Consider the following 72,089-nt stretch of genomic DNA (forward strand, 5'->3'; position numbering starts at 1 on the left):
GGATAATCTTACAGAGGGAGTGGCCATGGTACAGTACACAAGACAAGCGATTGTGTACCCAGTGACATCAATACCTGAGTACTAAAGAGGACCCAGACATACAGCAGATATAGAATGTCACCTCTTGGCTAAAGTACACCTCAGAGGAAGAAAATACAAGAGTCTATCATTTAAAAGAGGGAAAGCAAGCTAGTAAAGTAAAAGAAAAGAAGAGGCTGGGAAGGCTAACAAAAACTTGGACCTCCTTGACCACTTCCTCCCTCCTACCCTTGCAGTACCTCAAACCCCTCCTCCAATTCCTCTTGCTGTGGACCCAATTCCTCCTCCTCTCCCAGCTCTCATTCCTTTATCACATCCTAACCCAGTTATACCTCCACCACCTTCCCCTCAACCCTCTCCTTACTCTCTTTACCCTTCACTTTTGTCCCCTTACCTCAACCATCTCATGCACCCCTTATTCACCAACAAGTTCCTGCTCTGCCTCCCCCACCACAAATGAGAAGCCAAACAACATCTCAGAATCTCATGCCCAAGAGTGAAGTTACCCAGTCAGCCTCCACAGCTGATGTTGCAACACCCGGTTCAAAGTGGCTGAAGTGGGAAAATTGTTCCCCCTCAGAGAAGTTCCCATGTGCACGGTGGCCAGTGAGGTTGGATTTGTAAACGCTCCCTTGACTGTGTCCGAAGTTAGAAACTTTAAGAAAGAATTGTGAAATTTAGTTGAAGACCCAGTAGGAATAGCAAATCAAATTGATCCATTTTTAGCCCTAATATTTATACATGGTGAGAACTGAACTCCATCTTTAACATCCTATTTTCCCCAGAAGAGACTCGATTAATAAGAACTGCAGGAATGAAAATTTGGGAGCAAGGAAACCAACCGGGCTCCCAGGTGACCAAAAAATGCCTTTAGTGGAGCCTGACTGGGACCATAATCAAGAAGAGGGGAGAAGGAACATGAGAGATTACAGGCCCCTGATGACCAGCGGGATAAAAGAATCAGTCCCTTGAGGGAGTAATACCAGGTTAGCGTTTGACAGCACCCAGGAAAAAGACAAGACCCCAGCACCATGGCTTAATAGGCTAAAGCAAAACTTCCAGATTTACTCTGATGTTGACCCAGACAGCCCAGAAGTCCAATCTTGGGTTCCCTGTGGTCAGGGATGACCCCGAGAATCCTTTTTTCCCAGCCTGGTGTTTCAAAGAAGGAGTCTGAATTCTTCGGCTCTGGATTCCAAGGTTGTTTATTGTTTCTTATCTATAACATTTTTTCTCTGGCCTGCCGAGATGTTTTCAGCAGGTCAGACAGAGGCACACTCCCCATCCCAGGGCTGGTGTCCACATTTTATACTATGAACTACGTGTACTTTATTTATCAGTATTTTCCAATACCTATCACCTATGTTAGACAGTCTACTTCTGCTCTAAACCAATCCTAAAATGCCACCATCACCAAGAACATGGAGACTAAGAAGAAGAAGGAAGAAGAATAGGACAACACCCAAGTCCCTCCATCTTGCCTCCTAAACCTCTATATAAAAAACCCCAAAATACCGTTTTATACCCTGTGAAAGATTCATGATCATTCTACTTAAATTTTGTGACTTGTAATTCTTCATACAAAGGTGGTAATTTGCTCCGTGGGTTAAGATCAAAATCTCAGGTGTCTTTGGCTTCCTGACAGGACTCCCCAGCCAGGGGCACGTGTCCTCCAGGGCACCCAGAGGGGTGTCCTGGGTTCCAACAGGCCAAGTCCTTCTCAAGGTACAATTTATAACTAAATCCTGGCCAGATATCAGATGAAAGTTAGAAAGAATAGAGGACAGGCAGGAAAAAAATATTAATGAACTGCTGTGAGAAGCCATAAGAGTATGTCTAAGAAGAGAAGAAGAAAAGACAAAAAATAAAAATTAAAATTATGGTAGCCATAGCCAGAGAAAGTGTGGGAGGCAACAAATACAGGCCAGTAGAACCACTTAGAAGAGAAAAAGGTTTTATTGGACCAAAAGGGACTAGGGATATACCCAGTGATAAATATTGTTATTACTGTGGAGAGAAAGGACACCTAAAGAGAAAATGTAAGGAACTTCAATTAGAGGAAGCCATAGCCTGGGAGCAAGAAACTTTAGAGAACATCTTAAGAAGAGATGAGAAGTATGCGGAATAGGGGTGTCAAGGGTTCTATGCTCTGGGGAATTTAATGAATCATCTAGAAGAGCCCTTAGTAAATTTTGAGATTGGTCCCCAAAATGATGAATTTGAATTTTTAGTTGATACTGGAGCAGACAAGTCATGTGTGACTAAAATACCAACAGGAATCACAGTCGGTGAAAAGGTCTGCAAAGTACAAGGGGCCAAAGGAGAGCTATATGAGGCCCAGATTATAGAAGATGTAGAAATTAGAGGAAATTCAAGACAGTGTTGAGCTAAGTTCATTTACATCCCCAAGTTAGGTTGTAATTTATTAGGACATGATTTACAAATCAAATTGGAAATTGGAGTAATCCCAAAAAAAGGAAAAATGTTAGTACAAATAGTGGTCTTAACTAAGGGAGACATAGACGAAATCAACCCAAATATGTGGGTGGGGGAGGGAAAAATTGTTTTTTTGAATGTGCCACGAATAAAAGCAGAGATGCAGAAAGACATCTCCCCCATTCGGGTAAGGCAATATCCAATTTCCCAGAGGGAAAGAAAGGACCAGCCCCAGTAATTGACCAGCTATTAAAGGAAAGCATTTTAGCACCATGCATGTGTCCACATAATACTCCCATACTGGCGGTGAGAAAAGCTGATGGAAGGTATCAATTAGTACAAGATTCAAGAGAAATTAATAAAATAATGGTTATGAGGCACCCGGTAGTACAAAACCCATACACCCTTTTAAGCCAAGTATCTCAGGAGCATGCATGGTTCTCTGTCTTCGATTCAAAGGATGCCTTCTGGGTGTGTCCCCTGGCTGAAGAGTGCCAGAACTGGTTTGCCTTTGAATGGGAGGACATTGAAAAGAAAAGAAAACAGCAACTAGAGGTGGACACATCTTCCCCAGGGGTTTACAGAATCCCCGAATCTCTTTGGCAAGTTTAGAAGAACTCCTAGAACAGTTTAAACTTGAGAAGGGGGTACATATTTTACAATATGTTGATGATTTACTTATATCAGGAGGAGAACAAGAGTTAACAAGTTTACTTTTAACAAAGTTAAAAGTTCTAGCATGCTAGCATCTAAATTTCTTAGGGGAAAAAGGTCTAAAATATCACAAAAGAAACTGCAATTTGTGGAACAAGAAGTAACATATCTAGGACATATAATGGGCCAAGGGTATAAAAGGTCAAGCCCCAAGAGAAATAAGGGAATTCTGTCCACCCCTGCCCCAAAGACCAAAAGAAATGTTAAAAAATTATTACATTTGTTTGGGTAATGCAGATAATGGCTTGATCAGTATACTAGAAGTGTTAAATTTCCATATGACAAATTGAAAAACTCAGAGCTTGTAACCTGGACCTCAAATGACGAGGAACAGCTTCGGAATCTGAAAACTAAATTGTCCTCTGCCCCTATACTGAGCTTACCCGACGTTAAAAAGATCTTTGAGCTATTGGTAAACGTGGAAGAGGGGATAGCTTGTGGAGTCCTTACACAGGATTGGGGAGGATGCAGGAAGCCGGTCACATCTCTCTCCAAGTTACCAGATCCAGTAGCCAGAAGGTGGCCAGCCTGTGTGCAAGTGATAGAGGCAACAGCCACCCCAATAGAAGACACACAGAAACTAACCTGAAAGGGGAAGATCCAGGTTCATACCCCACACAATGTGAAAGATGTTTTAAGTCACAAGGCCCCTCAGTGGCTAACCGACGCCCAAATACATAAGTACGAAGTCATCCTAATAAGTACCAAGGACCTTCAATTAGTCACTTCAAAATGTTAAAATCCAGCCCAGTTCCTCACGGAAGAGCCATTAACAGACCTGGAGCATGATTGTTTAGAAATTATTGAAATACAGACTAAAGAGAGAGAAGATTTAGAAGATGGGCTCCTCCCATATGGGAGAATTTTATTTACAGATGGATCATCACAAATGGTAGCCAGTAAACAGGTCTCAGGGTATGCAACCATAGATGGGCAGAATCTGCAAATTGAGGAAAAAGGAAAGCTACCCTCAAATTGATGTGCCCAGTGCTGTGAAAACTATTCCCTGAGGAGAGGACTAGATTTAATAGAAAAATATAAAGGAACAATCTACACTGACTCCTGATACGCATTCAGAATTGTCCATACATTCGGAAAAATATTGGAAGAATGGGGGTACCTAAATTCTAAAGGCAAAAGTTTAATACATGAAGAGCTAAGAAAATTAGTACTAGAGTCCCTAAGGAAACCAATAGAGATAGCCAAAGTTCACATAAAAGGATATCAAAAACGGGAGACCCTGGAAATAAAGGGAAACCAATTATCTGATCAAGTAGTGAAAGAAGTAGCTTTGGAACAGGAAAGTCCAGTTAAAATTCTTAAGATAGAGAGAACACCTAGTAGAGAAAGAAAAGAGGAAAGACCCATCTTTGATGAGAAAGAATGAAGGGAGTTAGAAAAGACGAGAGGACAGCAAAAAGAAAATGGAGAATGGTGGACCTCTGATGGACAGCAAGTTTTAAATAAAGCTCTAGCCTGAAAGGTGATGATGGAGTTACACGAGTTGACCCATTGGGGAATACAAGGATTATGTGACCCCTTTCCAAGGGATCATATGTGCATAGGAGTACCTAACATAGCAAAGGCAGTTATCAAGGGATGTTTAACTTGCCAACAAATTAATCAGAAAGCAATGAGAAGAGTACTATCTGATGTGGGGGAAGAGAGTTGGCCTTGCGGCTGTTCCAAAGTGTGCAGGTAGACATCACAGAAATGCCCCCTGTCCAGGGATACAGACATTTATTAGTGACCATGGATCACCTCATCCATTGGGTAGAGGCATTCCCGACCAAAACAGAGACAGCCCAAGCAGCCACAAAAGCAATCCTAGAAAACCTCATTCCCTGATATGGGTTGATAAATAATGTCGATTCTGTCCAAGGTCCACATTTTACTGCCCAAGTCTTACAACAAGTTGTTGAAGCCCTGGGAATGAAATGGAGGTTGCACAGCCCATTGGCATCCCCAGAGCTCCAGAAGAGTAGAAAGGATGAATAAAACCATCCAAAACATGTTAATTAAATTAGTTAGAGAAACCCAGATGAATTGGCTTAAATGTTTACCCTTAGCACTGTTACAAATTAGAACAAGGCCTCGATCAGGTATAAGAGTCTCACTGTATGAAATGATGTTTGGACTCCCCTTCTTGACAACCCCGTATAGCACGGGAATTTATCCAGAAGGAGAGACAGCCACCCAAAAATAGGTAAAGGCCATAGGAAGGAGATTCAAAGATCTTAGGAAAAAGGGTTATCTCCCTCAAACCTCTCCCTTAGACACTAAGGAACACAACATCAGTCCAGGGGACTGGGTGTTAGTTAAATCATGGAACTCTGCACCTTTAACCTCTGAGTTTGAATGTCCTTTTCAGGTCCTACTCACCACCAATACTGCCATATGACCCAAAAGAAGGGGTGGACACATATAACCCAGATTAAAGGACCTGGACCACCTCCCACTGAAGAGTCAAAACCAACCACATCTCCTACTGAGTCTTCTAATGAATGGATTGTGACTAATCACTCAGACGATCTAAAGGTAACCCTCCAGAGGAGAGCTAAAGACTATTAGAGAGTGTTTATAGTCAAAAACTTGTTAAGAACTGTTTAAATAATGAAAACTTCTTAAGAACTGTTAAAAATTGCAGTTAATGTTATTTATATTTTACTTTTGAGTTTGAAATTAGATACTTTCCTGTTGCATTTATTATTAGTTAGTGGCTATTAATGAATGTACAGTTTTTAGTTTGTGTTGGAGCCTTTGTTTGTTTTGGCGTATATTGTGATTTTGTAGGATTAGGCATAAGAGTAAATACCTCGTTATTTGTTTGGAGTATTTTTGCTATCATTTTGGATACCCAAAATTCTTAAAGTCATCTGACCATTGAGTTCAAGGTTTTTAGGTGCATGTTTTGGTGTTAAAAAGTTCAAATACACCAGTTAACTCCAATCTTACCGTACAAAGCAATCTCCTATAAAACATCCATCAGGGCAAAAATAAATTAGTAAAGAAAAGTCAAATGTGTTGACACTGAGAGAATAAAAAACTCTGTACTAAAACCAATGAGCTCTTCTGTAGGAGAAAAGCATAACCAGGAGGCAAGGCTGGGTGAGTCTACAGTCCGCCTAAAAACAGCCACTCCAATCACTGGGTGCAGCTCAGTAGTTGTAGAGTTTAGGGGAATGCCTCATACCAGACTGCTGGGAATGCTCTTGCTGATCTAACTTGTTAACAACATGCTGAAAAGTCAGAAGAGCCCATGTGCTGACTGTTACTACCCCCTTTACAAAGGGAAAGAAACCAGATCTTTAATATGGGTACATACAAATTTAATATTAAACTGTGCCAACCTCTCTCTGTTAGCAACCTGCCAAGGGCACGGGAAGACTTACTGGATTTCACAAAATATCGCCACTTAGCAGCAAGGACTGCCTGGGGAGTGTCCTATAGGAGATGCTTGGCTTTGCTTTGAACATAAGTCCAATCAAAAAGGCACAGCAGACTTAATAAAAGAGAAAGAAGTAACAACATCAATAAATTGAGAAAGAAGACCTAGAAACATCTCGTGGGAAAAACTTGTTGATAGATTTAGTGGAAAAGATGAGTAAAGAGTTGAATGTAACTAATTGCTGGATCTGTGGAAATACACAAATGGCCAAAGTCTGGCCTTGGGAAGGGATCAGCTTAAGACCAAAAGATATCTTAAAATGGACATAAACAAGACAAAAAGTACCAACTATTGGCCAAAGAGGAACAGAATGGTGGGAATTAAACTCTAAAATAATTGGAGAAGAGTAGTGTTTTTGTAGGAAAGGGAAAATGTAAAAAATGTATAAATTTATAAAACCCCAGTAGGAGAAATATCCTGTAAGAGATATTTAAAAGTAAAACATCCATTAGCTGGACAGATCCCTACAGAACCCAATAAATACTGGACGTAGTATTTACTATTTATTATTTACTATTTACTATTTATTATTTATTATTTATTATATACTGCAAATATCATTTATTATTTATATACTGGAAGTAATATTTATTAAATAAGAAATAATAGTATTATTAATTTATTAAAATACTATTTTATTGTAATAATAACAATATATTTATTATAACTGAGATTAATATTATATAGTAATATATAATAACAATTAATATTTAATAATTAATATATTATATATCCTACAATCTCTAGTACATATTATATACTATATATTATATATTATATATTATATATTATATATTATATATTATATATTATATAATATATATTATATAATTTCTAATATATATTATATAATATATAATATATATTATATAATGTATAATATATTATATATAATATATATTATATATTATATATTATATATTATATATTATATATTATATATTATATATTATATATTATATATTATATATTATATATTATATATTATATATTATATTATGTATTAATATATAATTTAGTTTCAGTACTAGTATTAGTATTAGTATTAGTATTAGTATTACTATTACTATTACTATTAGTATTACTCTTAGTGTTATTACTATTATTGTTGTATTAAAATAATTAAATAAATACTGAAAATCCATTGGGAAGAAAGAAACGGGGTGTATCTACCGAGAAGGATCTAAATTCCATGAGTGTACTGGAAAAGGAATAAGTAATGGAATAAATAAAGGACTAAATAAAGTAAAAAATAAAGGAATAAATAAAAGAATAAATAAAGGAATAAAAGGAATAAACCCATTCTGTAGAGTGAGAGAAATATCCAAGTACTGGGAATTTCCAATGGCTATCAGTGATGCTTCTTGGAAAGCTCCAGAAAACCTGGTTTGGATATGTGGGAATGTGGCTTACACTGAATTACCCGGGGAGTGGGGCAGCACTTGCACTATTGGAATTATTAAACCGTCATTTTTGTAACTCCCAAAAGAGTCTGGATCGAACCAAGGGGTCCCAGTATATGATGATTTGAACAGATCTAGCTGACCAAAAAGAAACTTAATTGAAACTGGAGGAACCCAGACACGGAAAAACACAGTATGGAACCCCCAGGAAATAATTTGCACTTATGGACCAGCGACCTGGGCTCAAGATGGGTCCTGGGGACACCGGACCCCAATTTATACGGGGTTAAATCGGATTCTGAGATTACAAGCAGCACTCGAGATGGTATCGAACCGAACCTCTCTGGCTTTAGACCACATAAATGACCAACTATCCCAGACTAGAGCTGTGGTGTATCAAATCAGACTAGCAGTAGATTATTTATTATTTGTGGAAAAGTTAACTCCTCGAGTGCTGCTTAGAAATGGATGACCACACTGAAGTAATTAGAAATATCTCAAAGGAAATCCGGAAGTTAGTTTATGTTTGAACACAAGAGTGGACCCCTACATTCGATACCAGCTGGTGGGACAATTTCTGGTCATTAAAAGGAAACTGGTGGGAAAGAACCCCTTTTTCATCATATGTGAAATTGCTGGTTTGATCCTCCTACCTTGCATGGTCCCCTGTATAATCCGAGTTGTAACATCTGCTGTACAAGCAAGTGTAAGAGCTTAATAAGAAAGAAGTAAAAGAAATCATGACAATGAACAATCAAGAACATCAAGAGGCCAAGCAAATTTATAGCCAATATTAAAAATTGTAAGAAAACTGTACTTTCAAGAAGAAGTAATTGCTAACTGACGCAGGCTTGAGCCCAATGGAACAATTAGAGACGGAAATTGTAGAGAATACTTTGTTAAAGGAGATAATAAAAAATGCATTGTTAAAGGAGTTAATATAAAGTTCCAATGTTAGTTATAGATTGTTTGTTGAATGTTTAATAGTTATGTCAAGTTCCAATGCTAGGTAAAGGATTTATAATTATGTAAATCCCCTCACTGTCAGGTGTTCCCCCCACTGCTCCTGTTAGTGTTCAGAAGCACATAATCACGAGAATGATTCTATGCAGGTGCTTTTATTGAAGACCTCTGGGTGTCAGGGGTACAAACCCAAATCTGTCTCTGACATGCATTCGGGATAAACATGTTTTTATATTCTATAGTTATAAAACATTCATGTTAATTATTAAACTTTTATTGTTCTATTGTATACATAGATTGGAGCCAAGCATGGGCTCCTCGTGGTGCCCCTCAAACTTCTAACATAGTTTCTCATGATTCTTCTTATGATTATAAAATAATTATATTTAATTAGGAAACAATCATCACAATTATATCATTTTTCACATACTGCTTAAGTAAATGCAATTTCACATGATCTGGCAAAACACAAAGCCTGACATTTTCAGAGTCCATTTTAAACATTTTTCCAGGGCCCACTGAGTCTAGCTTCTTTCTAATTCCCCAAATTTTATGATTCTAAAACCTTTTACTATCACTCCCACTCTAATCTAAGATGACGAACCACCCGACACCATAAAGAAGAGGATTATGTCATAATAACCAAATATGAACCTCCCATAAGACCAAGAAAAAAAAGAATTACCTAACAAAACCCCTTGAAAAACAAGCCACCACGCAAATAAAGAATTAAAATAACACCACTAACCAGAGAAAACATAAGACAACATCAGGACCATGGTCAGAGCTTTTTGCCTTCACCATACTAACCAGAGCAGGCCAAGAGCAGCACAGGGACCATGGACCTGAAACCAAAAGTGCCTACCCAGAGACTCTTGAAAGGAGGGAAAACCCAGCTCTGCCAGGCCTTGCTCAGCACTGCAGTTCCCTGCTCAGACCCTTGGGCTCCCTGCAATCCTGCCCTCAAGGATCTGCTCTCACCAGGCCTGGGCAGCCTTTGGCACTCCCTGCCCTCCCTGCGGCCCAGCCATGCTCCAAGGCACTTGGAGTTTTGCTGTTGACTCCTTGAGCAGTTTCTTCATCCTTCTCTGCATGCCTGAGGCTCCTGAACCCAGCCCCAAATCCAGCGTGGGTCTGATTAAAATACAGAAAGCCCTCAGGAGCTCTTTGTCTCCCTTCCATTGTCTTTGGGTCTCCAGGGCTTGTGCAGTGATTGGAGTCAGTTTGGAGTTGTCTTCAGGAGGAAGATGTCAAAATGCACCTCATGATTTTTGTTTTTTTTAATCACATCACTATTTTTTAATTTTTTAGTTATGAGAAGAAGGGATAGAAGCATTCCCCAAGTGATCTGGATGCTGAATGTCTCCTTAGGAAGTCTGGGCATGGATAAGAATGAGCCCCTTGCAGGCTGAGCCTGTTCGGACAATCGGCTCCTCACCCCCAGCCTCACCATTTCTGACAATGCCCACCTCGGACTGACATCCACAAAACAAAGACAAATTTTAGAATTTTTCCTTATAAATAAAATTTATTAATAAAAAAATTGTAATTGTATATGTTTTATTTAGGAGAGTCTTATACAATATTTTTATTACCTAATTTGTATATTTATATTAAAATTGGATACATTTCTAGCAACCAAGAAAATTATTCATCATTGGTTCTAAGTAACACAATTCTTTCATTAATTAATTAATTAATTTCTTTTGGCTATTTATTTCTTTCTCTTTATGTTAATTAGATATATTTGTAGTCTTTTTGTCATCTTTTTTATCATCATTTTCTCAGACATGGTTGGGGGGGGTGTGCACTTCGGTGTCCCTGGAGACATTTCTGGGGCACATTTGGGGCAGTTTTGGGTCTGGGGAGGGAATTCAGAGGGAACTTGAGGGTCTGGAGGACAGTTGGAGAAGACGGGAGGGCACTTTAAGTGGCAATCTGGGATTCTGAGGGACAGTTCAGGGTCCGTGGCAGCACTTAGGGGTCCTGGGGGGCCCTTGGAGGTCAGGGAGGGGAATTTGGGGCCCTTCGGGGTCCGGGCGGGCACTTGGAGGGACTCGAACGGGGCTCTCTGGGGCGCGGGGGGTGATGGGAATTGTAGGCGCGGGTATCATACGGTTTAACAGGACCGTGGAGCATCACGGGAATTCTGGGCGCAGCTGCAATGGGTCTCGGTGGAGCGCGGGGCATGATGGGAGCTGTAGTCCCAAAAGTGGTTGGAATGAAATGTTTGGGAGTCCGGGACGGCTCTTGGGGACACCTTTGCGTCCGAGCCCCGACTTGAGATCCTCTGGGGGAACGTAGACGGCACGGGAGCCCTTGGGAGGAGCTCGGAGAGCTCCAACCGGGCTCTTCAGGGCGCAGGTCGCGGCCGGAGTTTTAGGCGCGGGACTGTGTTCTGAGGGGCTCTGGGGCCACGGGAGACGAGAGCAGATGAATTCCCAGAAGTGGCTGTACCGGCCATCTGTGGGGGTGGGAACACTCAGGGGTTCGGGGGTGCTTATGGGAGTCCCGCATGGGCGCTGAGGGGACATTGAGGGACCCTGGAGTGTTTGGGGGACACTTATGGGACAGGTGGGGACGGATCCCCGAGTTCTGTGGAGCGCGGGGCATGACGGGACTTGTTCTCCCGGCTTCCATGGGGCTCAGTCGGGCCGCGGGGCATGACGGGAGTTGAAGGCAAAAAGAAAATTTGCTGCCCGTGTAAGCACCGCCCCCAGGCGCGGATCCCTGGCGCTGATTGGCTGCGGCTGGTGATGGGTGGGAGCTTCGGCAAATGGGATGCAGTAGAGGTGGAAACAGCCTATTCCCCCTCCTCCAGTCCCTCCCAGTAAAGCCCAATTCTTCCCCAGTAGGACCCATTACATTCCAGTACCCCTCCAATCCCTCCCAGTACAGCCCAGTCCGTCCCAATACACCCGAGTTCATACCCAGTCGTTCCCAGTTCCTCCCAGTGTCATCCACAGGTACCCCAGTGTCCCCAATCTTCTCTGCAATTGCCCCAGTGTCCTCAGTTTCGCCCAGTATCCCCCAGTGTCACTCCCAGTATGTTCCAGTGTCTCCCACAGCGTTCCCAGTGTTCCCCAGTATGTCCCAGTCCTCCCCAGTGTTTCCAAGGACAGTTTAATTTCTCTCGGTGGCTGTGGCAGCCAAACCCAGCAGTGGGGTCAGTGCAGTACCCATGGCCACAGCCCCTTGCAGTGGCCCAGTGCAGCTTGGGCTGATGATCCACCCTCACAGCTGGCCCAGAGCAGCTCTGCAGTGGCTTTGGTGGCACCTGGGGCTGGCACACACCTGAGCAGTGTGTCTGTTTGCAGTGGGGAAACTCAGGAGTTTGAGACTGCTTCAAAAAGCCCCCAAAACGTGAAAACCCCTCTTAGGCTGAGTGCAGCCAGCTCTGCAAGCACAGCAGGGCCCAGGGGAGTGAGGACAGACAGGATGGGGCTGGGCAAGGTGGAGCAAGGTTGTCCACACTGGGTCAGAGCTCCAGGCACAGCTTCTGTGAGCAGGCCGGAGCTGCTGAGGAGAGACCCTGGGTCAATATCAATCACAGAATGCTGCAACAACATCTGCTCTAAAGAGAAATAAAATAAAATACATCCTTTAAAATAGGAATGTGTAATTTTTACAAGTTCTTTGAAATCTTTCTCCATTAGTGGACTAAGAACACTTTAATGACCCTCTCAGGGCTTATGTGTTGTTTACATCAGACTCAGTCCCTGAGAGTGTCTTCAATAAACTTCTCAAGAACTCAAAATTAAATTGAAACTCTGAACTTTCTTGAAGTTTTAATGGGTCCCACTGAGGAACACGACTGAGAAAGTATCCCCAGGTTCCAGTTAGAGCAGAACACTGGAGGCAGTGATGACAGCTGGGGACAAACAAGGCCAAGGTGCCTCTGGTGCTGAGCAAAGCTGGATGTGTTTGAGGAATGCCAAGGGCCAAGGCCTGAGCCCCAGCCCCTGGCCGGGCAGATGCTGCCCCTCCCTCCTTGCTCAGGGCTCTTGCCGGGATGGGCACTGGCATGTGGGGATGTGCAATGCCCAGGGCAGGAGCATGGGGCAGCCCCTGCCAGGCTGCTGAGCAGGGACAAGGAGGCAATGAGGCCCCAGGCCTGCAAGGGTCACTTGTCTCCTGCTCCTGCCTCAGGCCCAGGCCCAGCAGCCATGGCCAAAGTGCTGCCCAAGTTGGCTCTGGCAGGGCTGTCTTGCAGCTGCTGCCCATGCCCGTGCCCTGTGCAGCCCAGGCTGTCCCACGGTGTCCCTGCCCTGCGCTTGTGTCCCTGCAGGCTCTGGGAAAAGGTCCCCCTGTACTTTTTGGACACATACCTTGGCATATTGGAATGTTGTCCATATGGATGGCTACAGAGCACCAAAACATAAATTCTCATCTCTTTTTTCTGAAAATATATGATCATAAGTCCTTATACTATCCTTTGGTGGTTTTCATTTTAATGAAACTTACCTTTCTGTATAGAAGAGTGTCCTTCTTTGTGTGTAATATCTAATACAAAGATAAAAGTATGTAGGAATCTTTTCATTTCAGGCATTGGCATTCATGACCATAGCACTCCAGGAAGGGGCCAAGTTAGAATCCATGTGTTTTTCAATACAACTATTGTTCTGGATGCTTGAAACATAACTGAAGAGGACAACTGGGAAATGTCTTTGTCCTGCAGCCTTATGGTTCTCCTTTTTTAAGAAATTCATGTTTGAAATTGTAACTAACCTGATGTCATTTGTATTTTTAGAGGAAAGAAGGGGTCATTAAGGGTAACTAAGGCCTATCCATAAGACATTCTCTAGATCTTTAGATTATTGTGCCCCAAAGGATAAGTTATCATGGTGTACCATGATAAAGGGTACCTTTATCAACACCATATGGACCACCCTGTAGCGGGCCTTTGGACACTCAACTTTTCAGCTACCTCATACAGACATGTTCATACACACAGACAAGTGTTCAAAAAGGTTTCTCATCTGACTCCACCAGATCCCACTGGCTCTGCAGCGCATTCAGAAAATACACATTGAGTCTAATGAGGAAACAGGGTACTGTGGAACTGTGCAGGGACCAGGTGCAAGGCAGGGCCTTACAAGCACACTGATCAGCATTTGTCAGCATCTGTCAGCATGACTGACACCAGTTATTTTATTATACCTCTATTTTGCTATGTCTTATTCTCTCCAAACCACCTTAATCCCTCCCTTTTCCTTCTTTGGTTCTTCCCCTAACATTCCATATTAAGTCTAGTGAAATTCAAAAATGCTGCTTCCTTTCACCCCAATATTAACCCTGTAACACTAGGCAGTAATACCAGCCATTCTGCAAAGCCATCTGGAGAGCCACTCTGCTGACTCATGGTGATAAGTTTTCTTCCCAGATCATGAGGCTGAGGCTCTCCTGGAACAGCTGAGAATGTTTTTATTTATTTATTTGTAAATGTATTTTTAAAATTAATGTATTTTATTTATTTATTTAACATCTTTTACCATGGTCCACATGTTCCATATGGCATACCATGTCCCCTGCTACAAAAGACTCCAGTATCACAGCTCTTACTTTCAAAATGAAAACAGTACTGAAAAAACATCTGTCCTTCAGTGGAACCCAACTACTGACAGAGTCTTATGTGAATCTCTCCTGGTCACCTTGTTACAGTGATTGACAGGGATGTTGGCCAACTAAATATCTCCCAAGGCTGCAGCCATCATTTGGCAATGTGGAACAGGTCTTGGACCACATAAGCCATGTTGTAAAACTCATCCCCTGGCTGCCCCACCTGGCTGGCCCCTTCCTGTGCTGACAGCTCTGCCTCCTGCCTGCCTCTGACTGCACACACAAAGCCTGGTGATGACCCAGACTCATTCTGGTGTTGGACCAGAGCTCTGCCCTGGAGGGAAATTTCTTTCTCCTGCATGCCAGTCTGGACCTGCCCAGCTGCCATTTTTATTAATTTTTTCTTTTTTCTGCCTTTTTCTTTTATGTCAAAAGGATCCACTATCACTTAAACCACCCTTCAGTCCTTCTTAGGGCTCTCCTCTGCTGTCCTCAGTCTCCACTCCACAGAGCACAGAGCTCCTCTGTCCCTGTACAGTGCTCATGTGCCTGAGGCCATGGGTGCCTGGACAAGAAGGATGGTTCTTTTCTACAGGAAGGAAATCACAGAGCCCAGGGGTTTGAAGGCAGATCTGAGGCACTCACCAGAGGCCAAGGCCAGCCAGACCTGTCTGTCCTTGCTGCTTTTGTCTGAAAGCAACCCTTGGGTATTTGTGGAGTTTTGGAAGTGGAATTCCATTTCAGCCATGGGTACCTGGACCAGAATGACAGTTCTTCTCCACAGGAAGGAAAGGGCAGAGCCCCAGTGTTTCAAAGGCTGATTAGAGGCAGCTCCAAGGAGGCCAAGGCCAGCCAGACCAGTTTGTCTTGGCAGCTTTTGTCTAGGAGGAATCCTTTTATAAGTGAAATTTTGGATGCCAAATCCCAGTTTATTCCATGGGCACCAGGACAAGAAGGACAGTTCTTTTCCATAGGAAGGAAAGTACCGAGCCCAGGTGTTTCACAGGCAGATGAGAGCTGGCCCTCAGGAAGCCAAGGGAACTTTGACCGTCCTGGGAGCTATCCTTGGATATAAGGAATTTTGGAGGCAGATTCCCAATTTTGGCTATGGACACCTGCACTTGAAAGATGATTTTTCCATGGAAAGAAAAGCACACCCCCACAGTATTTGAAGACAGATGAGAGGTGGCCCCCAAGATGTCAAGGCCACCCAGAGCTGTCTGTTCTGGCAGGTTTCATACAGGATTCATCCTTTGATATAAGTGAATTTGGACGTAGAATCCCAATTTCAGCCATGAACCCCTAAAGAAGGAGAGTTCTTTCCCACAGGAAGGAAAGCACAGAACTCCAGGGCTTCACGGGCAGCGGAGAAGCAACCCTCAATATGCCAAGGTAAGCTGGACCAGTCAAGCCAAGCCAAACAGAACTTTTCCATGTTCTTGGATCCTTGGGGCCTTGCAGCATTACAACTGTGCCTTGGTTCCATGAGGCCTTGTAGTATCACAAGAGATCTTTTTTTTTCACAAGGCCCAGCAATACCACAATGGTCTTCTTGGCTCTGCAGTGGCACAATGGCCCCTTTCTTCCATGAGGCCTTGCAGTGTCTGACAATGGCCCTTTGGTTCTATTGGGGCTCCCGGCCAGGAGCAGCAGCAGCACGAGCCCCTTCCCGCCTGCTCCTGCCTTGGCTCCCAAGGGCTTTTTCCAGCTCAATTCTGGACTAGAGCAGCAATCACCCACACACAGCCCTGACTCCTCAGGGCCTGCCTGTGCTGCCCTGAGCCAGCCCTCAGAGAAAGAAAGGATCAGGTTCCAGCACTGCTTTCATCGCTGTTTTACTCACCCTGAGGTGACAGCAGGAGGCTGCTGCTGCCTTTGCCTTGGGAATTGGAGATCATGGCTACTCTTGGCCCTCTTCTGCTTGCCACTTGAAATTTATCTGCAACTGCCTTTTTTGATCAGTGCTACCCATAGTGCTTTCGTGATGGTGAATGTGGGAATCCTTAAAATCAGAGGGTTTTGGGAAAGCTGCAAAATGCAGGCCTCAAAGACAGCAGAACTAAAATTTGAGCTAAGCAGAGGCCATGAGATTTGTCAGCAGAAAAGTTCTATAAGAAGTAGAAAGTAAGGACAAATAGAAAAATGGTTGGTGTATTAACGCTTGTCTAGAACAAATCCCTAAGCCGCAGAGATATTGGGAAGTTCTAAGCTTAATAATTGAGCTCTGTTCATTGTGTATAAAGGCTCACAAGCAGGTATTCTATTCAAAACAAGCAATCATTGTTTTAACCAAAGGTACCTGTGCTTATAGTGGTTGGATAGAACTACCATCAATATGCTTTTGCTTTGTGTGATTGGTAAAAAATTTTTAAAGTAAATTGTAACATTGAGTTGTCTGCTGCTGAGGACACAAGCTGCTGGCATCTTTCCATTCTCATAACTATGTAATGATACTGATGCTGGAAAATAAACAGCTCGAGACACGTTCCTCAGCAGTCCCGTCCTGTTGGTGATTTGTACATAGCCCCCAGCTGGCAATAGGTGAACTCAGGCGTTTGATCCCAGGCATCATGATCAGCAGATCTTGAAATGCTCTAAAGTACCTGAGCAGTAAGTCAAGGAGAATTAAAGCAGCCGCACAGGTCAAATTTGCAGTGCTCAAACACAGTCCTGTTGCTGCTGCTGCTGCTGAAATAGAATCAACTGACAGAGGCCATCACAGAAATTGCCTCTTGAGAGTCAAATCAAATGAAAAAATCTACCAGGAGAAAGAGAAACCAGAACTTCTTGACTCCCTGCATTGTTTCTTCTGAGCAGCAGCAGCAGCAAATGGAGATGCGCAGAGGTATTTCCAGCTGCTGCTGTTCCCAGCTGGAGCCCAGGCTGCTGCCCATGCCCAGCGGGAAGCTGAGCCCAGCCCGGGGAGCTCCCACAGTGTTGGGAGCTCAGCGCACACGGGGCCAGGCCCAGAGCCCCGGGCACGGCCGCCCATTGCGGGGCAGCGGCGCAGACGGAATGTCCTGCGGCCCAAACCTCCTGCTCCTGCCACACAGCGCCAGCACTCTCCACCTCCTCCTCCTCTCCCAGCACGGCACAAATTCCAGCTCAGAGGAGGCTGCCCCAGAGAGGGCTCAGGCTCCCACTTCAGCCTCAGTGTTCCTGCAGAGGAACAGGGCATCTTTCAGGCACTTCCAAGCTCAGGGTTGCCATTTCATGGGGAATCTGGGATGAAAATGGCATTGTTAGTAAGGACAAAAGCAGAGGGAATGGACTAGAAATTAATAGGAAAAATGATCCTTTGTACAGGCAAAGCTCACTAAGTCATTCCCTGCATTTCTCCTTTTCAGATTCTTTCAGTCATCTGAGAAATCCGGCTTGTTTTGGTGCCCTTCATGAACTGACAGTAACTCTTGATTTATATCAATGCATGAGATGTAGCAGCATCTGAACTGAACAATGAAACAAATTCCCTCTGTCAGCCCATTTTCATCTTCTACATTGCTTTCAAGATGTCCATGTGGATGATGGAATGATTATCCCAGAGCTCTCCACTTCTGGCTGCAGGCTCTGGAGATTCTTTCTCTGCATTCAGTCAGGCTTGCATTCCCTAACAATTCCTGGTAGCCCGTCATGTTTCCTTAGTGTAGAACAGTAACAATGAAAACCTCACCAATGGCACAAGTGCCCAGACCACAAGGAAAAGAACAGGCTGTAAATTTCTTCAAACATTTGTCCTGCTTTGCTGCAAGAGTCGTGCTGCGCGCACGGTGTGGAAAGCCAAGAGAAGCTGCAGCTGGTGGCACATCTTGTGACAGAAGCTGCACCTTGTTCTCCAGGAAAGGTTCTTGGAAAGAGCGAACACGACTGTGGAGAAGATTCTGGAAGAACTGAAGCAGTTTTTAGGAAATGAAATGAAAACAGAAAAAACCATACTAAGATGTATTACTCTATTTATTTTTATGCTCCCCTTTGCACTATTTCTGTGTCCCATTAATTCCAAAATGATCTCACTTCTAAGATACATGACTTGGCATGTTTTAGACGCTGTAAAATACCATGAGCTATACAGTTTGCCTTCCCCAGCTTTTTCTTTTCTTTTGGAAAGCAATGCTGGAGAGGTAAATGCCGTTGTAATATATGGTAGGGATAATTCATGCTCCAAATGTATGTGTCTGACCACCCGGCCGGGAGCAGCTGTCTATTTAGGTTCAACAAGTTCCCTGACACAAGTTAAGATAACGACTGATGCTTTAACGTAGGAATAGATGCTTCCAGGGCGATGATAACTGGTATCCCGAGTCATCGGGAGCCACCCAAGAGCGATTATTGCCTTGCCAATTGCATCTATCAAGACAGTCAGGGGCGCCAAACTGATACATCTGAATACACGGCTTGCCGGAGCCGATTGACACCAGTGGCACACCAGGACCCAGCTTTTGTCCACCTCTGCACATGGAAGGAAACAGCAATGCATGTGAAGAGATACAAAGAAAATTTGGTCATCTTTGCCTCGGGCAGAATAAACTGTATAAAACCTCACTGCAAGAAGCAGCGTGCATGAACGGGGGAGACTCTGACACTCGAGAGGTCAGATCCAGGTTCACCCAGCACCGAACACAGGCTCAACGCTGTCTCTTTGGCTGTGGTGGTTTTGAAGACTTAAATTTGGTTGCACAGACAAATTAAGAAATCTTTACTAAATTTTTGATAAATTTTGGGTTACGATTTGATCATTTATAACAATCTGGTGAAACCCAAAGCGATTTGAATTTGGGGTTCGGGACCCCTTCCTGCCCTGAAGGCATCTTAGTGATTTCAGCAGTCTGAGTGGGATTGGAGTCCACGAGACCAATTAAAAATCACCGAACCAAAACTGGAGCCACAGCTAAAGAGGGATAAAATGGGCCCCGCTCTCAGGAACTCGGCAAGATCCAGGGGATCTCCAAGCCCGAGGTGCTTTTTTTTCCCCTTGGAAATCAACGTGCATGAGGAATCCACGTGGGAAAAGGAACCGTGAGTATCGCGTGGTTGAGTGGGGTGTGACCGAGTTATTGTGAGATGTGACTCTGTCACAAAGCAAGTGTGGACCCCACAGCCGCAGTTCCACCATACTGTGAGGCACATGGTCGTCAAGGGGGAAGCAGACGCTTTTCCTTAACACACGTGGGACCTGGGACTCGTAGAAAATTCAAGGGGGGAAATTGGTCATGGTTCGGTCAGAAAGGGGAAACAACAGTCCTGGAAAATTTCAGGAGTCCATCTACCTTCTGATCCAGAGAAAACAGGAAAGAAAACCGGAGATCAGTCAAAAAGTCAGCGGAACGGTTCTCCGTTTGACTGAGTAAGACTGGTGACATTTTGCAGATTCAGGAAATCAACATCAGACAAAGAGTCAGGACTCGTGACGAGCATCCCAGCTGGAGGAGACAAGGTGAGAAAATTCGCAGGAGGGATTTTTGGAAAAATGAAGTTGGGAAAAAGCAGGTTCTGGAGAAAACCCGAGGAAAAATCTCCCCAGGGTCCTGGGAAAGTTCTGCCAGAAATCCCAAGAGATAATCTGTTGGGGTGCATGCTAGAACACTGGGATGAGAGCCCAAGGAGAGCGGGCAAGTCCAAGGAGAAAATGATACATTTTTGTATGGAAAAATGGGGAGGGAAGGAGATCAGAAAATACATGGTTTGGCTGGTGTTCGGCACATTTAAAGCATGGACTTGCAAGTCTTTGTACGATTACGTATTTGATTGCTGCCTGTAGGATTTTGAGGAAATTGAGTATGCCGAGATGTGGAGGTACGCTTGTATGAGTTTATACCCAGTATGACCCCTCTGAAACTCAGCAAACATGGGAAAGGAATGGGAGCCCTTGGACAATCTTCCACTTCCCTACCTTGTTCCTCCGCCCCAGCCCGGACCAGCTCAGGCACCACCGGTGCCCACGTTGCCTCCTGAGGTGGCGATCCCACTGGGTCAGGTCTCGGCACTGCCGCTCCCACCGGAGCCAGCTGCGGTACCCCTTCCTCCACGTTAACAAGCGGCGGCGGCGACTCCGCTCCCATGTGAGCAGCCGCTGCCACTGACCCTTCCCAAAACCGAAGAAAAACAGGTAACCATCCCCAAAACCAGCTCTCCCCTGGCCCATTGAAGGAGCGGCAAATGAGGAGGGCGACTATGGGAGACAGTGGGGACGAGGAAGAGAAGCTCGGCATCTTCCCTTTACTGGTGGAGGTGCTGACGGCTCCTGGAGTTATTGCATTTGTACACGCGCCAATCGACACCAGTGACATGAGAGCGTTCAAGAAAGAGATGGGAAAATTGATAGATGATCCTTTGGGGGTGGCAGAAAAGCTAGATGAATTTCTAGGGACCAACACCTACACCTATGAGGATCTCAACGCGATCCTGAGATCGCTGTTCAACAATGAGGAGAGGGACATGATCAGACAACCTGCAATCAAAGATTGGGAAAAGAGAAACCCCAATGGGGAAAGCGGGGCCCAGAGTTGGCCAAACCAGAAACCGTCCTGGAATGCCCAGATGGAGGAGGGGAGGCAGAAAAGGATAAATTTAGGAAATATGATAATTCAGGGTAGCAGGGAAGCAGTACCCAAGGGACAGAACATGAGCAAGGTACTCAGGGAGTGCCAGGGGAAAGATGAAACTCCCATGGAATGGTTGCAGAGGCTCTGCAAGGGTTTGAGAATGTATTTGGGGACGGTTTTGCTAAAAACTCAGTCTGTGGCAAAATCCTGGGAAGACAGTTGGAAAAAGTTAGAAAAGATAGATGGGTGGCAGGAAAAAGGTTTGCAAGAGCTGCTTCGGGAAGCTCAGAAAGTCTACATGAGATGAGACGAAGAGAAACAGAAGATCCAAGCTAAGGTATTGGTAGCTGCAGTAAGGGAAGCACACAAACAGGAGCAGGGCAGAGACAGAGCAAAGAAGGAGCTGGCAAAGAAGCAGAACTCTTCCCAAGGAAAAGGATCAAACAATCAGAAGAGAGATTTTGAGTGCTATTACTGCAAACAAAAGGGACACATCTGAAGGAATTGTCCCAACAAAGCCAAGGACCAGGCAATGTTGCAAGAAGATGAGGGGTGTCAGGGACTTTTCAGTTTGGAGTCCAGAACACTGAGGGAGCCCTTGATAAAATTAAAAGTAGGACCCCACAGGCAGGAGATGTGGTTTATGGTAGGCTCAGGGGCGGAACGGACAGCGGTGCAGCAGCTGCCGCAAGGGTGCTCTCTGAGCACTGATTCCATGATGGTAATCGGGGCAAAAGGGGAACCCTTTGAGGTTCTGATCATAAAAGATGTAGAAATAGAAACAAAAAACAAAAGACGTACAGGAAATATCTTACTGATACAGGATGCGTATTTAAATATACTGGGGCGGGACATGATGGTAGCCCTGGAAATCACCTTGGCAGTGGAAAATTCAAGGCTCAGGGTGAGAATGTATAAACTCACCATCCAGGACAAGGAGAAAATGGATCCGAAGGTATGGTATGTCAAAGGGGAAGCTGGGAGGCTGGACATAGAGCTGATTCGTGTTGAAACTGAGAGACCAGAGGACCCTATTTGGGTTAAGAAATATCCCATCTCCATGGAGGGGAGGAAGGGATTGGAAACGGTGATTGATGAAGTAATAAAGAAAGGAACGTTGGAGCCGTGCATGTCTCGGCACAACACCCCAGTTCTGGCTGTGAAAAAGATGGACGGCAGCTTTAGGCTAGTGAAAGATTTAAGGGCTGTGATTCAGAGCACTAAGACCTTGTTCCCCATGGTCTCAAATCCTTACACTTGTTGAATAACATTTCTCCTGAGGACACATGGTACAGTGTGATTGATTTGAAAGATGCTTTCTTGACCTGTCCTTTAGCAGAGGGCAGCAGAGATGGTTTTGCGTTTCAGTGGGAAGATCTAAAGGCGAAGAGAAAGCGGCAGCTCAGATGGACGTTGTTGCCTCAATACTTCATGGATTCCCCAAATTTATTCGGGCAAGCACTTGAGCAGGTATTGAGCCACTTTGTACCAATGGAGGGAACAAAATTGTTACAATATGTAGACGATTTGCTGGTTGCAGGTCCAAGGGAGGAGGTTGTAAGAGTGAGCACCATTGAAGTATTGAACTTTTTAGGGGAAAAGGGGTTGAAGGTGTCAAAGTCTAAGTTGCAATTCACAGAGCCCGAGGTCAGGTACTTGGAACATTGGTTAACCAAGGGAAAAAAGAAATTGGATCCAGAGCTGTGGGATCTCAGCACCTCAGGATGGAGGTGCAGAGTGGCCGAGAACACCCTTGGGGGGCTCGGGAGTCCTGGAATGTTGCCAGAAGTGTCTGGTGGCAGGACTTTGATCCTACACAGGAGATGACACCTGTATGAGGACTGGGAGGATTTCACTGGGGTGAATGGTGAAGGGATAAGTTAATTAGAGTGTAAAACACAGGGTTTAGGATTTCTGTATAGGGGGGGTCTAAAGAAGTAAGATGGAGGAATTGGGGCATGTCCTGTCCTTATTCTTCTTCTTCTTGGCCTCCATCTTCTGTGGTGATGGTGGCACTTTGGGATTGGTCATTACTAGAAGTGCACCGGTTAATAAGGGTAGAAGGTATTGGGGAAAAATTATAAATATTGTATACGTAACTTCGGGTATAAAGATAAGTGACCGCCCCGGGGCTCTCAGTGTGCTCATGGCTGGCTTGCTGTGCAGACCTCTGTTGGGCTGAAAGAAAATCTTTTAGATAAACAATTAATAAACACCGAGACCGAGAAAAGATCAGAAGTCTCTCCTCGTCCTTTGAAGCGCCGGGCTGTCCAAGGCCACCCTGGGCCTTTCCAGGCCACCTAAACAGCCGAGAAACCGACAAGTGGCGTCCCTGAGCTATCTCCAGTCATAAATCAGCCGGGAGGAGAAACAGAAACCGACACAGAGCGGGTGGCAGGGATTGTTGCCTTACCACCCCTGCAAATGAAAAGGGAGGTCAGACAGCTTTTGGGGCTGTTGGGATATTGCCAGCAGTGGATTGAAGGGTACAGTGAAAAGGTGAAGTTTCTATTCAAGAAACTCACCACATCAAATGGATGGAAAAGGATGAAGAAGAATTCAGGGGAGTCAAGGAAGCACTCACAGCGGCACCAGTGCTGAGCCTCCCTGACGTGAAGAGACCCTTTCAGTTGTTCGTGGACGTGAACAATCACATGGCACACAGGGTGCTGACACTGGGCTGGGGTCAGGAAACCGGTAGGTTACTTGTCGAGGCTTTTGGACCCAGTCAGCAGGGGCTGGCCCACCTGCTTGCAGGCGATTGTCACCATAGCATTGCTGGTAGAGGAGGCCAAGAAGGTAACCTTCGGTGCACCGTTGGTAGTACTTGCACCACACAATGTACGGGGCATACTACAGCAGAAGGCAGACAATGGCTCACTGATGCAAGGTTGGTAAAGTATGAGGCCATTTTGATTCACTCACAGGATTTGGAATTGTGGACAATGACTGCACAGAACCCTGCACAGTTTTTGTTTGGGGAAGCTTCAGAGGAGCTTGTTCACGATTGCATGGAGGTGGTTGAATTACAAACAAAGATCAGAGAGGATTTAGAAGAAGAAGAGGTATATGAAGGAGAAAAATGGTTTGTAGATGTGTCAAGCAGGGTGATTGATGGGAAGAGGAAATCAGGATACTCAGTTGTGGATGGACAAACGGGAAAAGTGATTGAAGCAGAGTTGGTCACAAGTTGGTCGGCGCAGGCTTGCAAATTGTACACAGTTCTGAGAGCCTTGAAAGGACAGAAAGGGAGAAAGGGAACAATTTTTACAGATTCTAGGTATGCCTTGGGAGTGGTTCACACCTTTGGGAAAATCTGGGAAGAAAGGGGGTTGATCAACACACAGGGCAAGCGACTGATTGATGGAGAACTGATTCGACAAATCTTAGAAGCCATAAGGGGGCCAGAGGAAACTGCAGTGGTCCACATGAAGGGATGCCAGGCAGGGATTCAGTTCCAAACCAGGGGAAACAATTTGGCAGACCAGGAAGCCAAGATCGCGGCAGTGATGACGGTAAGTACCCCGGAGATTGAAGGGATCAAGGTCCCAGATAACCTTCCTACGCCCTCTCAAAAGGAGATTGAATGCTGTTAGAAGACTGGGGGGAAATTGGAGGAAGGTAAGTGGAAATTACCTGATGGGAGAGAACTAGTTTCTAAAGGTTTTACCAGGAGGATTTTGCACCAGCGAACACATTGGAGGGCACAGGCCCTGGCAGAACAATTTTTGAAATTTTTCCGATGCGAGGGGACTTACGAATTGGCGAAACAAGAGGTACAAGGATGCCTGATTTGTCAGAAATTTAACAAAACAAGGGCAAGACAGACCATCCTGGGGAGTCACCCCATTGCATACCGACCATTTGAAAGAATTCAAGTTGATTTCACGGAGTTGCCCAAAGTGGAGAGATTCAAATTTTTGCTTGTGATCATGGACAAATTGACCCATTGGGTGGAGGCTTTTCCTAGCCCATGGACAACGACTCATACGGTGTCCAGAAAATTACTGGAGGAAACTGTACCCCAATATGGGGTGATGAATTCCATTGATTCAGACCAAGGAGCATATTTTACATCAAAGATTATTAAGCAGATGGCAGATGCGCTAGGCATTCGATGGGAATACCACACTCCGTGGCAACCCTAGAGCTCAGGACCAGTGGAAAGGATGAATCAGACCTTGAAAGCACAGTTATCTAAATTAATTTTAGAAACACGGATGTCCTGGCTAAAATGCCTGCCTTCGGCACTGCTTAATATCCGAACCATGCCTCACTCAGAGATGGGGCTCTCACCGTTTGAAATGCGCTATGGGATGCCATATAGACATGGGATGTCAGTGGGACACCCCAGGTTTGAGGATGGTCAGATTCAACCATATCCGGTTGCGATCAACAAAATTTGCAGGAATTAAGAAAACAAGGAATAGTGGCCCAGAGTGCTCCTCTGGGATTCGCTATCCACAAAATCCAGCTGGGTGACAGAGTGCTTGTGAAAGTGTGGAAGGAGATGCTGCTCTCTCCTCACTTGGAAGGTCCCTTTCTTGTGCTCCTCACCACAGATACGGCCATTTGGACAGCGGAGAAAGGCTGGACAAACGCGTCTAGGGTGAAGAAAGTCGAACATCAGGAGGAAGCACCTGAGTGGAGGGTCACTTCTCCCCCAGGTGACTTGAAGATCAGATTCCAACATCCTTGTAAATGGCCGACGGCAAGCACATAAGTTGTATACTGCCAGATTGTGTATGCTGTTTGTACACTGTAAGTGTGAATATTGTCAAGGGGTTTTTGTTATTCATTGTAGAAGGGGACAGAGGCCAAAAGGACTGTGTACTCAATGTTTGGAGGAAGAGCTTGAGTTGACAGCCCATATCCTAACCTTAGCCACAAATTTGGGAATCATTGAACTGGACTCACAGGAGTGGTTCCACATTTTTCAAAACGGGGTGCATGGGAAGCTTAGATCACAAGCAGAAATTTTGGATGTGGAGTGCCGGAAATCCATCAGAGTACCATGCAGTTCTGATGCAATCAGAGTGTCATGGTGGGGCACCTTTAAGAGGAGGTATGCGGCTAGGTCCGAGATCATGTTCCCTGAAGAATACTCCTGCTGCCGCGAAGATGGTCTTCCTCGCTGCTGGTGGCACCCCAGGGGGTGGAGGCAAAGGCAGAGGAGTACGCCTGGTGGGAATCCTGATTGTCCTGAGCCTAGCCATGTGCGGGACGCAGAGTCTGCACACTGAGGTCTCAATGAGAGGCGGAAACGAGAGCTCCACAGATGAGTGTGGAAATTGCACTCAGGTGGTCCCAGCTGTAAAGGGAACAAGAAACCCTCAGCATACCAAGCCCTGGTAGATTGTCTCAGGGAACCTGGAAGGTACTGTTGGAAGAATGGCATGAGGGTCAAATTGTGTGAATTGGTAACAGGGATTTGGTGTATTAATCATGAGGCAGGGCTAAGGAACGGGCAGTCAGATAAGCACGAGCACCAGATACAAAAACAAAATGCAGAAAAACTACAAATATAGGACTCCAATTTACTTACTGAACCAGCTGATTCGGCTGCAGGCAGTGGTGGAAATTGTTTCGAATCACACCTCTGAGGCCCTGGATTTACTTAGTCGGCAGCACACCCAGGTACGGGCATTTGTGTACCAAAATTGAATAGCTTTAGACTATTTGCTGGCCGAAGAAGGGGGAATGTGTGGAAAGTTCAACAAATCAGAATTGTATTGAAATCGATGATTATAGGGAAACCATAAGAGGTTTGGGGGCCGAGATCAGAAAGCTGGCCCATGTCCCTGTTCAAAAATGGAACTGGACTTTAAAATCTTCATGGTGGGACAAATTGTTTGATGGGGCCTGGTGGAACAAAGGGATGTTTTTTGTGCTCTGTTCAGTAGCTGGAATCCTATTCCTGCCTTGTCTAATTCCATGCTTTTTTAGACTGATCCACTCCGTGGTCCAGGGAATGCAGATAGCGATAATTCCTGTGGATCCAGAGGGAGCTTCCAGAGGCAACACATCTAAAATCATGTGATTGGAAGAAAGGAAGTATGCCAGCAATGCTGCTGAAATATTGGCAAAGTTCGACAAACAAGCAAAAGCGAATGTGAATAATATGGGATAACAGGGTGTTCCACAAGGGGAGTAGAGAATAGTGTAAGGGAGCACTCTGTTTGTGAAAGACCCTCAGTGGTGGTGGGTAGAAGTAGAAAATGAAAAATTTAGCAATTTGAGAACATGAATTGAATTGGTGATATAAATGGGGTGTGATTGTAGTATATGATAGAGATAATTCATGCTATTAATGTATAAAATATTGTAAAATCCACACTATGTCTTTTGACCATCCTGGCCAGGAGCAGTGTCTTATTCATATCTAGTTCCTGGACGTTCGTTGAGATCAACATTGGGGTTTTAACATAAGAATAGAAGTTTCCAGGCCGATAATCGCTGGCTTCCCTGGGTCGCCGGGTATACCTAAGAGTGGTTATCACCTTGATGATTACATCTACCACGATGATTTACGGCGCCACCCTGATGCATGTGAATGCTGCTTCCCCGGAGTCGACTGACAACATCGAGACACCTGGACTGAGTCTTTGTCTGCCTCTGCACATGTAAAGCCATGGTTCTGGATGTGAAGAGACACAAAGAACATTCGGTCATTTCTGCCTCAGGAAGAATAAACTGTATAAGAACTTGCTGCGCGATGCATCATTCATGAACAGGGAGAGACTCTGACATTCGGAGGTCAGATCCGTGTTCACCCAGCACCGATCCCGGGCTCAACGCTGACCCTTGGCTGAGGTGGTTTTGACGACCAAACTTTGGTCTCACAGACAAAATAATAAATCTTTGCTAAATTTTCTTATAAGTTTGGCTCTCAATTTGATCATTTAAAACAGGATGTAACAGCACAGACTGCTGAAAAGATTCCAACTGGTCTCAGGGCCCAGAGAAAGCCAAAACTGTTTAACTTGGTATTTGGTAGTCCAAGTCTGTATAAAAAAATGCTCTAAAATGTCAGCTTTCAAGAAAATGTCCTAGGTTGATGTTTCCTGTGCTGGTGAGAGTCTTTTAAACCCAGGTCTCCTGACATCTCTGCTTTTGCAGTTCCATGGACAGAGGCAGTTTTCTCTTACCCCCTGCCATGGGCAGGCTGGTGTTCATCCATCTACAGGACAGCAGGGCCCCATCCCACATCACTGAGACCTGGGAAGGCAAAATCCATCACTCCAAATGTCCCCCCTTGCTCCTTCTTGCCAGACGTTTGACCCTGGCACTGGGGTTTGCTGCTGGTTGCTGCAGGAAAAGGGAAAACCATGTGACATTTTGGGGCAGATGGAACCAAGGAAACCCCTGTGACACTGTTGGGCCTGATGGAACCAAGGGTCCTTTGTGACACAGAGGGGCCACATGGAGCCAAATGTCCATTGTGACAGTTTGGGATCTCATGGAACCCATTGTTCATTATGACAATGCAGATCCAAGGAGACCATGGTGTTGCTCATTGTTTATGCAAAGCTTTTGCATTAATCATGGAATCATGGAGCCCATTGTGACACAGCGGGGACCTGTGGAACCAAAGGGCCATGGTGACACTTGGAACTAAGGATACCACTGTTGAGTACAGAACCTCATGGAACCAAAAGTCCATTGCCACAGAGCAAGGCCTCATGGAACCATGGAGTGCAAAGGTCTAAAACATTTCCTGCACAGTTCTGCCTTGGGTGAAGGGAACATTATTGGTGGCAGCTTGGTCTTGGCACACACCTGAGGAGTGTGTCTGTTTTCATTGGGGAAACTCAGGAGTTTCAGATTGCTTCAAAAACTACAAAAAGGGCAAACCCCTCTTAGGCTGGGAGCAGCCAGCTCTCCAAGCACAGCAGGTCCCAGGGCAGTGAGGACAGACAGGATGGGGCTGGGCAATGTGGAGCAAGGTTGTCCACACTGGGTCAGAGCTCAAGGCACAGCTTCTGTGGGCAGGTCAGAGCTGCTGAGGAGAGACTCTGGGTCAATATCAATCACAGAATGCTGTAATTGTCTCTGCTCCAATAACAGCAGTAATAAAATATATCCATTAATATAGGAGTGCATATTGTTTAGAAGCTCTTTGAAATATTTCTCCATAACTGGAGTAGGAAACCTAGAAACCTAGGAGAGGCAAGGACACTTTTGCAGCTTCAGGCCCAAAAAGTGAAAACAGTGAATTAAAGAGAGTAGACTGGGAGGATGGGACTTCATAACCTGAAGCTGTAATTGGACAATTAACCCCAATATAGAAATGGACCAAAACTTATAAAAGTGTGAAAATGTGTGACCCATTGTCCATCTTGGGTGTACCCTCAGCCGGGCTCTTGTTCTGCCCCAGGAGTATCCTTTGAAGGCCTTTTAATAAATCCCTACTTTATTCCTGTAACTCTGTCCAGCCTCTGTTCTAGGCAGCCTCTCAAGGCATCAAGGCCTGGCTGGCTGGGACACCTGGGGGCCACCTGACAGGTCCAGCTGACTCTGGCATGTCGAGGGCTGCTGCTCATCAGCCCCTGGAGCACTGGGGCTCTGGGTTATCCTTCCTGTGGAAAGAACTGTCTTTCTCCTTCAGGTGTCCGTGGCCAAAATCATGATACGTCCTCCAGATTTCTATATATGCAAGGATTGTTCCCAGATGAAATCTGCTGGGACTGACAGATCTGGCTGGCTTGGCCACCCAGGGGCCACCTCTCATCTGCCTTTGAAACACTGGGACTATGTGCTTTTCTTTCTTATTGGAAAAAAGCACCTTTCACATCCAGGCACCCATGAGCAAAGTTGGGAATCTACCTCCAGAATTCCCTATATCCAAGGATTTCTCCCAGACAAAAGCTTCCAGGAGAGACAGGTCTGGCTGGCCTTGGTTTCTGAAGAGCTGGTTCTCATCTGCCTTTGAAGCACTGGGGCTCTGTGCTTTCCATCCTAATGAAAAGAACTCTTCTTCCTGTCCAGGTGCCCACAGCCAAAACTGAGATTCCACCTCCAAAATTCCCTACATCCAAGGATTTCCCCGAAATGAAAGGTGCCAGGAGAGAAAGATCTGGCTGGCTTGGCCTATGGTGGCCACCTTTCATCTTCTTCCAAAATACTTGGAGTTTGTGCTTTTTTTTTCCTATGGAAAAAATGTCCATTTCAACCAGGTGCCCACAGCCGAAACTGGGACTCCACCTCCAAAACTCTGTCCATCCAAGGATTGCTCCCAGGTGAAAGCCGCCAGGAAAGACAGGTCTGGCTGCCCTTGGCCTCTTGGCAGCTGCCTCTCACCTGCTTTTGAAACACTGGGCTTGGTGCTTTCCTTCCAATGGAAAGGAACTGTCATTCTTGTCATGGTGTCCATGGTCCAAATTGAGATTCAGCCCCACAAAATTCAGTATATACAAGGATTCCTCTGTGACAAAAGCTGCCAGGATGAACAGGTGTGTCTGGCCTGTGGCTCAGACAGCCTCTGCTTCTGCCCCTGAAGCAATGGTGTTCCATTATTTCCTTGCTATGGAAAAGAATCATCCTTCTTGTCCAGTTGTCCATGTCCAAAGATGAGATCCTACCTCTAAAATTCTGTATATCCGGGGATTGCTCCCAGAAAAAAATGTGCCAACACAATCAAGTCTGGCTGGCCTTTGGTGACTGCCTCTCATCTGCCCCTGCAACACTGGGACTCAGTTGCTTCCTTCCTGTGGTGACCATTGTGCCACTGTGGGAATTCATGGAACCAAAGGGCCGTTGTGATCCTGTGGGACACCATGGATCCATGGAGAGCATTGTGGCATTGCAAGGCCCCATGGAATCATGGAGACCATTGTGACACTGTGGGACCCTGGGGAACCAAATGGCCACTGTGACCCTGCAGGGCCTCATGAAGCACAGGGCCATTGTGACACTGCAGAAGCAAGGAGAACATTGTGACACTGCAGGGCCTAACGGAACCAAGGGGACATGGAACAGATCTGGCTGGTTTGGCCTCCCAGGGGCCACCTGAAAGGTCCAGCTGATCTTGGAATGTTGAGGGCTGCCTCTTATCAGCTCCTGGATCACTGAGGCTCCATGCTTTCCTTCCTATGGAAAGAACTGTCTCTCTTTTCAGACACCCATGGACAACATTGGTACTCCCCCCTGAAAGATTTCCTGGATGCAAGGAAAAGATAGCCAGAAAAAAACCTGCCAGCTCTGCCTGGCCTTGGCCTCTACTGATCACATCTCATTTACCTCAGAAGCACCAGGGCTCTGTTCCTTCCTTCCTATGGAAAAAAACTGGCCTTCTCCAGGGACCATGGCGGAAACTGGAATTTGGCTGACAAAATTCCATCTATCCCAGGATTGCTTGCAGACAAAACCTGCCGTTGACAGACACCTCAGCCTGACCTTGGGCACTTGTGATATATTCTTAGATTATGAGCAGAATGTTTTCATCTGAGAGCACCTTGGAGAGGGCTCAAAGATCTCCCAGATTGGGGTTTCCAGGCCTAAAAAACAAAACCTATATATATGGAGGCAGATGCGTCTGGTCTGAGTTGTGAAGAGACTGAGGACACAACAGGAGTGGCCTGGCAGGGTTTAAAAGGTGGATTCAGAAATGGTGGAGCTTTTTCTCCATAGTGGGAAAGAGCCAGATAGAGAAATTATACCACAAATGCAGCTGGGGAGGCCCAGACTGGACATAAAAAAAATATACATTTAGCTCCCAGAAAAGGTTGTGGTGCAGAACATCACCCAGAAGGAGCCTGGGTCAGCCCAAGGCTTTGTGTGGGCAGGCAGAGTCAGGCAGGAGGCAGAGCTGTCAGCAAAGGAAGGGGCCAGCCAGGTGGGGCAGCAGGGGGATGCGGACAGCCTGCAGGGACAGAGGCGCAGGGCAGGGACACCGTAGCACAGCCTGGGCTGCACAGGGCAAGACAGCCCTGCCAGAGCCAACTTGGGCAGCACTTTGGCCATGGCTGCTGGGCCTGGGCCTGAGGCAGGAGCAGGAGACAAGTGACCCTTGCAGGCCTGGGGCCTCATTGCCTCCTTGTCCCTGCTCAGCAGCCTGGCAGGGGCCGCCCAATGCTCCTGCCCTTGCCATTGCACATCCCCACATGCCAGTGCCTATCCCGGCTAGAGCCCTGAGCAAGGAGGGAGGGACAGCATCTGCCTGGCCAGGGGCTGGGGCTCAGACCTTAGCCCTTTGCATTCCTCAAACACATCCAGCTTTGCTCAGCACCAGAGACACCTTTGCCTTGTTTGTCCCCAGCTGTCATCACTGCCTCCAGTGTTCGGCTCTAACTGGAACATGGGGACACTTTCTGAGTCATATTCCTCAGTGAGACCCATTAAAACTTTAATAAACTTCAGAGTTTCAATTTAATTTTGAGTTTTGAGAAGTTTTCTGAACACTATCTCAGGGACTGGGTCTGATGTAAACAACACTAAATCCCCAAGAGGCTCATTAAATTCCTTGTGCTGTGTCTGTGCTGCTGAGCTTTAAAGGAACAGCTCTTCCCAGGACCAGCTCCTCTCCCAGCCCAGCAGGGCTGAGGGCTCTGCCTGCAGGCAATGAGGGGACAGGAGCCAGGCAGAGACAAGCTGAAGGCAATCAGGATTGCGAAGACATTGAGCTGAGACTTCACCTGGGGAAAGATCTTCATAGCCCTGTCCATGGTGAGTGTGTGGGTGCAGGGCAATGTCCCCAGTGCTCCTGGAGGGATCTCCTGAAGCCAGCACACCCCACAGCCTGGGGGATGAGTCAGGAGGACTCTCCCAATTTTTCTCTGGCACAGGAGGAGCAGGAGTAGGATGTGCTGCAGAGAGGGGCTGCCCTGGGCACCGTCAGAGGGACAGGGCAGGATGGCTCCTGCTGCCAGGGACGGCTGCAGAGGCTGAAGCTGGGGCTGCAGACAGGGCTGCCCAGGGCTGTCCTGCAGAGCAGCTCCTGCAGCCCTCAGGGCTCTTGGCCAGCCCAGGGCTTGTGCCACCTCCCAGGAGCAGCTCTCAGCCTGCCTGGCAGCTCCCATGGACGCTGCAAAGGAGAAGGTGGAGGTGGATGGAGCCACCCCCATCAGGGCAGATTCCTCCTGCTGTGGAGATGGTGCTGCATGGCCAGGGCTGCTCTCAGCTTTCTCCTAAAGGGAAGGGAAAGGGGCTGTCAGCTTTGGCTGTGGCACTGAGACTCCTGCACTGTCACCCTGGGCATCAGCAGATGGGCCTCAGATCTCCCTCAGAAAATGCCTCCTCAGACTCCTCTCCCTACAGACAGCAGCAGCAGCACCTTGTTTTGCAGCATCTCTGTTTGTCTGGCCTGCCCTTAAGGCCCTGCTGCTAGGGAGATGCCCCTGGGCAATGCCCTGTGCTGGGAGGGGTCTGCAGGGCAGAGCTGAACCCCCAGGGCTGGGCTGGGCTCTGGCAGCACTGGCAGGGACAAGGCTTGGATAGAGAGAAACAGCTCCCAGCAGGCACAACTCCAGGCAGCAGAGAGCCAGACCTACCCTTGGTATCCCATCCTGTCCAGCTGCACAGGGAAACAGGAAAGGGTTTGGAGAAAATTAGTTTTAAAATGGAGACTTCAAAAAGTCCACTTTATTTTTCAAGACATTTTTAAGTGCAGGCACCTTGAAACAGAGGAGTTGTAATGAGCAAAGGACTCCTGTGTGAGGTCTAGCACTGTCTGCACTGGGGCACAGAGAGCACTGTTTTCTTGGGGTCTCCACAGTTTTCAGCCGGAGAGCAATGGTAAAGATTAGGCAGGAACTCAGCAGCACAAACTCAAAATCAAAAAATATTTAGCAAAATTCCCTCACGGGAAGAGAAGTGATTTTGTGCCGATTCCAAATAAAATACATAGGATTGACTCAAAGAAATGCATTGCATTTCTCTATGTCTTCCATGTCTTCCAACAGTCCACCATGCTCAGATTGAAGGAATGTCCAACAGCAGCTCCATCAGGCACTTCCTCCTGCTGGCATTGGCAGACACGCGGCAGCTGCAGCTCCTGCACTTCTGCCTCTTGCTGGGCATCTCCCTGGCTGCCCTCCTGGGCAACGGCCTCATCATCAGCGCCGTAGCCTGCGGCCACCACCTGCACACACCCATGTTCTTCTTCCTGCTCAACCTGGCCCTGAGCGACCTGGGCTCCATCTGCACCACTGTCCCCAAAGCCATGCACAATTCCCTCTGGGACACCTGGGACATTTCCTATTCAGGATGTGCTGCACAGGTTTTCCTCTTTCTTTTCTTTATCACAACAGAATTTTCCCTCCTGACCGTCATGTGCTATGACCGCTACGTGTCCATCTGCAAACCCCTGCACTACGGGACCCTCCTGGGCAGCAGAGCTTGTGCCCACATGGCAGCAGCTGCCTGGGCCAGTGCCTTTCTCAATGCTCTGCTGTATACAGCCAATACATTTTCCCTGCCCCTGTGCCACGGCAATGCCCTGGGCCAGTTCTTCTGTGAGGTGCCCCAGATCCTCAAGCTCTCCTGCTCACAGTCCCCATTCAGAAAAATTTGGATTTCATTGTTTGTAACCTGTTTCGGTTTTGGTTGTTTTGTGTTCATTGTTTTCTCCTATGTGCAGATTTTCAGGGCTGTGCTGAGGATACCCTCTGAGCAGGGATGGCACAAAGCCTTTTCCACCTGCCTGCCCCACCTGACTGTGGTCTCCCTGTTCCTCAGCACTGGCTTTTTTGCCTACCTGAAGCCCCCCTCCTTCTCTTCCCCATCCCTGGATCTGGCCCTGTCAGTTCTGTACTCGGTGGTGCCTCCAGCCCTGAACCCCCTCATCTACAGCCTGAGGAACCACGAGCTCAAGGCTTCCATGTGGGCAATGATAACTGGATGGTTTCAGGAACATTAAACTGCTGTCCATTTCCTGCCAATCAGTTGCATTAAATGTCATCTCTGATACTACTTGGAGTTGGTGGTTAATTGGTTCTTCCCTTTCTTTTGTTTTATTTTTTTATAATTGCAACAAAGGATGGTCATTTTTTGTGACATTTCCTATTTTGTTTTTCTGCAACTTCCCTGCGGCCCCAGACTGTGCCAATGAGGAGCTGGCCTCTTGGTGGCTTTAAATAAACTAAAGGATCTCCAAGTAAAGTTTTCACCAGAGTTCCCCCTTTTGTTGCCTTCTCTGGAGCTGCAGCAGCAATGTCTGTGTGCAGAGCTGGGGGCAGATCAGGGCTGGCACAGCAGTAGTGCCCAGCAGCAGCAGCAACTTGGTGTTGCCAGTGCTGCTGCCGTGGCCCTGCCCCGCTGCCCTGGTGGCCCAGGTGTTGCTGCAGGGCCTGAGTGCTCTCAGGGCCGGGCACAGCCCTGGGGGTGGCAGTGCTGGGGCTGCCGCAGGGACAGGCCATGGGCACTGCTGGGGCAGCGCTGACGCCTCAGCCCAGGGCCTGGGGGCTCCAGGCTCCTTGCCCAGGCTCTCTCAAGAACACGCCCAGGCCAATGCTCAGCACAGAAAAGCCCCGTGAGCAGCCCCAGGCTGGCCGTGGGCAGGCTGGGGGCAAACAGCATGGCTGGGGCTCTGCAAGGGCCCTGGGGCAGACAGGAAGGAGCAGCAGAGCAGGGGCTGATCCATCCCCAGTGTGCTGCACAGCCCAGGGCAGCGTCCCAGAGCGTCCTCATGGAGCTGCCAACAACATCCCCCCTCTGCAGCCCTGGCCTCTCCCCCAGCTCACACAGGTGCCCCATCCTTGCAGGCACAGGCACGGCAGCACTGGCTCAGGAGCCCCTGTCTGCACTGCACAGAGCAGAGGGAGCACCTCCATGCTGTTGGTGTGGGGACATGAACCTGAGGGAGCACAAATGCCATCAGCCCCTGGGCCAGCAAGGGCTGGGGGACACCAGGGAAACCACTCAAATTTGTCGTGGCCTCTGCAGTCAGCCAGAAAGTTTGTGCCCATGAGCTGGGAGTTTCCTGTCCCACTGCAGACGCTGTTGCCCAGAGACAGGGCTGCCTGGCAGCCACCCCCAAACTGCCCTGAGCATTTCCTTGGCTTCACCTGTGCTTTCTTTCCACTTTCCTGATCTAGATGACTTCTTCTTCCACCCCTGTCCCCTTCATAACAAACACCCCATCCCTGTTTGCCCTTTCCTCTCTGGCCCCACTCCCCAATGCAGTTCCTGACTTGGCACCATGGGAACGTCCCTTGGGCAGCAGGATCATCCTACAAGTGCTGCAGGAATTGTCTGCAGGCTCCTGCAGTGCCTGCTGCTGCTCCCTTGCCAGAGGCACCCCAGGCCAGGGGGGCACATCTGGGCTGCTGTGTCTGGCTCTGGGGCTCCCTGTTCTGGGCACTGAGGAGGGGCTGCAGAGGCTCTGCAGGACTGACAGGATGGGCTTTGGGGCTGGCAGGAGAAGCTGACGGAGCTGGGCTGCTGGAGCTTCTGAAGAGGAGGCTCAGGGCTCCTCCTGCAACTGCTCCAAGTGTGGTTCCAGAGAGTCACAGAATCAGCAAGGTTTGAAAATACTTTAGAAATCATCAAGTCCAACCTCTGCCCTGACACCGCCTTGTCTCCGTGGGCCTCCTCTTCTCCAGGATAAACAACCCCAGCTCCCTCAGCCTCTCCTCATAGGACTTGTGTTCCAGACCCCTCCCCAGCCTTGTTGCCCTTCTCTGGACATGCTCCAGCCCCTCCATGGCCTTCCTAAATTGGGGCCCAGAACTGGACACAGCACTCGAGGTGTGGCCTCACCAGTGCCGAGTGCAGGGGAAGAATCACTGCCCTGCTCCTGCTGGCCACACCATTCCTGATCCAGGCCAGGAGCCATTGGCCTTCTTGCCCACCTGGGCACACTGCTGGCTCATGTCCAGCCTGCTGTCCATCAGTGCCCCAGGTCCCTTTCTGCCTGGCCGCTGTCCAGCCACTCTGTCCCCAGCCTGTAGCACTGCAGGGGGTGTTGTGACCAAAGTGCAGGACCCGGCACTTGGACTTATTAAACTTCATCTTATTGGACTCTGCCCATCCATCCAACTGTTCCCGCTCTCTCTGCAGAGGCCTCCTACCTTCCAGCAGATGGACACACGCTCCCAGCTTAGTTTTGTCTGCAGATTTACTACTGAAAGTCTCAACACTCTCATCCATGTTGTCAGTAACAATATTGAACAGAACTGGCTCCAGCAGAGACCCCTGAGGGACACCACAGGTGACTGGCTGCCAGCTGGATGCAACAGCATTCACCACCACTCTCTGGTGTAACATTCACGGCCACTCAACTGGCCATCCAGCCAGTTGTAGGTGTTTAGTTGATGCCCCTTGTTCTTTCAGAGAATATTAAAAAACTTAATAATTTCATGGTCAGTAGTGGTGTTCACAGAGGTCCCAGAAGAGGGAAGAGAAAAGGATCTGACTCCATGTTTCAGAAGACTAATTTATTATTTTATGATAGATATTCTATTAAAACTATATAAAAAGAATAGAAGAAAAGATTTCATCAGAAGGCTTGCAAGCAAAGGAGAAAAAATGGAATGATAACCAAATCCTGTGTCTGACCAGAGAGAGACACAGCTGGACTGTGACTGGCCATTAATTAGAAGCAATGACATGAAGCCAATCACAGATCCACCTGTTGCATTCCACAGCAGCAGATAATTATTGTTTATATTTTCTACCTGAGGCCTCAGCTTCTCACGAGGTAAATCCTGGCAAAGGGATTTTTCAGAAAATATCATGGCTACAATGGTCGCTGTGCCCCAAACAGCCTCTGACCACCTCTGATCTGCCACCAGCCCTTCTCTGTTTGTGACCAGCAGGAGACAGAGCTTTCTTTGGCAGTGAGAATTGCAGGAAACCTCCCCCAAGTGCACCTTGGAAGGTTCAGGCTGGAGCTGAGGAGAAAGCAAAGTCCCTCGCAGGGCAGAATGTTGGTGCTGGAGGTGTGGCAGCGTGAGGCTGGGCCATGGCCGGGCTCTGTGTGCCAGGAGCCGGCAGCGCTGGGTGCAGGGACCTCAGGGAGGGCACAGCAACGCTGGGTGAGAAATGCTGGGGCACAGCCAGATGGGCGAGTGCAGCCCGCCAGGGCAGAGGAGCAGCACGCCCAGGGGGCACAGCCTGCAGGACAGATGGCCAAGGGCTGGGCAGGGCTGGCAGGGCCACAGGCACCCAGGCCTTTGTGCCCTGGGCTCGGGCAGCGCCTCTGGAGGCCCCACAGGAGGAACTTTCCTGGCAGGGGCTGCACTTTGCTTCTCCCTCGGCCTCCCTGGGGAGGCTGGCAGGGGCTGCAGGTTGATGCCATTTGTCCTTGCTGCCCCTCACATCCCCCTGGCCCACCAAGAGCCCCGAGGCAGCAGTGAGGGACAGGCCCTGCTGGCCCAGGCTGGGCTCAGGGCTTGGCCTTTCTGCTTCCTGCAGCCAAGCCAGGCCTTGCTCAGCATTGCAGTTCCCTGCTCAGAGCCGTGGGCTCCCTGCAATCCTGCCCTCAAGGATCTGCTCTCACCAGGCCCTGGGCAGCCTTGGCCACTCCCTGCCCTCCCTGGGTCCCAGCCATGCTCCAAGGCACTTGGAGTTTTGCTGCTGACTCCTTGAGCAGCTTCTCCATCCTTCTCTGCATGCCTGAGTCTCCTGGAGCCAGCCCCAAATCCAGCGTGGGGCTGATTAAAATACAGAAAGGCCTCAGGAGCTCTTTGTCTCCCTTCCATTGTCTTTGGGTCTCCAGGGCTTGTGCAGTGACTGGAGTCAGTTTGGAGTTGTCCTCAGGAGGAAGATGTCAAAATGCACCTCATGATTTTTGTTTTTTTAATCACATCAGTATTTTTTATTTTTTTATTTATGAGAAGAGGGGATAGAAGCATTCCCCAAGTGATCTGGATGCTGAATGTCTCCTTAGGAGGTCTGGGCATGGATAAGAATGAGCCCCTTGCAGGCTGAGCCTCTTTGGACAAGATGCTCCTCAGCCCAGCCTCACCATGTCTCACAACGCCCACCTGGGACTGACATCCCAAACAAAAAAGAAAAACTTTAGCATTTTTCCTTATAAATAAATTTTATTAATAACAAAATTATAATTATATTATTTTAATTTAGGATAGTCTCATACAATATTTTTATTACCTAATTTGTATATTTATATTAAAACTGGATACATTTTTAGCAACCAAGAAAATTATTCATCATTGGTTCTAAGTAACACAATTCCTTCATGAATTAATTAAATAATTTCTATTGGCTATTTATTTCTTTCTCTTTTTTTTAATTAGTTATATTTGTAGTCTTTTTGTCATCTTTTTTATCATCTTTTTCTCAGACAGGGTTGGGGGGGCCTGCACTTCGGGGTCCCTGGAGACATTTCTGGGGCATATTTGGGGCAGTTTTGGTTCTGGGGAGGGAATTCAGAGAGAACTTGAGGGTCTGCAGGACACTTGGGGGAGCCGGGTGGGCACTTGGAGGGGCACTCAGGGATTCTGAGGGAGAGTTCAGGGTCCGGGGCAGGACTTGGGGGTCCAGAGGGGCCCTTGGAGGTCAGGGAGGGGAATTTGGGGCCCTTCGGGGTCTGGGCAGGCCCTTGTGGGGGGCTCTAACGGGGCTCTCAGGGGAGCAGGTGGCGATGGGAGTTGTACGTGCGGGTATCATACGGTTTAATGGGGCCGCGGAGCATCACGGGAGTTCTGGGCGCAGCTGCAATGGCTCTCGGTGGGGCGCGGAGCATGACGGGAGATGAAGTCCTGGCTGAAAAAGCGCTGGTCGTGCGCCGCGGAGCATGATGGGAGCTGTAGTCCCGAAAGTGGTTGGAACGAAATGTTTGGGAGTCCGGGACGGCTCTTGGGGGACACCTTTGCGTCCGAGCCCCGACTTGAGATCCTCTGGGGAAACGTAAATGGCACGGGAGCCCTTGGGAGGAGCTGAGAGAGCTCCAACGGGGCTCTTTAGGGCGCGGGTCGCAGCAGGAGTTTTAGGCGCGGGACTGTGTTCTGAGGGGCTCTGGGGCCACGGGGGACAAGAGGAGATGAATTCCCAGAAGTGGCTGTACCGGGCATCTGTGAGGGTGCGAGCACTCAGGGGTTCGGGGGTGGTTATGGGAGTCCCGAATGGGCGCTGAGGGGGCACTGAGGGACCCTGGAGTGTTTGGGGGACACTTATGGGACAGATGGGGACGGATCCCGGAGTTCTGTGGAGCGCGGGGCATGACGGGAGTTGTTCTCCCGGCTGCAATGGGCTCAGTCGGGCCGCGGGGCATGACGGGAGTTGTAGGCAAAAAAAAAATTTGCTGCCCGTTTAAGCACCGCCCCTGGGCCTAGATCCCTGGCGCTGAATGGCTGCGGGTCGTGATTGGCGGGAGCTTCGGCAAATGGGATGCAGTGGAGGTGGGAACAGCCAATTCACCCTCCTGCAGTCCCTCCCAGTAAAGCCCAGTTCAGCCCTAGTAGAGATGAGTGTAGCGTTAGTGAAGCCCAATTCTTCCCCAGTAGAACCCAGTTCAATCCAGTACCCCTCAAATCCCTCCCAGAATAGCCCAGTCCGTCCCAATACACCCGAGTTCATTCCCAGTTCCTCCCAGTGTCATCCACAGGTACCCCAGTGACCCCAGTCATCTCTGTAGTTTTCCCAGTGTCCTCAGTTTCTCCCAGTATCCCCCAGTGTCACTCCCAGTATGTCCCAGTGTCTCCCACAGCGTTCCCAGTGTTCCCCAGTATGTCCCAGTCCTCCCCAGTGTTTCCAAGGACAGTTTAATTTCTCTCGGTGGCCGTGGCAGCCAAACCCAGCAGTGGGGTCAGTGCAGTGCCCATGGCCACAGCTTGGGCTGATGATCCACCCTCACAGCTGGCCCAGGGCAGCTCTGCAGTGGCTTTGGTGGCACCTGGGGCTGGCACACACCTCAGCAGTGTGTCTGTTTGCAGTGGGGAAACTCAGGAGTTTCAGATTGCTTCAAAAAACCCCAAAACTAGAAAAGTCCTCTTAGGCTGAGTGCAGCCAGCTCTGCAAGCACAGCAGGTCCTAGGGGAGTGAGGACAGACAGGATGGGGCTGGGCAATGTGGAGCAAGGTTGTCCACACTGGGTCAGAGCTCAAGGCACAGCTTCTGTGAGCAGGCCAGAGCTGCTGAGGAGAGACACTGGTTCAATATCAATCACAGAATGCTGCAATCATCTCTGATGTAAAGAGAAATAAAATAAAGTACATCCTTTAAAATAGGAATGCGTATTTTTTACAAGTTCTTTGAAATCTTTCTCCGTGTGTGGACGCGGAAAACTTTAATGACCCTCTCAGGGCTTTTGTGTTGTTTACATCAGACTCAGTCCCTGAGAGTGTCTTCAAAAAACTTCTCAAGAACTCAAAATTAAATTGAAACTCTGAACTTTCTTGAAGTTTTAATGGGTCCCACTGAGGAACACAACTGAGAAAGTGTCCCCAGGTTCCAGTTAGTGCAGAGGACTGGAGGCAGTGATGACAGCTGGGGACAAACAAGGCCAAGGTGTCTCTGGTGCTGAGCAAAGCTGGATGTGTTTGAGGAATGCCAAGGGCCAATGCCTGAGCCCCAGCCCCTGGCCAGGCAGATGCTGTCCCTCCCTCCTTGCTCAGGGCTCTTGCCGGGATGGGCACTGGCATGTGGGGATGTGCAATGGCAAGGGCAGGAGCATGGGGCGGCCCCTGCCAGGCTGCTGAGCAGGGACAAGGAGGCAATGAGGCCCCAGGCCTGCAAGGGTCACTTGTCTCCTGCTCCTGCCTCAGGCCCAGGCCCAGCAGCCATGGCCAAAGTGCTGCCCAAGTTGGCTCTGGCAGGGCTGTCTTGCAGCTGCTGCACATGCCTGTGCCCTGTGCAGCCCAGACTCTCCCACGGTGTCCCTGCCCTGCGCCTCTGTCCCTGTAGGCTGTCAGCATGCCCCGGCTTCCCCACCTGGCTGGCCCCTTCCTTTGCTGACAGCTCCGCCTCCTGCCTGCCTCTGCCTGCCCACACAACACCTGGGGCTGATACCAAAAGGGTTCATTCCATTTTTACCCTGCCTGTGAACTTTCAGCACAGGAACAAGTCATGCAGGGGCTCCTTTCCCAGCAAGGATGATTGGAAGAGAAGAAGAAGACATCTGGCTCAGGGGTGCAGGGATACAGAAAACAAGAAGTCAATCTGGGAACTTGGGATGGGTTTTATGGAAGTGGGTAAATTGTAATTCACATTTATGGTCTGTATAAAGGGAACGAACACCCTGGTACAATTACATGTACACATAAGGTTAGGAGTTATCCCATGTTGGACCTTAGGCCTGAATAAATGATTCCCTCTGAAATAGCAAATTAGTGGTAGGGAGACTTTTTCTGATATTTCAGAGATTTGGTGACAGTGATTCCTCACAAACCAAAGGAGTCAGCTGTGACACTGTGCAAACTCATGGAACAAAGGGTCCATGGTGACACAGCATTAGCCCATGGAACCAAAATCCATTTTGGCACACTGGGGCCACATTGAACCAATGGTCCATTGTGACCCTGCGGATCCAAGGAGACCATTGTGACCTGAGAGACCTCTTGGACCAAGGGGCCATTGTGACACAGCAAGGCCTGGTGGAACCAGGAGCCAGGAGCAGGAGACAAGTGACCCTTGCAGGCCTGGGGCCTCATTGCCTCCTTGTCCCTGCTCAGCAGCCTGGCAGGGGCCGCCCCATGCTCCTGCCCTTGCCATTGCACATCCCCACATGCCAGTGCCCATCCCGGCAAGAGCCCTGAGCAAGGAGGGAGGGACAGCATCTGCCTGGCCAGGGGCTGGGGCTCAGGCCTTGGCCCTTGGCATTCCTCAAACACATCGAGCTTTGCTCAGCACCAGAGACACCTTGGCCTTGTTTGTCCCCAGCTGTCATCACTGCCTCCAGTCCTCTGCACTAACTGCAACCTGGGGACACTTTCCCAGTTGTGTCCATCTGTGGTCCTCATTAAAACTTCAAGAAACTTTAAAGAGGGATATTGACTTTGAATTCTTAAGTGATTTCTTCATCTCCCTCTCAGGGACTGATCTTCAGGGACTCAGCACCCAACCCACAAGAGAAGTCCTTGTACCGTGTCTGTGCTGCTGGGCTGGGCCGGGGTCCTGGCACTGAGGCAGCTCCTGGCAAGGGCAGCAGAGCTGCAGAGAGACAGCTCTGGCCAGGAGCAGCTCCTCTCCCAGCCCAGCAGGGCTGGGGCTCTGCCTGCAGCCACCCGGGCACAGCACAGAGGCAACGAGAGAGCAGAGGCAGCCTGGGCTGGGAGGGTGATTGAGCTCTTCCCAGGGGAAGAATCTTCACAGGATTTGAATGAATAATTCTCTGCCTCTAGGAAAGTTAAACTTCCATTCCTGGGGGCTTCTCCTAAGGCTGGCACATCCCACAGTTTCCATGATCTTTTGCATGGGTCTCCCAGTTCCTCCTCTGCAGAGGAGGTGGCCATAGGGCAGACAGGGCAGTATCTGCAGGCAGCAAGGGCAGGCAGCACAAGTGACAAAGAGGTTAAAGGGGTGGGGTGGGAGGACAGGAGAGACCCCTTCAGGGGAGAATCTGCACAGACCCTGGACACGGTGAGTCTCTGGCTGCAAGGCAATGCAGGTGAGTTCCTGGAAGTGTCTCTGACAATGCCAGCACTGAAAGGACCTGTCAGGGTGGCTCTCCTGGATATCCTGGTGTGGAGCAGAACAAGCTCCAGAGCGGGGATTCCCTGCTGCCCCCTCAGAGGCACAGGACAGGTCCGTGCAGGGACAGGCAGAGCTGCCCCAGGGCCGTGGGGTGGAGATGGGCTCTGTGAGCCCTGGCAGGGAGCGGAGCTGGGCAAAGGGAGACGCTGCTGGCAGCAACAGCCCCACTCAGCAGAGACACGGGCAGGGAGGGACAGGGAGCTGCTGCCACAAATGCTGGCCAGGGGGATGTGACACCTCCCTGCTGTCCCTGTGGCTCAGGCACCTTCCCCCCAGCAGCTCCTCCCTGGGCTCCTTTCCCATCCTAAACAGAGCCCCTGCCCTCATCCCACGGGGGCTCGGCTGTGCAGAGCCCCTGCAGCAGCCAGAGCCCAGGGAAGGAAGGACAAGCCTCTGATTTCCATCAGTCTCTGTGTCCCTGCTGTCCCCTGGCAGGAGCATTGTGACATTTCTCTGCCATCTCCAGGTGCCTGTGCTGTCCTTGTTGCCACCATTGGGTTACTGAGGCAGAGCAAGGGTTTGGGGCTGGCAGGTGCCCGTCCAGGCCGGGACCCTTTGGATCCTGCTGTGGAGATGTGTCTGTGGGAGCAGAGTGCCCAGGTGCCCTCAGGGCAGTTCAGCTCATTCCCTGGGTGTCCTGCAGGGCTGCAGGGTGCTCTCCAGAAGGGCACAGCTCTCCTGTGCTGTCTCTGGGCTGCCCGGGATCCCCATGGAGGAGAGAGCTCAGTGGCAGGGCCAGGGAAATGCTGCTGGGCAGCTGCACCTGGGCACTGCAATGATCCCTCTGTGCACCAGCCTGGCAGGAGAGAGCTGAGATCCTCATGAGGCCCTCTGGGAGAAGGCGAGGGCTCTGTCCATCTGCTCTCTGCCCAGAGCCCTCTGCCCTCAGCACTGCCCTGTTTCTCTTAGGGGAACTCCTCTGGGTGCCTCTCCTTCAGCTCCAAGCTGTCAGCAAGGTGCAGCTGAGAACAGCCCTGATGGGCAGAGCTGCTCTCTTGTCCCTGCACTGAGAGTCCATCCCTGTGCCTCTCAAACCCACACGGTTTCATCTGCAGTGCTTTAGAAATGTCAGGGGTTTCAGACACCCACAACCACTCCTAACTGGGGCAGGTGAAGCTGGATGAACAAATACGAGGAATTTCCTCAGCTCAGTTCTTCAGATGGGCAAATTGCAAACAGCAGGACTGAAAAGCTTTCTGGTGTTTGACAAGTCCATTTAATTGGTGATCATCCAACATTCTCAGTTGCCTCTCACTGGACAGGACTAAGGAATCCTTTGGAGCCCATTTGTAAGTCCCTGCTCTCAATGCCTGCAAAACCCAGGGCCCAGGAAAGGGGAATGCAGAGAAATGTTCCTAAAAAGAGAGACTCTGAATGTTGAATTGCTATGAGATATGTAATAGATTTTGCTCTGCATCTGGCCCAGCTCTGTCCTGCCTTTTCCTCCTCAGCAGAAAACCATTTCCTGAGGCAGCAAATGTCCAACAGCAGCTCCATCAGGCACGTCCTCCTGCTGGCAATGGCAGACACGCGGCAGCTGCAGCTCCTGCACTTCTGCCTCTTGCTGGGCATCTCCCTGGCTGCCCTCCTGGGCAACGGCCTCATCATCAGCGCCGTAGCCTGCGGCCACCACCTGCACACGCCCATGTTCTTCTTCCTGCTCAACCTGGCCCTCAGCGACCTGGGCTCCATCTGCACCACTGTCCCCAAAGCCATGCACAATTCCCTCTGGGACACCTGGGACATTTCCTATTCAGGATGTGCTGCTCAGCTATTTCTGTTTGTATTTTTCATTTCTGCAGAATTTTCCCTCCTGACCGTCATGTGCTATGACCGCTACGTGTCCATCTGCAAACCCCTGCACTACGGAACCCTCCTGGGCAGCAGAGCTTGTGCCCACATGGCAGCAGCTGCCTGGGCCAGTGCCTTTCTCTATGCTCTGCTGCACACAGCCAATACATTTTCCCTGCCCCTATGCCACGGCAATGCCCTGGGCCAGTTCTTCTGTGAGGTTCCCCAGATTCTCAAACTCTCCTGCACATACTCCTACCTCAGGGAACTTGGGCTTCTTGCTGTTAGTGCCTTTTTAGCTTTTGGCTGTTTTGTGTTCATTGTTTTCTCCTATGTGCAGATCTTCAGGGCTGTGCTGAGGATCCCCTCTGAGCAGGGACGGCACAAAGCCTTTTCCACCTGCCTCCCTCACCTGGCCGTGGTCTCCCTGTTCCTCAGCACTGCAGCCTTTGCCTACTTGAAGCCCCATCCCTCCATCTCCTCCCCCTCCCTGGATCTGGGAGTGTCAATTCTGTACTCGTTGGTGCCTCCAGCCCTGAACCCCCTTATCTACAGCCTGAGGAACCAGGAGCTCAAGGATGCCCTGAAGAAAATGATGACTAGCTGCTTTTGAGAAGCAAAAAATTGCCTGTTTTCTTTTGCATATCTTTTGGAATGGAACTCACAACAGGCCCAACAGGCCTGCCCAGGTCATTGGTAGTGTGTAATGGGGTTTTCTGTTATAAAATTATACTCAATAAATTTTTTTAATCACCCACATCAAATTCACTGTCTGCCTCTTGAATTTGTCCCAGAAGCTCTGTAAACCAGTGTTTGGACGATAGCTGCATTTGAAGAAAATAAAGTACCTTGAAGTTCCTGTTTTATCAGAGATCTCAACTCTGAGACCTGCATGAAGTTAAAGGGAAGAAGGGAATAAAAATTCCCAGCAGAGCAGAATGGCCAGGGAGCAGCAGGGATTGGTCCTTTCAGAGCTGCTCTCCCCAACTCCAGCCTGTCCTTGCCAGCCCTGCTGTGGCTGTAAGGCCGGAATGCTCTGGCAGCTTGGTCACTGTCCTGCTGCGTGTCCCTGCTGTGGCCACAGGCAGGGCCAGGCCATGGGCACTGCTGGGACACAGCTGGGCTCCAGCACAGCAGCTCCAGCAGCAAAGGGCATCTCCTGAGGGCAGGGCAGGGAGGCTTTGTTCCCCTCCAGAGCTGCTGTCAGCAATGTGCTCCAGGAATGCCCTGGCACAGCAGAGCCCAGGGCCTGGGGCAGGGGGAATGTGCAGGGGGGGCTCACAGCAGTGTTCTGGCACAGCCAGAGCTCCTGGCATGGACCTGAGGCAGCAGCAGAGCAGGGCCTGGGCTGTGTCTCTGTTCTGGGGCAGCCTGGGAGGGTGCCCCAGGGCAATTGTCCCACACCAGCCCCTGCAACCACCATTGCCAGCACTGGCCTCTCCCCACCTGCAGGAGGTTGTTTGTCTCTGCATGGAGGGACACCAAGTGACCAGGCCAGCAGGCCATGTTTGCTCTGTGCTGAGGAGATCTCAGCAGTGCATCGTGTGTGTGAGGGGAGATGAACCCCACTGAGCACAAACACCATCAGCAGCACCCGGGGATGGCACAATTCCCGTGGCACAAACAGTGCCTTGAGGCCACTTCACTCTGAGAGTAACGTTGTCTGGGAAAACACCTGAATTCTTTGCTGGGTTGTGGTTAGGACTGCATGGAGAGAAATATCTCAGGCAGGGAGGCTCCAGGAAAAAATGCTGAGGGCAGCCATGGACTGCACAGAGAGACATTGGATAGAGTGAGGGTCTGTGGGGAGAAATCAGAGCTGCCTCCCTTCTGAACCAGCCCGAGGACCTGGACAGGGCTGTGCTGTGTTCTGGGCACTGACCTGGAATTGAGGGAGGTGGAAAAGGCCTTTGGTGTCAGGGCTGTTGAGAAGGCTGGGCAGTGTCACTGTGGGACCTGTCTCAAACCCCTTGGAAAGGCCAGAGCCATCCCAGAGGGTCCTGGGCACTTGGGAAGGGCAGACATGGAACCAGTCTGCACACAGGGCAGGGAGGGGCACTGGGAGAGTCACAGCCTGCTCAGGCTCAGCAGGGAAGGGCATGTGGCAAATCCTCCTGCAGCCATTCCAGGCACTGGCAGGACAGGGCAGGGACTGCAGAACCCACGTGGGAGGGAACAGAAGGGGATGTTGTGTGCCCAGACTTCAGCCAGGCCTGGGACAGGGTCTGCTGTGGTTTCCTGAGAGCCAGACTGGAGAGAGCTGGGCTGAAGGAGTGGAACATGGGCTGGGTGGGAATTTGGCTGAACAATGAGGGTCAAATGTCATCCATGGTACAGAGTCCTCTTGGCAGCCATGCCCTGGTACCATCCGTCAGTGACCAGCCCTTGGCCACCACTGTGGAACATTTCTATCGTCTCTAAAATGGCATGAGATGTACTTTCAATTCCTTTATGGATGTTGCCAGATTGCAGGGAGTCTGTGACTGAACTGATCTCGTTAATGGTGACTGCAAAATATATCTGGGCAAGATGACTGAGTTTGGTAAATTTGTCTTGCCTTCAGGTGCCAAGCAAGCCACAAGAAAGGGCAGAGAAAACTTATGCATCGGAAGAAAAGCAGTTCAATAGGGAAAAACCCAAACCCAACCAAAAAAAAACCCAAACCCAATAAAAAAAACCAACCAAGACCGACCCACAACAACACAAAACCCCCACAAACAAACCAACCACCAAAAAAAAGACCATACCAGAAGAAAAGCAAATCCACAGGAAATCACCTATCAGCAGAAAATGTTTGACCACCGTGTGGGAGGAGAGGAGTCTGTATGTGTATGTGCTGTTTTGAAAGAAAAAATCTTGAAAAAGAAATTAATCTCCTACCCTCCTTCTCCCCCCACTTCTCTCAGATGATTGCTGATCATGGTGTGACAGGGAATGGAACATCCCTTGGGTCAGTCCAGCCCAGCTGTCCCATCCCTGTTCCCCAGGAACACTTGCCCACCCCAGGCCCATAGGTTGGGGGGGTTGCAGACGCCTCATGCGGGGCGAGCACTGAGACAAGGACAGGAGACCAGAACATGATTTACTGTTGTCAAGAACAGTAGAACAGAACAGCTCAGCCTTGGAGAAACTGATTGAGGATGTACCTATGGCAAACAGAAGTCACACAAAATGCAAGCAGGATGCCAGCCCACCTCTGCATGGCTGACAAAACAGAAGTTATGCAGAACAATAATATTGCCCTTTCTCAAAAGGAGGGGTCAAGGAACAGCCACCTAAAAAGGACACTGGATGTTGAAGACAAAATCCAAAGAACCATGAAAGGATTTCTGGTACGGGGTGTCAACTATGTCAAATAAACTCAAAGGAAGTGGGGATAGCTCATCAATACAGAATTAATGTGTGTGATAAAAACTCTGTTCATTCAATGCTTAATGCATTCCAATGGAGGAAGGATGGCCCAAGTCACCACCATGCTGTAATAAAGAATACGTGCTTTCAAATACTGCAAACTCTGTTCAAAAGTTTCTATCCAGTGGATTTCAGTATCAGTGGTGTCCTTGAGTCCATTATGCCCCACAGTGTCAGAATGGCCCCTTGGCTCCATGAGGCCCTGCTGTAGAACAATGAACCCTTGGTTCCATTGGGTTCCGTACTGCCAAAATGGCCTCCTTGGTTCTGCACTGCCACAATTCTTTCCTTGGTTCCACGAGGCCTTGGTGTGTCACAACAGCCCCTTGGTTCCATCAACTCCCACAGTGTCACCCTGGTCTCTTGCATCTGTAGTGTCACAATGGACAATTGGTGACAAGCAGCCCCGCTGTCTCACCATGAATATTTGGTTCCATGGGGTCCCACAGTGTCACAATGGCCCCTTGGTTCCACGAGGTTCCACAGCATCACCGTGGTCTCCTTGGATCCGCAGTATCTCCATGGACCATTGGTTCCATGTGGCCCTGCTGTGTCACAGTGGTTCCTTGGTTCCATGAAGCCCCACTGCATAGCAATGGAATCTTGTTCCCGTGAGGTTCTGTACTGTCACCATGTTCTCCTTGGTTCTGGACTGTAACAATGGACCCTTGGTTCCATGAGGTTCCATGATATCACAATGGTCTCCTTGGTTCCACGAGGTTCCATGATGTCACAATGGTCTCCTCATGGTTCCACGAGGCCTTTCTTTGTCACAATGGACCCATGGTTCCATGAGCTTCCATGGTGTCACCATGGTCTCCTCAGATCCAGATTGTCACAAGGGACAATTGGCTCCATGGCCCCTGCTGTGCCAAAATAAACCCTCAGTGCCATGAGGTTCTGTGGTGTCACAATGGTCTGCCTGGTTCAACGAGGCCTTGGAGTGTCACAATGGCTGCTTGGTTCCATGAGTTCCACAGCATCAACAATGGTCTCCTTGTTTCTGCAGTGTCATAATGGACCCTGGTTCCACGAGTTCCATAATGTCACTGGTCTCCTGGGTTCCATGTGGCCCTGCTGTATCAACACAGCCCCTTGGTTCCCTGAGTTTCTGTATTGTCAGCAATGGTTCCTTTGTTCCAATGAGGCCCTGCTGTGTCACAATGGACCCTGGGTTCCATGAAGTTCTTTAGTATCACAATGGTCCCTTGGATCCATGAGGTCCCAGAGTGTCACCATGATGTCATTGGATCCACACTGCCAAAATGGGCCATTGTTGCAGCCGGAATAGCTGCTAATAAAGCCCAGGGTAGTGAAGCAAAAAGGGCCTTTGCATGGTACCCACAGATGTTTAATTCAGCCGTGCAGTGAGATGTTCAGGGTCACAAGACAGGATTCCTGAGAGGAGTCCAGGTTTCTGTATCTCCAGAGGAAGGGGTTGATCAGTGCCATGGGGGCAGTACAAAGATGGGGCCAATGGGGGAATAGGGAGGAAGTGGCTGAGTGACACAGAATAAGGGGAAGGAGCCAATGGGGTGAACCAGCTTTTGAGAGATACTTCTTGTGTCTCCCTAACCCAGGGAATGCCTCTTGGGGCCTCCACAGCTGCAGAGTGTCAAAATGGCCCCTTGGTTCTTTTGGGGTCCTCAGAATCCTAGTGACACCATGGCTGCATGAGGCCCAGCTGTGTCACACTGGCCCCTTGCTTCCATTGGGCCCCACAGCGTCACAATTGTCCTCCTTTAGTTCCATGAGGCCCCTCAATGTCACAATGGACCTCTGGTTCCATGAGACCCACATTGTTCCATGAATCCTTAGTTCCATGGGGATGTCACATCCTTAGTTCCTGTAGTGTCACAATGGGCCCTTGGTTCCATGGTGCCACACAGTGCCAGAATTGCCCAACGGGACCTCATAGTGTTACAATGGACTCCTTGGTTCCATGGAGACACAAAGTGCCCAAATGGCCCTTTGGTTTCAGAAGGCCTCAAGGTGTAGAAATGGCCCCCATGGTTTCCTGCAGCCATGCTGTGTCACAATGGACCAGTGGTTCCATGATGCCCCAGAGTGTCACAATGGTCTCCTTGATGCTGCACTTTAAGAATCTCCCCTTGGTCCAATGGAGCCCCACAGTGTCACTATTGTGCCCTTGGTTCAATGAAGCTTTGCTGTTTCACAATGCTCCTTTGGTTCCATGAGGCCCCATGCGTCATAATGGTCTCCATGGTTCCATGAGGCATTCCTGTGTCACACTGGACTCTTGGAGGAGGAATCATGTTTTGGTCATGGATGCTTGAATGAGAAGGGCAGTCCTTTTCCATTTGAAGAAAAGCCCTGAGCCTCAGGGTTTTAGGGGTACATGAGAAGAGACCCTCAACATTCCAAGGGCAGTTGGACCAGTCAGGCCAAGCCAACCAGACCTGTTCCCTGTTACCTTGTTTCCATGGGGCCCTGCAGTGTCACAGTGGTGGTGTCATATTGGATCCTTGCTTCCATGAGGCCCAGATGTGTCACACTGGCCTCTTGTTTCCATGGGGCTCCAGTGTCACAATGGTCCCTGGCTTCCATGATGCCTTGCAGTGTCACAGGTGTCTCCTTGGTGCTGCAGTATCACAATGGACCCTTGGTTCCATGGGGACTCACAATGTCAGAGGGGTCTCTTTGGTTCCATGAGGCCCTGCAGAGCCCCTTGATTCAACGAGGCCTCCAAGTGTCATCATGGCCTCGAGGATTCCATGAGGCCCCACAATATCCAAGTGGACATTGGTTCCATGGAGTCCTGCACTGTTCCATGGATCCTTAGTTCCATGGGGCCGTGGAGTGTCACAAGGGACCCTTTGGTTCCATGGTGCCACATGGCGTGACAACAGCCCCTTGGCCAGCCAGGATTGCAGAGTGTCACAATGGTTCCATGGTTTCATGAGGCCTTGTAGCGTCACAATGGTCTCCATGATCCCAGAAGGCCTTGCAGTGTCACAACAGACCATTGGTTTCATGGAGCCCCACAGTGTCACTATGGTCCCCTGGGTTCCACAAGGCTCTGAAGTGCCACAATGGCCCTTTGGTTCCACAAGGCCTCCAAGTGATAAAATGGCCTCCATGGTTCCATGAGGCCTTGCTATGTCACAATGGACCTTTGGTTCCATGAGCCCACACAGTTTAACAAGGGACCCTTTGTTCCATCAGGCCTTGCTGTGTCACAATGGACTTGAGCTCTCACACTGCTAGCAGCAGTCTCCTTGGTGCTGTAGTGTCACCATCGACCCTTTGTTCTATGAGGTTCCACAGTAGAACACGCTCACCTTGGTTCCGTGAGGTTCTGCAGTGTCACAATGGACCCATGGTTCCACCAGGCCTTGCTGTGTCACAATGTCCCCTTGGTTCCAAGAGGTTTCTCAGGGTCACAATGGTCTCCTTGGATCCTTAGTATCACAATGGACTATTGGTTCAATGTGGCCCCAGTGTGCCAAAATGGATTTTGATTCCATGGCGTTCTGCTCTGTCACAATGGACCCTTTGTTCCATGGGGTTCCACAGTGTCACAGCAGACTCCTTGGGTCTGTCAGCCTCTGCTGTCACCAAATGACCAAAACATCAGAATAAGGCTCCTTAACACTAAGTTGGTCTTCATTTGGGCATCATTTATTCAGGTCTTAGGTGCAACATGGGATAACTTCTAAACTTACATGGACATGAGATTCTGCCAGGATGTTGCTTATATACAGTCCCTGAATGTGAATTACAATTTACCCATTTCCATTAAACCCACCCCAAGTTCCCAGATTCACTCCTTGTTTTCCCTATCCCTGCACCCATAGGCCAGGGGTCTTAGTTTTCTCTTCCAACCACCCCTGCTGGGAAAGCAGCCCCTGCATGCCTTGTTCCTGTGCTGAAAGTTCACAGGCAGGGTAAAAATCGAATGAACCCTTTTGGTATCAGCCCCAGGCTTTGTGTGGGCAGGCAGAGGCAGGCAGGAGGCAGAGCTGTCAGCAAAGGAAGGGCCCAGCCAGGTGGGGCAGCTGGGGGATGACGACAGCCTGCAGGGACAGAGGCGCAGGGCAGGGACACCGTAGCACAGCCTGGGCTGCACAGGGCGCAGGCATGTGCAGCAGCTGCAAGACAGCCCTGCCAGAGCCAACTTGGGCAGCACTTTGGCCATGGCTGCTGGGCCTGGGCCTGAGGCAGGAGCAGGAGACAAGTGACCCTTGCAGGCCTGGGGCCTCATTGCCTCCTTGTCCCTGCTCAGCAGCCTGGCAGGGGCCGCACCATGCTCCTGCCCTTGCCATTGCACATCCCCACATGCCAGTGCCCATCCCGGCAAGAGCCCTGAGAGAGGAGGGAGGGTCAGCATCTGCCTGGCCAGGGGCTGGAGCTCAGGCCTTGGCCCTTGGCATTCCGCAAACACATCGAGCTTTGCTCAGCACCAGAGACACCTTGGCCTTGTTTGTCCCCAGCTGTCATCACTGCCTCCAGTGCTCTGCTCTAACTGGAACCTGGGGACACTTTCCCAGTCGTGTCCCTCAGTGGAACCCATTAAAACCTCAAGGAACTTTGAAGTCTAAATTTAAGTTTGAGTTCTTGAGAAGTTTTTTGAAGACACTCTCAGGGACTGAGTCTGATGTAAACAACATCAAAGCCCTGAGAGGGTCATTAAAATTTTGCTAGTCCAGTTATGGAGAAAGTTTTCAAGGACCTTGTAAGAAATACACATTCCTATTTTAAAGGATATATTTTATTTTATTTCTCCTTCGAACACAATTGGTTGCATAATTCTGTGATTGATAGTGACCCACGGTCTCTCCTCAGCAGCTCTGGCCTGCTCACAGTAGCTGTGCCTGGAGCTCTGACCCAGTGTGGACAACCTTGCTCCACATTGCCCAGCTCCATCCTGTCTGTCCTCACACCCCTGGGCCGTGCTGTGCTTGCAGAGCTGGCTGCACTCAGCCTAAGAGGGGTTTTCACTTTTGGGGACTTTTTGAAGCAGTCTCAAACTCCTGAGTTTCCCCACTGCAAACAGACACACTGCTCAGGTGTGTGCCAACCCCAGGTGCCACCAAAGCCACTGCAGAGCTGCCCTGGGCCAGCTGTGAGGGTGGATCATCAGCCCAAGCTGCACTGGGCCACTGCAAGGGGCTGTGGCCATGGGTACTGCACTGACTCCACTGCTGGGTTTGGCTGCCACGGCCACCGAGAGAAATTAAACTGTCCTTGGAAACACTGGGGAGGACTGGGACATACTGGGGATCACTGGGAACGCTGTGGGAGACACTGGGACATACTGGGAGTGACACTGGGGGATACTGGGACAAACTGGGGACACTGGGGATATTGCAGGGAAGACTGGGGGACACTGGGGCATCCTGTGGATGACATTGGGAGGAACTGGGAACAACTGGGAATGAACTCGGGTGTGTTGGGATAGATTGGGCTGCACTGGGAGGAACTGGAGGGGCACTGGGGTTGAACTGGGTTCTACTTGGGATGAAATGGACTTTACTGGGGTTATACTGGTCTTAACTGGGAAGGACCTCGGCTGTAGTGGAAAGGACTGGAGGAGGGTGATTTGGCTGTTCCCACCTACAAGGCATCCCATTTGCGGAGTCTCCCGCCCATCAGCAGTTCCAGCTAATCAGCACCTGGGATCTGGGTCTTGGGGCGGTGCCTAGATGGGCACCATATTTCTTTTTGCCAGCGTCTCCCATCATGCCCTGCGGCCGAAAGGAGCCCCATAGAAGCAGGGTCTGCAACTCCCTTAATGCCCTGCGCTCCAAAAAACACCGGGATCCGCCCCCATATGTCCCATAAGTGTCCCCCGGACCCTCCAGGATCCTTCAGTGCCCCCTCAGCACTCATTCGGGATCCCCCCAAAAGCGTCCCCGGATCCCCTGAATGCTCCCAACCCCACAGATGCCCGGTACAGCCACTTCTGGGAATTCATCTCCTCTCATCCTCCGTGGCCCCAGATCCCCTCAGAACGCAGTCCCGCGCCTAAAACTCCTGCTGTGACCCGTGCCCTAAAGAGCCCGGTTAGAGATCCCAGACATCCTCCCAAGGGCTCCAAAGACATTTACATTCCCTTCGAGGGCCTCAAGTCGCGGCTCGGACACAAAAGTTTCCCCCAAGAGCCTTCTCTGATCTCCAAATATCGTGTTCGAGCCACTTTCGGAACTACAGCTCCCATCATGCTCCGCGGCGAATGTCCGGCGCTATTCCAGACGGGACTTTACCTCCCGTCGTTCCCCGCGCCGCTCCGTGAGCCATTGCAGCTGTGCCTCGAACTCCCGTGATGCTCTGCGGCCCCGTTAGACAGTATGATACCCGCGCTTACAACTTTCACAACCCCCGCGCCCAAGACAGCCCCGTTCGAGTCACCCAAGGGCCCGCCCGGACCCCGAAAGGCTCCAAATTCCCCTCCGTGACCTCCAAGGGCCCCCCTGCACCCCCAAGTGCTGCCCCGGACCCTGAACTGTCCCTCAGAATCCCTGAGTGCCCCTCCAAGTGCCCACCCGGCTCCCCAAGTGTCCTCCAGACCCTCAAGTTCCCTCTGAATTCCCTCCCCAGACCCAAAACTGCCCCAAATGTGTTCCCGAAACATCTCCATGGGCTCCAAGGTGCCCTCACCCTCCCTCCCCCCCAGCACTGTATTGTAAAAAGAATTTTTAAAAGATGACAAAAGGAGTACAAATGTATCTAATTACCAGAAAGAGGAATAAAGAAATTACTGCAAGAAATTAATTAAATAATGAAGGTGTGAAAAACCCCAATCACTTGTTTTTAAAATTTTAAAAGTTTAATGCCCATAGAATGGTTATAAAATAGTAAAGCAATTTGAGTAATAATAATTTGGACAATTTGAATTGGGATAATATGAGAGAATAAAGAGTAAGAGTTACGGACATGCAGGTACCTTTTTCTGGGCAGCACCAGCCCAGTAAAGGACACCCGTTATCAAAGGATTAGCCCTCAAACCAATAGCCCGTTGCATAGTCATAGACTTCATACATGATGCATAAATTCCAGTCAAATACAGGATTCTGTCTGGTCATCAACAAATTCTTCCTTATAATCTGAACAGCGCCTTTGAGGCGGGAAGAAGTTTATTTCTTCTGATAAGAGGGCAATAAATTATTTTTCTCTTAAACATTTAGGCGTCCTGGGGCTGCTATCTGCGGTGAGTGCCTCATTCCATTCTTAAAAATCCCACTAACATAGTTCCTATTTTAACTACAAAAGCTACCTTTAATTACAGGACTACATTTAGTATTAAAAGGTTAATACAGCACTACTAATCAAGAAATCAAAATACATGTGGTAAATATCTGCATAGAGCCATATAATATGCACTTTTAATGAAGGGAATTGTCCTACTTAGAAACATTGAGCATAAATTTTCTCGGCTACTAAAAATGCCTTGATTTTTTTTCTATATAAATATAAAGACTAGGTAATAAAAAAGCAATAGTGTAGTTATAGATATTAATAAATATAATAAATATATAAATAATAAAATATTAACAATAAATAATGCATTACAGAATAAAAATTAATTAATTGCATGAACATTTTTGGATGTTTTGGGATCTCAGTGAGGTTGGGGGTGAGGGTCAGGTTTTCCAAACAGGCTCAGCCTGCAAGGGGCTCATTCTTATCCATGCCCAGACCTCCTAAGGAGACATTCAGTATCAAGATCACTTGGGGAACGCTTCTGTCACCTCTTCAATGAACTGAAAAATAATAAAATGCACCCTTGATTAAAAAACAATCAGGAGGTGCATTTTGGAATCTCCCTCCTGAAGATAACTCCAAACTGACTCCAATCCCTGCACAAGCCCTGGAGAATCAAAGACAATAGAAGGGAGACAAAGAGCTCCTGAGGCCTTTCTGTATTTTAATCAGCACCACGCTGGATTTGGGGCTGGGTCCAGGAACCTCAGGCACGCAGAGAAGGATGAAGAAACTGCTCAAGGAGTCAGCAGCAAAACTCCAAGTGCCTTGGAGCATGTGTTGCCTTCTATGCCAAGGCAGGCGATCAGGTTCTGAGGTACAGCTCGACAGCCCTCTCTCTAGGGCCGTTCGGGCCAATGACATACGCAGACACCAATGTGGTGGACGGTCAAAAGGCGTTTATTACTTCTTCTCACGGGGTCTTATAGTCTTAGGGGTCTCTACGTCAAAAGGGGTTTGTCCTTCTTACCTATGGTTAGTAGGGAATGGAAAAGTACTGGGTAAGGGATGGAAAGTTACTGGCTTCAGTGGGGACACATTCCTATTGTTAGTGGGACCACATTCCTATGTTAATTTCCCCCCACTCCCCCCTTCAGTGTAAAGTGGACGTACAGGTCCAGCGGCATGGCTGGGTTCCAACTGGCAAGCGTGCCAGTGGACATCTGGTTTTCGATGAGGTCGAGGGAGCTCGTTGCCAGTGGCGTCAGTTCCTTGGGTTCCCAGGGGTGCTTCCCTTTCAGGAGGTCATATAGAGGGTCCATGACCTCGGGAGGAATCAGAACAATATTGCGACGCCACTGCAGCGATCCCACCAGGCGTTGCACGTCGTGGAGCGTCTCGACTTCTCGGTTGATCTTCATCTCGGGGGGTGTCATGTAGGAGCTTGTGATTCCTACTCCCAGGAAGGTCACGCAGGGTCCTCTCTTGATCTTTGCGCTCGCGATCTCAAAGCCGTTGGCCTGAAGGGTCTCTGTGATTGTGGACACCAGGTGATCTACTTGGCTTGTCGATGGTGCTGCGACCAGGATGTCGTCCATGTACTGGATGATGGTTGCGGTGGGATTGGAGTGTCTGACTGGCGTCAGTGCTTTGTCCACTGTGATCTGGCATATGGTCGGGCTGTCGACCAGGCCTTGTGGAAGCACCCTCCATTGGAAGCGAAGGTTGGGCCGCTCGCCGTTCCGAAACGCCACGGAGAAGGCGAATCGTTCTCTGTCTTCAGGGTGCAGGGGTATTGAAAAGAAACAGTCCTTGATGTCCAGTACTGTGCACGGCTGCCCTTCGGGGATGGCTGAATTCGCGGGTAGCAGTGTCTGGACTGGACCCATGGGTCGGATCGTCTTGTTCACCTCTCTCAGGTCGTGGACGAGACGATAGCCTTGTCCAGACCTCTTGGGGATCACGAATACAGGGGTGTTCCATGGGCTGGTGGAGGGTTCTATGTGACCCCTTTGCAGTTCGCGGTCGACCAGTTCCTGCAAGGCTGCCATTCGAGGCTCTGTCAGGGGCCACTGCTCAACCCATACGGGGTCTGATGACTTCCAAGTCAATTTGATTGGCAGCGGGGGGTGCACAGCAGTGGCCCTCATGATAAATTTGTAATCCGAAATCCGAGCATGGAAAGGACGTCCCGTTTCCCCGGGGCCGGGATGCTAGGAGTGAGGGTGCTGCCAGGGAAAGCTGTGCCGGCTGGGAACAGCTCGCTGAGTTGTTGCCCTTCCTCGGAAGCCTGGGCTAACGCGGTCGTCCTGCCATTCCTGCTTAAATACAGTCCGCCCCGCCCCATCAAAAAGCATGCGGCTTATTTGCGTAATATCAAAAGTGAGCAGATCGTTACTGCTAGAAAGGTCGTCCTCAAGAGTGTGTACTACGGCTGAGTTGATCCCTTTTTCTGAAATCGCTTTGGCTACTTTTGGGTTAACTGGGGTATATGCCCTTTGTTGGTTCCCCCGCTCTCTGGCAACCCCCCCGGGAAAGCGTGCATGGAGGCTGCCGGTGCCCGGTCCCCACGGGCTGCTTTTATTTTTCCCTAATCGATGAGTTTCTGTTGAGATTGTTTCCCGATATTGTTTAAAGCTTTATTCGGTTTCGCTCAAAACCGCATTAATTCTGCTCTCTCGGTTTCCGAGTCCCAGCCGGGCTCGGTCGGTTCTCCCGAGTTGTCTGAGCAGCTGTTACTTGACTCTGAGCCAGAAGCTGACTGCCGGTACACTTCCGGTGCTCCGTGCCGTTTTGTGCGGCTTTGACCTCGCTCCTCCCTTTGGGGGTGGTGCCGCTCCCTCCCCCTGGGGTCCCCCCACCACCTGCCGGGGGAGGTCCTTGCCCCATAAGGACCTAATTTGAATAGAGAGCTCTGGTTGGTTTTGCACTCTACCGCGGGGGCCGCCCCGTTGGCCCGCTCGCCCGCGCATGCGTTGTTAAGCAGGCTGACTCTGTTTCCGCCCCCCGCCTCCTCCCTTCCGCCCTCGCCATGTGGTTCGGCGCCATTTTCAAACGCACATGGCGGGGGCGAGTTTTTACCGATCCCGGCGGGGTCCGACAATCCAGCCTCGTTCCGCGCCTCCTCCGCGAGTCCCTGCCAGAAGCGTCGCGCGCGCTGCTCTGCTTCTTGCGCCGGACCGGCGGCCGGCGGGGAAGAGACGGATAGAGAAACCGCGGCTTTTTCGGACGGTTCCGCAGGGGGCCAGGACCCGGCGGGCTCCGCGGGAAGGTCGGGGGGTCCCCTGGGGGTTCCGGGGGGTCTCCTGGGGGCTCCGAGGGGTCTAGGCTCGGGCTCGGGAAGGGGTGGAACGCGCCCGGCCCCCGCGTATTCCCGCCTTCAATCCGATCGCTCTCAGAGGCGGTCTGCGTCGCGGCCCCCACCCCCGGCTTTGGTGTAGCTAATAAACGTGTACACGCGGCTTCCCGCGTCTCCTGTTCTTCTAACGTCTTGCGTGGGGCCTCTTCTACTTTCCCCCACGCTTTGAGGTTTTTACCACTGCCTGTGGACTTTGAGTCCTCTGCTGAGGCGGCAGTGCACTTCTCCCGCGCTTCCCAATTTAATATATTTACCGGACGTTCGATCGTCCCCAGCTCTAGGAGCCTTGCAATAGCAAGAGTAGAGTTCCTGAGCTCACCTTTAATTCCCCATTGCTCATGAGCCTGACTTACGACCTTCGCTGTGGATTCCATGGTCCAAGCTGGTCCGGGAGGCGTCCCCCCCCGCTGCGGTCAGTCCCGCTGCCACAGCTGCTGTCCTCTGTCCAGGAGTATCCCCGTTCCCCGGGCGCAAGCCGCTGTACCGGGTGCCGGCACCAGAATGTTGCCTTCTATGCCAAGGCAGGCGACCTGATTCTGAGGTACAGCTCGACAGCCCTCTCTCTAGGGCCGTTCGGGCCAATGACATACGCAGACACCAATGTGGTGGATGGTCAAAAGGCTTTTATTACTTCTTCTCATGGGGTCTTATAGTCTTAGGGGTCTCTACGTCAAAAGGGGTTTGTCCTTCTTACCTATGGTTAGTAGGGAATGGAAAAGTACTGGGTAAGGGATGGAAAGTTACTGGCTTCAGTGGGGCAACATTCCTATTGTTAGTGGGACCACATTCCTATGTTAATTTCTTATCTATGAGTAACTGAGGGTCTTATCTATGGGGAACAGAGGGTCCTGGCTTTCCGTGACATCGCGAAATCTTCCGCAGCGCCTCTTCCCTAGCTACCACAAGCATGGCTGGGCCCCAGGGAGGGCAGTGAGTGCCCAAGGCTGCTCAGGGCCTGGTGAGAGCAGATCCTTGAGGGCAGGATTGCAGGGAGCCCAAGCTCTGAGCAGGGAACTGCAATGCTGAGCAAGGCCTGGCTTGGCTGCAGGAAGCAGAAAGGCCAAGCCCTGAGCCCAGCCTGGGCCAGCAGGGCCTGTCCCTCACGGCTGCCTCGGGGCTCTTGGTGGGCCAGAGGGATGTGAGGGGCAGCAAGGACAAATGGCATCAACCTGCAGCCCCTGCCAGCTGTGATAAATGGGGCCAGGAGACCAGCTCCTTTAAAAGGCCTTTATTAAAGTCAGCTCTGGGTGGGGAACCCGAGGGGTTGCGCACACCGCCACTGCTCCTACTGGACGACGCTGAGGAGGAGGAGTGCAGCTTTGTCTTTCAGCACAGCTGGGGCTTCCGTCCTCACGAGAGTCCTTAGGAAGGTGATGTTGGCTTGTAGTCCAGGGGTATCTTTCAATCTGGGTACTATCAAAATTATGGTGACAGGACGGAATCCAGCTCTGGTGTAGTGTGGGTGACTTAGTGTGGTTCTGGTGGGTTAAAGTCAAAGTTTATGCGCTGGTTTGTTGTTTTGAGAGGGTTCATATAGTTCCCACAGCCTCTCATTTGAATTCAGTTTGGGTGCAAGTCCTCCTGGGAGCAGGGGAGCAGGGGAAGTGGTTCCCGATGGGAATGGATACAAATCCCGGGTGAGAGGGAAAGGGGTTAAAATACAGAGTATGACGGGGAGAGATACAAATACAGGGTAAAATAGGTACATCTAACAGCGGCAACTAAAGGCAAGTCTTAGAATTCTAACATTCAATGTTTAGCAGCACCCTAACATGGGGTACAAATAGAGAGCATGACGAGGAGAGATACAAATAGAGGGTAATATAGCAACATTTAATAACAGCAACTAAAGGCAAGTCCTAGAACTGTAACATTCAATGTTTAACAACAGACCAACACTTCAAATTAAGACGTTATCAACTTCATTAACATGAACTACCAATTACTACTCTGAAAAAGAGCTGTCATCTCCAGGATTTTCATTCCTCACAGTATCCCCCCTCTTTCTTTTTAATTGAGTTTAAGCACACATCAATATGTAATTTCTGTTTCGTGGATATAAAACTTCCGTAACTTCTGATACTGGTCATAAACACTTTTAGCTGTTTTATGTTTTCCTTCTTGACTTTCAATCATCATTATTTTGGTTTTGGCTTGAGCAGTTGTTTCTGAAAACTGTGTACTAGCCTGAATTGTAGATGATATGATCTTATTTAGACATGGGAGTAGGCAAGGTAAGACTATTAAACTTATTAATGCTGCCACTACTATAAAGATTACTTTCTTCCACCATTTCCCTTTAAAAGACCAAAAATCATCCCACCAACTGGTGCCTATTAGGGGAGTCCACTCCTGATTTCCCACATATGCTATTTTTTGTAGTTCTGTAGAGATATTTCGTATTACCTCACTTTTATCATCGATTTTCAGGCAGCACTCTGATGAATTAAAGTTTACACATATGCCTCCTTCATCAGCTACTTAGTCATCAACTGCAAGTCGAATTTGGTAGATGACAGTTCTAGTTTGGGCCAGTTGGTAATTAATATGGTCAAGGACAAGTGATGTTCTGTTGGACACTACTTCTAGTACTGCCTGGAGGCGAATGATCCTACTGAGCATGTAAATTGGAGTACGATATCCCCAGGATCCATCCTGGGCCCAAGTTGCAGGTCCATATGTGTTAATTATCTCTTCTGCTGTCCAGATTGTTCCCTTCCAGGTTTGTTTTCTCCCCAGGTCAATTATATTCCTCTTTTTCTGGTTAGTCTTTCTCAAATTGTCATACAATGGAACCCCTAAACTTGACCCTGATTTCTTTGGCAATAGAAAGAAAGCAGGTTTGATGACACCTATAGTGCACCTTCCCATTCAGTCTCCTTGAAGAGTAGTATAGGCTGTGTTGCCACAAATCCAAAATAGATGATTGGGGGCTTTCCAAAAGATGTCCCAGACTTCCCAAGGGTATTCTCAATATTTAAATATTTGTCTTATTCCCCAAAAGGGGGTTACCCCTTTTTCTGCACATTTGTGCAGCCTATAGCCTTCAGGATAAATGCACCCCTTTTCCTTCTTCCCAGTGGACCATTATTGATTTGGCTCTTGGGGAATCCATCTAGCATTTAAGTCTTCAATCTTTAGATACCTCTTGCATGCCATCTTTCCCACTGGGCTATTATATCTCTTCCCTGTCCTTGTTATGCATTCTTCCCCAATTACTTTAGATTTTAAGTTCCATTGTCCTTTCCTTCTTTGTCCTAAAATGTGAGGTTTCTGTCCTGATTGTTCCCACCTTAGAATTTCTCATGGTCCTAAACTAATTCCCTCCCATGGCCAAATTTCTGTCATTTTAGTACTCCCACAGACCCAGCAGTTGGTTAGATTTAGTTCCTTACTAATTCTTTCAACTAGGTCTAGGAATAGGTTCTTCCCTAAGCGCATTTCTATTTCATCCTTTTTGGTGGTTACTGTTAATTGTCTTTCCTGTATTAGATCTTTCAGTCCTTCCTGATTACTTTCATGCTCAAAACAAAACCAGGTTTTTCCTACAGGGCATTCTCCAAGTAAGCGTTGCCTAAATGAGGCAGTGCTTCTGGCAATCCAATAGACTTTCCCGACCTCTTGACAGGTAAATAACTGGGAGTAGTTAAAAAATAAGGATTTACATTGGTGTGAACGCTTATCAGTGACCCAAGGTTCTCCCCATCGTGTAGGGGGTGATAGTACATGGATTTTCCTTACTCCCTATACTTTCCATAAACAGGAATAACACCAGTCCTCCCAAGAATCCAGTATGAACCATTGCCATGATCTCAACCAGCCTTGCCTCTTAGGATTGGGGAACTTTCTCCCTTCTCTTTCCTCCCACTTTCTATCAATTTAATAGCTCCTGAGGAATGTTCTGTAGGAGAGTAGGTTTGAAACCCCCGGGGTTTTCCTTGGAGAAAAATAGATTATTAGAACTCTATTGAACCTTTTGAACTTAACTATCATACTAACATTTAATTCTTATAACTCTTCAGCTTGTAACCTTGAACAGTTTAAAAGAGATGGAGGAACCCATACTCTACATTCATGATAATATATGAAATCTTTACACCAAACAGTTAACAAAATGTTCACTCTAATCTCTAATCCAATAATAGCATAATATACTCCAAAACAAACGAAGGCTCCAACACAAACTAAAATTTCTACATTCAAAAGTCAACAACAATAACAATAAATAATAATGACTTGAAGAAAAAGTTTAACAATTTTAATATATTAGTCTCTTTTGTTTTTATCAGTCTTTCTAAGCAACCTTTGGTCTCTTTCTAAAGGTAACTTTGAGATTGTCCAAGTTCGGGATTGCAACCCACGTGGAAGGGTCTGTAGCTGGTGCTGTTGGATCCAGTCTGCTGTTTGCGGGGGTGGTGCCGGTCCTTTGACTGGAGTGGTGTGAGTCCAGCCTCTTTCTCGTGTCCTTCCTGCAGTGTGTGTCATGAGTAATACCTGGAAGGATCCTTCAAATTTTGGAGTTAATGGCGTATTGCTCCATGACTTCATTAGTACCCAATCTCCCGGACTTATTTGGTGCACATCTGTATCAAGGGGGGAAGTTTGGGTAAGATATCCTCTTTTTCTCAGACTCTCTAGGGTCTTTCCAATGGTTTCTATTTTCTTTGGGTAGCTGTTTCTCCTTCTAAATAGTCCCCACTACTATATGGAGTCATTAAAAATGGGAGTCCAAACATCATTTCATAGGACAGAACCCCTATATCTGATCAGGGTCCTGTCCGATCCTTAAAAGGGCAAGGGGTAGACATTTGAGCCAGTTCATCTACATTTCTGCAATTAATTTTGTTAATATATTTGTGAGGGTTTTATTCATTCTTTCTACCCTCCCAGAGCGCTGGGGATGCCATGGGGTATGTAATCTCCGTTTTATTCCTAAAGCCTCAATTATTTTATGTAATGCTTGTGCGATAAAGTGTGGTCCCCTATCTGAATCAATATTGTTCACCAACCCGTATTGGGGATTGATGTTAGAATTCTAAGATAATCTTGGCTACTATTACCGCTTTTTCGGTCTCTTTTCTAGTTGGAAAGGCTTCTACCCAATGAGTGAGGTGGTCAACTATTACCAATAAGTGTTTGCAACTCTGTACAGCGGGCATTTCAGTAAAGTCTATTTGAATGTTTTGGAATGGTCTTTGGGCTAATTCTCTTCCCCCTCGTATGGTCTGCCTCATCACTTTTTGATTTAGTTTTTGGCAAATTATGCACCCCTGAGTTACTGCTTTTGCTACCTCATGTATTTTGATACATAAGTTTTCTCTTAAATAGTGGTCACATAACCCTTGCACTCCCCCAATGGGTTAATTCCTGTATCTCTGTTAACATTTTCTGGGCTAGGGCTTTATTTTAAAATTTATGCCCATCTGGTGTCATCCACTCCCCTGGGTTCCCCTGATGCATTTTTAATTCTTTTATTGCTTTTAGTTCTTTCTCACTGAATACTAGTTTTCCTTTCCTTTCTTCACCTAACACTTTGTTTAACCTGAGTAATTTCACTGGCTCCCCTGGGTTTAATGCTGCCTCCTTAGACACTTGGTCAGCTAACTGATTCCCTTTTTCCTCGATGCCCTTTCTGATGTCCCTTAACATGTACCACTGCAATCTCTGCAGGTTTAGGTAGAGATTCTAATATTGATCTTATCAGTTCTGTGTGCACTAAGTTTTTTCCTTTGGAGTTCAGATACCCACGATCCTCCCAAATCTTTCCAAATGTATGAACGATTCCAAAGGCATACCGTGAGTCAGTGTAAATTGTCCCTTGGCCCCCTTCCAATAAGTCAAGTCCCTTGTTTAAGGCATAGATTTCACAACACTGAGCTGACCAATTAGAAGCAATTTGCCCTTCTCGGTAAATCTCATGTCTTCCTTTTCTGTAGTTTCAATTATTGCATATCCAGACATCCTTTTTCCCTCCACTACTCTCGAAGACCCATCAGTAAATAATTTTATTCCATAAGGTAGAGGTATCTTTTCTAGATCTTCCCTAACTTTTGTCTGAAAGTCCACTAGTTCCAAGCAGTTATGCTCTAGTTCTAATAATGGCTCTCCAGAGAGAAACTGCACTGGATTTAGAGTTTTAGAGGTTACCAGCTCTAGGTTATCAGCATCTATTAAGATTATTTCATACTTTAATACTCTGGAGTCAGTAAGCCACTTCTGGGCTCTTTGGCCTTAAAATTGTTTTTAGATCATGTGGTGTATGGATTCTTATTTTACATCGCATGGTCAGTTTTTGAGTCTCTTCAATTAAGGTGGTTGCTGCAGCAACTGCTTGAATACAGGTGGGCCACCTCCTAGCTACCGTATCTAGCAGTTTAGAGATGTAAGCTATTGGTTTCTTGCACCCTCCCCAGTCTTGGGCTACCACCCCATATGCAATTCCTTTTTCAGTATTTACAAATAGGTCAAATTCTTTTTCCAGATTGGGCAAACTTAGGACAGGTGCTGAGGTTTGTTTATCTTTCAAATTATTTCATTTTTTGTCATCCTCATTTCTCCATTCTATTGGGTCAGTGTTTACTAATTTGTCATATAAAAATTTTACACTTTGGGTATATTGGTCTAACCATAACTTGCAGTACCCAAATAAGCCTAATAGTTTTCTGACATCTCCCTTAGTTTTTGGTGCTGGTATGGATAGTATGCCTGAAATTCTTTCAGGACTTAATTTCTTATATCCTTTCCCAATTCTGTGTCCCAGATAAGTAACTTTTGCTTCCACAAATTGCAATTTATTCTGAGATACTTTTAAACCCTTTGCTCTTAGGAAATTTAAGAGGCGTATACTTGTTACCCTGACATTATTCCATTCCTCTCCAGATATTAATAAGTCATCTACATATTGTAGAATTTGTACTTCACTCTCAGGGTTGAATTGTTCTAATAGCCCTTCTAAGGCTTGCCCAAAGAGTTCTGGGGACTTGGTAAATCATTGGGGTAGGCACGTCCACCTTAATTGTTGTTTCCTCCTCTTCTCTGGATGTTCCCACTCAAACACGAAACAATCCCTACATTCCTCAGCAAGAGGACATGCCCAAAATGCATCTTTTAAATCTATAATAGTAAACGAGGCATGCTCCCTTGGGATCTGACTCAAGATGGTGTAGGGATTTGGGACCACTGGATGCCTGGTTATAGTTCTCTTATTTTGTTTCCTTAAGTCTTGGACCAATTGGTATTTTCCATCTGCCTTCTTGATTGCTAAAATAGGGGTGTTGTGGGGAGACCTACACGGCTCCAGGATACCTTCCTCTAATAGCTGCTCAATCATAGGGGTCAGTCCCTTTTTTCCCTCAATAGACCTTGGGTATTGCTTTACTTGAACGGGAGGAATTCCTTTTTGCATTTCAGTTCTTATTGGTGGGATGTCTAGATAGCCCCTCTTTCCTTCTCCTGCCCAAACCTCTGGGTTTATCTGCTCTGTATCTCCTGATATCAATTTCATGATCTGGACTATCATTCTCCAATCCTCTGGGATAATCTCCACTCCTAATGAGACTTGTAGGTCCCTTTGTAGTAAATTACTTTCTAGTTTAGGTAAATAGATCAAGTCAGCCACACACTGCCTTCCGTTTACTTTAATTTCTATGTTTTCAGCTATGGAGGCTCTAAATGGTTTTCCCTCTGCTCCCATCACTTCACAGAACTTTCTCCCAGTCGTCACTCCTGTGGGTAATTCCTTTATACTTCATCTATCTGCTCCGGTATCAACTAAAAATTCAAATTCCTCACTTTGGGGACCAACTTCAAAGTTTAACAGAGGCTCTTCTTGATGGTACATTGGGTCCCCTAGCATGTAAAGCCCCTGACACCCCTTGTTGTCATCCCTCAGGAGTCTCTCAAGAGCCTCTTGTTCTTTTACCATTGCCTCATCCAAAGAGAGTTTATTGCAATCCCTTCTTATGTGTCCTATCTCTCCACAATAATAACATTTCCTGTCGCTCAGTGGTGCCCCTGGTCTCTTGTTTGTATCCACCCATGGAGGTAGTATAGGTTTATCTTTGGGTGTTTCAAAGGAGGACTTTCGTCCATTTTCACTGATTCTCGATGGTTGTCCCTGCTGATCTCTTTACCCCTGGACTTTCCCTGGCTACAGCTACCATGATTCTAGCTTTAGCTTTAGTTTTCTCTTCTTCTCTCCTTAAATATATCTTTAAATCTTCCTTTAACAGTTCATTTATTCCCTTCACCTGGCAGTCATCCATTTTCTCTAACTTTCTCCGTATGTCCAGCCACGATTTTCTAACAAATTGCACTTTTAGAAGTACTTGGCCTTCAGAGCTATCAGGATCTCTAGTGGAATATAATTAGAAGTTTGTCTTTAATCTATTAAGCCAGGTAGCTGGGGTTTCATCCATTTCTTGCATGTTATCAAAAGCTAGTTTTGTGTTATAATTTCAGGGAACTGATTCCTTTATTCCTCTAACCATCAGGGACCTATACTCTTCCATGTTCCTTCTATCTTTGTCTTCATTAGGGTCCCACTCAAGGTCCTGTAAGGGTAATTTCTGGTCACTGGGATGATCTGAACGATTTTCTCACTCCCTGATATGCATTCCTGCGGCCCTGATCATCCTTACTTCTTCAGCGCTGAACAAAATTTTAAAAATAGAGTTCAGCTCTCCCGAGGTGTAAATGTTGGGGCCTAGAAATTGGTCTACTTGGTTCGATATACCTACCGCATCCTCCACTAAGTTCCCTAACTCCTTTTCAAAGCCTCGACTTTCAGTGGCTGTTAATGGGACATTCACAAACACAAGTCCCCCACGTATCCCACCCATGGGGACTTCTCTAAGAGGAAAAAGCTTCTCCACTGTGGTACATAGGGACAGGTGTTTGGAAGATTACGCGATGTAACGGAAAGGCAGGACCCCCTGTTCCCCTAAGATAAGAGATAACCCTAGAAAGTAGCCCCCTAACAGTAGTGTCAGTAACTTTCCATTCCACACCCAGTAACTTTCCACTCCTTACTAACCATAGATAGTAGAGGCAGACCCCCCAGTGATGTAGAGAATCCCTTAGACTATAAAACCCCACGAGAAGAGTTAATAAACGCCTTTGGACCGTCCACCACATTGGTATTTGTGTGCTCATTGGCCCGAGCGACCCTGGAGAGTGAGTCGCCGTGCTGTTGCTCAGAACCAGGTCGCCTTGCCTTATATCAGAAGGCAACAACTGGTGCCGACACCCAGGAGCCGATCAGCGCCCAGGGAACGGGGATTCACCTGGACAGAGGATGGCGGCTGCACAGCTGGCCTAGTGCAGCGGGGGGGACGCCCCCAGACCAGCGTGGACCATGGAATCCAAAGCGAGGGTCGTAATTCAGATTCATGAGCAATGGGGAATTAAATGTGAGCTCAGGAATTTTAATCTTGCTATTGCAAGGCTCCTAGAGCTGGGGACGATCGAACGTCCGGTAAATACATTCGGAAGTGTGCAAGAAGTGCACTGCCACCTTACCAGAGGACACTAAGTCCTCAGGCAGTGGTGAAAGCCTCAAAGCGTGGGGGAAAGTAGAAGAGGCCCTACGCAAGGCGTTAGAAGAACAGGAGACGTGGAAAGCCTCGCGTACATGTTTATTAGCCAAACCAAAGCTGGGGGGAGGAGCTGCGACGCAAACCGCCTCTGAGAGCGATCTGATGGAAGGTGGGGGCCGGGCGCGTTCCACCTCTCCCCAAGCCCGAGCCCAGACCCCCCGGAGCCCCCAGGATTAGATTCCTCTTCATTACCCTTAGAGGCGAAGGGTCCTGTGCTGGCAGAGTGCCTACGCCAGCAATGCAACTCAGCCACCACGGACATCTTACGATCACTGCCACAGGGGTCTAATGCAGCTGCCATGATCAGACACGTTGCAAAGGAGGAGCACCTAGCTCCCATTCAAGTAGCAGTTCACACTGCAATAACCAGTGTGATAGCATGCCTTAAGTGTGGCCAGGCAGGCCACTTGGCAGTAAACTGCCCCCAGCCAAGACGCTCATCAGCAGCTGCTCCACCACGCCAAGGGGGACTTAGGGGACCGTGCTGGGCATGTGGAAGGAAGGGGCATTTAGCAAAGGAATGCAGATCCAGGTCTCAGGGAAACGGGAGAGGGAGGGGGGCAGCCGGGCCGTGTCCAGCCTCCTCCCACCTGGAACATGCAGCGGCCCAGCTACAGCAACCCCCAGTGGGGCAGGGGACCCTCATACCCCATGTCCCCACAGGGAGCAGTCAGTTTTACATTCCAGCCAACAGCACAATGGCAGAGTTGTGCAACACTGCCAGTAATACTTTCTCAACCCCCACCGCCACAAGCCGCGCCGGTGCCACAGGACCAGCAGGGGACGCCCCAGAGCGGGACCACTGGGTGGCCTTGGCCATGAAAATAGGGAAGGAACCCCTGATGGTGTGGGGGACATGCCGCCTTTATGGCAGTCAGGATCCCCACGTCATAGGGTTTCAGTTCTGGGTGGACACGGGATCAGACTGCATGATTTTTCCCCAAGCGCATTGGCCCAGACATTGGCAATTCAAAGAAGTCCCTCCAGTAAACGGAGAGGGAGGGCAGTCCCGGGCGTGGAAAAGCACCCAGCTGGTGGCTATAACACTTCACACGAAAAAGGGACCAGAACAGACAGTCACGATTTATCCCTACATCCTGCAAAATTCTCCACCCCTGTTAGGAAGGGATGTTCTTTCCATGCTAGGATTCAGGATTACAAATTTATCCTGAGGGCCACTGCCATACACCCTCTGCTGCCAATCAAATTGACTTGGAAATCATCAGACCCCGTATGGGTCGAGCAGCGGCCCCTGATAGAGCCTCGAGCGGCAGCCTTGCTGGAACTGGTCGACCGCGAACTGCGAAAGGGTCACATAGAACCCTCCATCAGCCTATATAACACCCCTGTATTCGTGATCCCCAAAAGGTCTGGAGAAGGTTATCGCCTCGTCCACGACCTGAGAGAAGTGAACAAAAAAATCCGACCCATGGGTCCAGTCCAGACACTGCTACCCACGAACTCAGCCATCTCCGCAGGGCAGCCATGCGCAATGCTGGACATCAAGGACTGCTTCTTGTCAATACCCCTGCACCCTGAGGATAGAGAAGGATTCGCCTTTTCCGTGGCATTCTGAAACGGCGAGCAGCCCAACCTCCGCTTCCAACGGCGAGTATTGCCACTGAGCCTAGTGGACAGCCCTGTCATATGCCAAATCACCGTGGACAAAGCACTGATGCCAGTCCGACACTCCTACCCCACCGCGACCATCATTCAGTACATGGACGACATCCTAGTCGCTGCGCCATCGGCAAGCCAAGTAGCTCACCTGGTGTCCACAATCACGGAAACCCTTCAGGCCAACGGCTTTGAGATCGCGAGCGCAAAGATCAAGAGAGGACCCTGCGTGACCTTCCTGGGAGTAGGGATCACAACCTCCTATGTGACCCCCCCCAAGGTGAAGGTCCGTTGAGACATCAAAACACTCCACAACGTGCAACGCCTGGTGGGATCGCTGCAGTGGCTTTGCAACATCATCCTAATTCCTCCCGAGGTCATGGACCCTCTATATGACCTCCTGAAAGGAAAGCACCCGTGGGAATCCAAGGAGATGACACCGTAATCAACGAGCCCCCTCGACTTCATCGAAAGCCAGATGTCCACTGGCACATTTGCCAGGTGGAACCCAGCCGTGCCACTGGACCTATACGTCCACTTTACACCAAAGGGGGGAGTGGGAGTACTGGCCCAAGGACCTTCCGAAAAGTCCCGACCAATCCAATGGGTGGTCCTTGGAAGACCCGCTCGTGCATTTTCCCTGGGAATCGAATGCATCGCGAACCTCATCATGAAAGGCAGGAAACTCGCCTTGAAACACCTAGGAACCGAGCCGACAAGCATCCACCTTCCGTTTCGCAAGCAGCTGACCACGGAGTCAGTCACAATATCGGAGTACCTAGCCCTTGCTCTCACCAGCTTCGGAGGAGAAATCTCCTACTCCTCCAGACCACCTTGGACTCAGCTGCTGACCCTAGTTGACATGGACATGCCGCCAAAGGTCAAGGACTGACCGCAGCCAGGACCAACGGTCTTCACAGATGCTTCCTCCACGACTTCAACCGCAGCAGCAGTGTGGCAGCCAGGAGAACAATGGCATTGCATCAAAGCGTGTGACCCCACACTGTCAATGCAACAACTGGAGGCAGCAGCAGTGGTCTTGGTGTATGGACTCTTCCAAGATGAACATCTCAACATTGTAACAGACTTTATATTCGTGGCAAGGCTCTGCCTAGCCATGGCAGGACCAGGTGTGTCAACATCTGCAACAGCCCTAATGCTGGAAGAAGCACTCTCCTCGCGACAGGGCACCGTGTCAGTCATTCACATCAACAGCCACGACCCAGTCAAAGGTCCAGATCGGCAATGACAAAGCGTACGCTGCAGCAAAAGGCGTTTGGACATTGCAGGAAGCTCGTCAACTGCACGAGTCGCTCCTCATCGGAGCCAAAGCACTGGTGAAGAGATGCGAAATCTCGACAGCGGACGCAAAACATGTGGTAGCCACCTGCCCTCACTGCCAGAAGTCACCCCTATGGACCTGTAGGGTCAACCCGAGAGGTCTCAAGCCTTCAGAGA

The sequence above is a fragment of the Melospiza melodia genome, unplaced genomic scaffold, assembly GCF_035770615.1.
Source record: "Melospiza melodia melodia isolate bMelMel2 unplaced genomic scaffold, bMelMel2.pri scaffold_34, whole genome shotgun sequence".
Classification (NCBI taxonomy): domain Eukaryota; kingdom Metazoa; phylum Chordata; class Aves; order Passeriformes; family Passerellidae; genus Melospiza; species Melospiza melodia.